General features: G+C 44.6%; 1 protein-coding gene across 3 annotated transcripts; it reads left to right on the top strand.

The window, feature by feature from the left end:
• The first annotated feature begins 27,857 nt into the window (after window positions 1-27,857).
• ACBD4 (acyl-CoA binding domain containing 4) lies at window positions 27,858-51,881 on the top strand. Of its 3 annotated transcripts, none has more exons than XM_088470677.1 (11): window positions 28,175-28,262; window positions 32,215-32,322; window positions 34,326-34,446; window positions 34,688-34,772; window positions 42,342-42,462; window positions 44,504-44,614; window positions 45,952-46,049; window positions 46,236-46,320; window positions 46,646-46,836; window positions 47,345-47,392; window positions 49,720-51,880. In XM_088470677.1, the coding sequence occupies exons 2-11, from the start codon at window positions 32,241-32,243 to the stop codon at window positions 49,825-49,827; spliced, it is 1,050 nt and encodes a 349-aa protein (XP_088326803.1). In that variant the 5' UTR covers window positions 28,175-28,262; window positions 32,215-32,240; the 3' UTR covers window positions 49,828-51,880. The 3 variants fall into 3 exon arrangements, with proteins under 3 accessions (XP_088326802.1, XP_088326803.1, XP_088326804.1); XM_088470678.1 differs by lacking the exon at window positions 28,175-28,262 and adding an exon at window positions 29,072-29,123; XM_088470676.1 differs by lacking the exon at window positions 32,215-32,322 and having other exon boundaries at window positions 27,858-28,262; window positions 49,720-51,881.
• The last annotated feature ends 20,208 nt before the right edge of the window (window positions 51,882-72,089 follow it).

The raw sequence follows: 72,089 nt of genomic DNA on the forward strand, positions 1-72,089 counted from the left end.
CATTGGTCAGGCCCTGGCGGAAAATACCAGGGCCAACATCCGCATCGCCGATGCCCTGGAGCAGCTCGTTCGCCAGCACATGGTGGAGCCGACCTCCCTTCCTGCCGGAACATCAGGATCCTCCACCTCTGGCACAACATCAGCCAATCCTCCAAATGTGCCTAGCCCTGTGCCTAGTCCAGAGGCCACAACATCTGCCTCTGGACAGGCCAGCCCGATGGCATCCCGGACCCGGTCTGGCGCCCACCCTCCCCCATCCAAACGGGCGAAAAAACGGTGACAGCAATGGCGACTTTTCCCACACTCCTTCTGTGCTTGGCTCATATTACTTTCTGGTCAAAACTTCCCTCTCCTTTCTAGTGAAATGTTTTTAATTTATTTTTGTACGTTTATGTTAGCAGTTATTGATTATTTATTTTTGATAAAAAGTATCTTTGCCAGAAAAAAACAAAACAAAATATTAGCCCAATTGGTTTGTGTTTAAACAATAAATTTATGTTAAAAATCTGACATTGTATTGTGACATTATTGTACAAATGGGTTACATTTAATCCTGGCCCTAAAGGCAAAAAAGGACACCAAAAACAATTTAATTTTTTTTAAAAAAAGGCCTCTTGAAGGAACGTTTAAAAAATCACATAACGATGCAAATTCCACATTAATAAAAAAAAGGGGAGCTAATTAAAACATGATGACATTATTGTCACAATAGGCCATAAACAACAAATTGAGGCCAAAAAAAACCCCCAAAAATGTACGCCAACTGATTGTGTAATCCTGACATTAGCAGGTATGATTTCCACCTGCGTACGGTTTTGTGCTATCCCAATAAACTGCTTTCCAAACACATACCAAGCCGGTTTTCAATACAACACTAATTGCTTTTGTGACCACCCGCGATTAATCGCTGCAACATCATGGAGTCCCGGGACGGAGGAGAAGGCCATCGCCAATGTGGTCGAGTAATCCAGACCCTAAACTGTGCGAGCATTTTGAAGGGAAAGAGGATGTTCCAGTGACGTATGTGACGGTCCGAACACATTTGACGTTCGCATCTGCTAATGTATGTACGCCCCAAAAACGCCTCGCCACGCCTGCGTTTTTCCATCTCCACCCCCGTCAACACCCAAAAACGCCCTGTTCTGTCAATCACATTTGACATGTCACTTCCTGTACGCTATTTTAGGAACGACAGAAAAAAAGCTCGCAATCTGCCGTACGCACATGCGCAGTGTAACACCGACGCATGCGCGGTTAGTCAACATCGGAACGCAACGAGCGTACTGTTGGTAACGTGCGGCTCTGAATGAGGGCCAAAGTGTACTAAGCTACAAACGTACTATGGTAGAGTTTACAGAAAACAGTGCAAACCCAGATTTTCATTTAATCCCCTGGGAGCTAATGCTTCAAGTCTAAAGATCCATCTGGACTCACATTGTAGCAATAGCTTTGATCTATCACCACCCCTGAGGAGGGGTGGAACATGATCAATAATCATGTAGCGCAGTGTAGCTAGACTATGACCCTTGGTGCAAAAATGCCTGGCAACCGGCTGTTCGCTGTTGCCTGAATTGATCGCGGCACGAATGGCCGAACGGTGTAATGCCATACGCTCTCTTAGGGTTCTATCGGTCTTTCCCACGTATATGAGGCCACAAGGGCACACGATCGTTGATGACGGGTAGCCATTTTTGCCATCCATACAGTGGCAAGAAATTTAAAATACGCTATCAGGTTACGTGTACCACAAAGTTCATAGTATATATGATTGTGTGCCCTTGTGGCCTCATATACGTGGGAAAGACCGATAGAACCCTAAGAGAGCGTATGGCATTACACCGTTCGGCCATTCGTGCCGCGATCAATTCAGGCAACAGCGAACAGCCGGTTGCCAGGCATTTTTGCATCAAGGGTCATAGTCTAGCTACACTGCGCTACATGATTATTGATCATGTTCCACCCCCCCTCAGGGGTGGTGATAGATCAAAGCTATTGCTACAATGTGAGTCCAGATGGATCTTTAGACTTGAAGCATTAGCTCCCAGGGGATTAAATGAAAATCTGGGTTTGCACTGTTTTCTGTAAACTCTACCATAGTACGTTTGTAGCTTAGTACACTTTGTCTATAATATTTGAATTTTTGGTATACAATTAAAAGTATTTGTGAATTTAGCATATGTCACACTATTTGTGTATGGAGTTTATACGTACTCTCCTTATGATATATTGTAATCATCTTTAATGATCTGTGATTCATGCTTATGGTCCAGTTTCTCAGGATGTAGTATGTGTTGTGCTTTTTGAAATATGGGATTTGGAAAATAGCTCCTCTATCTACCATGGTGTCTGATATATTTCCATACTAGTTTATCTGTTTTTTGTTGGTTTGTCTTGTATTGTATAAGATGCACTTAGCATTGTCTAAGATGTGATATGTATTGTTTTTTGATATCCACAGTATTTAATATGTCGTGCCTTTGATGTTCTATCTTCTGTTGCCCGGGTGACCGGGACGCGGTCTGTTGAGGTCTTCCCCTATCCTGACGCTGACGCGTCATTGTGATGTGGCTGCGTGGGAGTTAGGCATTCTGACGTCATCGGAGTGCGCCCCGGTCCCGGATGGCAGGCGGCATGGAGGACACGTGAGGGTGGGTGAGTGTATTTAATGTGTTTCATTTGTATTTGTGGTTAGTACCTTGAGGACGGAGTATTAAATAGCTCCGAAACGTCGGATTATTTAATCCCTGTGTTCAGTGAAATTATTTACAGAGTGCCGCCTCGTTGGATCTATATATATATATATATATATATATATATATATATTTTATACTAATTTACACTTTTCTATAAATGTTTCATGTGGGGCATATTTATAATATTTAGAAATATTCATTAATTTGCACTAATTATGTGAGAACACTTTTTTATTTTTATATTTATATTTATTTTATTTATATTTATCTTTATTTAGGATATTATACACTATTATTGTATTATGAGATTAACATATTTATTTTTGTTGGTCATATTTATATAATTTATAGTAATATAATTTTGCACCAATTATGTGAGAATACTTTTATAATATATTATTTAGAATATCATGCATTATTTTTGTATAATAATATTGACACATGGTTTTTTATTGATATTTATAATTCATATCAAAATGCATATTTACACAACTTTTTATTATAATATCACTGACATTCAATAATATTAACACATTATGTATTACACTTACATTTATTTATTCATAGCTAATGTTTATTTATTAATTATATAATTTATGTATGTGTTATAGGTGTATATATGTGTGTATGAGTGTGTGTGTATGTGTTTGTATATGTGTATGTAAGCATTTGTACTTGGATATGTATATATTTATCTTAGCTGATTTATAACTAATATTTTGTTTATATGAGAATATATAAAATGGTATATCTATTATTGATCATTAGACACATATTGTATTTTGGATAATATGTGAATATATATATATATTTATTTTAGAAAATCTAAGATGTTTTTTATTTATTTTTATTTTTATCCAATTATGGGTTATACTGATGTAAAAGGAGTTAGCAATAATGGGATGTATGACCACCAATCACAAACCTGGACTGCCGTTTTTGAAAAATAATACTGATAGGGATTGGTTGTTCAACATATAAAAGAACTGGGAAAGGCAGCGGTCGGCTTGCCTCTCTGATAAAGCTACAGCAAAACGCGCGTCGGCGTCTAGCTGTGATTGTCAAAACTATGCCCGTATAAATGTACATGCTGCCTGAGTACTGTTATTGGTTTGTAAACGACAACGCATACTAGCGTGTGTTATACTGACCACGAGTGGGGCTGAATACTGTTGTGATGTTTAATTTAACAGTGGTGATGCTATTACATGCTGTTGTCATGGCCAGGGTATTTCAGCATGGCGCTAGGCGGGTGTTACCTGTGAGGTCGTTGTGGCGCGGGCTGTCTGGTGGTGGAGCTGGTGTCTGGCGGGGGGCTTTGGCTACGCGCGTTGTTGTGCGGCCCTGTTGTCACTCTGCGCTAGTGAGGCCTGGCGGCGTCTCCGTTCCGTTTGGCATGGGCGCCGCCATCTTGCCTTCTGGCCATGTGATGCGGCTGGCCAATCCTGGTGAGTCACATGTTCCCTCCGGCCAGTAACAGCACGGCATGGGGTATTTAGGAAGGGTCAGTGCCTTCCTTCTTTGCCAGTGCAACGTGTATCTCAGCCTAGCTGAGAGGGAGTTCTCTGTGCTTTCCTGTTCCTGTGAATTCGCTGTCTGCCAGTCTGCCTGTCAGCTCCTAGCTCCCACTGGACTACCCCGCTTCCTCCATCACCCTTGCCCATACCTGAGTGCCTGAGCCTGCTGACATCCTGCGCTTCAGTTCACTACTTGCAAACCTGGCTTGATTATTTTCAGTTCACTACCTGCAAACCTGGCTTGATTATTTTCAGTTTCACTACCTGCACACCTGGACAGCTCTAATTGTTTCTACTTGGACATTAACCCTTTTGCTCCCACCACAGAATTCTTGTGCACATTTATATATTCCTGGACTTTTATTTACTGCCACATTATATGTCTACTCAAGCACTTATTAAAAATTCTAGTTTTATTTTCAAATCTGCTTCTGTGATTGCTCCTGCTACCACCCCGGGTCCACAAACAACCCAGAACATCACAGTTTGCACTGGCCCCATGGAGCCGGCCACGGATCAGGAGTCAGGAGTGGATTTGTTCCGGTGCATTTCTGGTCGTTTAGAAAATCTGGAAAACATGCAGCATCAGATGGCTCAATTTCTGCAAGAGATGTCCAAGCGACAGGATAGTTTGCAAACTTCCTTTTCTACCCCTGAAGTACCAGCATCTACATCCGCATAAGCGTCTGGGAATACAGGAGGCAGATCATCTCCCCGCTTACATCTTCCTTTACCAAATAAAATTGACGCCAATCCTAAACTCTGCCGAGGATTCCTAAATCAGTGTGACATACATTTTACCCTGCAGCCTGACAACTTTCTAACTGCAAGAACTAAAGTGGCTTATATAGTCTCTCTGTTATCCGGCCAGGCCTTGGAATGGGCTTCCCCACTCTGGGAGCACTCAGATCCGCTGCTGGATAATTATGCAGGCTTTGTGTCATCCTTCAGGAGGATTTTCGATGAACCTGGGCGTACTGTATCAGCATCATCAAACATCATGACACTGAGACAAGGGGTCCGTCTTGTCAGTCAATATGCCGTGCAATTTAAAATTTTAGCAGCAGAGCTCAAATGGAATGAGGAAGCCCTCACCTCGACCTTCTGGGATGGGTTGTCAGACCGACTAAAGGATGATCTAGTCACTCGAGAGCTTCCTACTAATCTGAACGACATGATTTCATTGTGTATCAAAGTTGACCTACGCTTCAGGGAACGTCAGACTGAAAAAAACAGAACTGACCGGCAAAGGTCATTTACCCCCTCCATTTCTACCCGTCCCATTCCTTCTCCTACTGAAGAGGAGCCTATGCAGGTGAATCATACACACCTCTCCAAAGAAGAACGTCAGAGAAGAATGCAAAAGAACCTCTGTCTGTACTGCGGAGAGTCTGGTCACCTGCTGATCTCCTGCCCCCGTAAACCGGGAAATGCCAAATCCTAACTGACCCTGGAGACATCAAGTTAGGAGTTATGAACCCGTCTCCAAAAATTAAAGATTTCACTATTACCCTAGCCTTGGATCTTAAACCCAAACCTGTCTTTGCTACTGCTCTACTCGACTCGGGAGCAGCCGGGAATTTCATAACGTCTAGTTTCATAGATAAATTTCAGATTCCTTGTTTGCCTCTCAACCATGCCATCTCTCTGACCTCTATAGACGGATGCCCTCTAACTAACGGGATAGTCACCAAAGAGACTCAACCAGTATTGGTCCGAATTGGGGCACTTCATTCTGAGTCCTTAAAATTCCTGGTGATATCAGAGGCCTCTCAAGAAATTGTTCTTGGTCTACCCTGGTTACGTCAACATAATCCCAGGATTGATTGGAGTTCTATGCAGATTCTGTCATGGGGTATGGACTGTCAGAAATCCTGTCTTCCAAAAATTCGACCTGTGAGAAAAGACAGTTCCATTAGTTTCTTCTGCCATTCCCAAGGAATATCAGATGTTCGCCGACGTTTTCTCTGAACAACAAGCAAATATCTTACTCCCTCATAGGGAATGGGACTGTCCAATTGAATTGATACCTGATAAGATACCACCTCGTGGTCGTACCTATCCGCTGTCCTTGCCTGAGACTCAAGCCATGACTGAGTACATCCGGGACAACCTGGCAAAGGGGTTCATTCGCCCCTCTACTTCACCTGCCGGAGCTGGGTTTTTCTTCGTTGGCAAGAAGGACGGTGGTCTAAGACCATGTATCGATTATCGAGGCCTTAATGACATTGCTGTAAAGAATCGATACCCTCTTCCCCTGATTACTGAGTTGTTTGATAGGGTCAAGGGCTCTGTCATTTTTTCTAAATTAGATCTAAGAGGGGCTTACAACCTCATTCGTATCTGAGCTGGCGATGAATGGAAGACCGCTTTTAATACCAGAGATGGACATTTCGAGTATTCAGTAATGCCTTTTGGATTGTGCAACGCCCCTGCTGTCTTTCAAAGTTTCGTTAATGAGATTTTCCGGGATCTGTTATATGTTTCGGTTGTTGTCTATCTGGATGACATACTGATTTTTTCACCCTCTGTGGCTAAACATCAAGAACATGTTAAAGAAGTTTTGACCCGTTTGAGAGAAAACCACCTTTACTGCAAACTGGAGAAGTGCGTCTTTGGAGTGCCCAGTGTACCTTTTCTCGGCTATGTAATATCTGGCTCCAGCTTAGAAATTTACCCCAAGAAGGTACAAGCAATTCTGGATTGAACCCGACCTCAGACACTGAAGGCCATCCAGAGATTGTTGGGCTTCGCCAATTATTATAGACGCTTCATTAAGGGATTTTCTACACTGCTGGCTCCCATTACAGCCTTGACCCGCAAAGGTGCTAATCCTGCCCAATGGTCACCTGAGGCAGAGTCTGCCTTTCATCTTCTAAAACAGGCCTTTATCTCAGCACCAGTTCTTCGACAACCAGATCTGGACAGGCCTTTTTTGTTGGAAGTAGACGCATCATCTGAAGCTGTGGAGCAGTCTTGTCTCAACGTTATGAGGACAACCGTGTCCATCTGTGTGGGTTCTTTTCTAAAAAATTCTCACCTGCCGAAAGGAACTACGCCATAGGTGAGCAAGAACTACTAGCGGTAAAGTTGGCGTTGAAGGAATGGAGATATTTGCTAGAAGGCGCCAAGTTTCCATTTACTGTATTTATGGACCATAGAAATCTCCTATTTCTCAAAAACCTCCAATGTGTGAGTCCTCGTTTGGCCCGCTGGGCAATATTCTTTGCCAGGTTTCAGTTCACCCTGACCTTTCCGGTCTGGAGCACTTAATCAGAAGGCTGATGCCCTATCGAGATCTCTCCTCTGTGATGATCAATCTGAAAATCAAAGCAATACCCCTGTCTTGGAATCAAGAGTTTTTGCCGCATTACAACTTCAGCCTCCTACGGGAAAATCATTTGTGGCCCAGGAATTAAGGAAGCAGCTTCTCACTTGGGCACATTCCTCTCGCTTCGCAGTGCACTCAGGCACTCGGAAGACCTTGGAGTTCCTGAAAAGACACTATTGGTGGCCTTCTATGAAGGCAGATATAATGGAGTTTATCTCTTCCTGCTCCTCCTGTGCCCAGCATAAATCATCACGACAAGCTCCAGCTGGGGAATTGCTTCCATTACCTACTCCATCACGTCCATGGACGCATCTCTCCATGGATTACGTCACAGACCTGCCAGTCTCTCAAGGTTTCAACACCATCTGGGTTGTAATAGACCGATTTTCTAAGATGGTCCACTATATACCGTTGAAGAAGTTACCTTCTGCCCCTGACCTGGCACAGTTGTTTGTCCAACACATATTTCGTCTACATGGCCTTCCTGCTGAAATTGTCTCTGACCGTGGTGTGCAGTTTACTGCAAAATTCAGGAGGGCTTTGTGTTCTGTTCTTCAAGTGAAGTTAAACTTTTCCACGGCCTACCATCCGCAAAGCAACGGCTCTACCGAGAGAGTTAATCAAGATCTAGAGATTTTCTTAAGAATTTTTATGTCATCTTCCCAGGACAATTGGGCTGCCTTACTGCCGTGGGCTGAGTTTGCACATAATGCTTCCTACCACTCGTCAACTAACCAAACGCCATTTCAGGTTGTATATGGCCTTCATCCTCGTGTTCCCGAATTCCGAAGCCTGCCTGTTTTCGATGTTCCGGCCGTGGAGGACACGGTGCGGAATTTTGCTGCCATCTGGACTCAAGTACGGTCTGATTTGTTGAAGGCATCCTCTCGCTATAAGACCCAGGCCGATAAGAAGCGTAGAATAGTTCCACGCATGCAATTTGGAAGCCAGGTCTGGTTATCCACCCGGAATCTTCGTCTGAGGGTTCCTTCTATGAAATTCGCACCCCGCTTCATCGGTCCCTTCACCATAACAGAAACCATTAATCCAGTGGCCTACCATTTACAGTTACCCCCATACCTAAAAATTCCCAATTCCTTCCATGTTTCCTTATTAAAGCCCCTAGTCCTGAATAAGTTGCATAATGCTCTGCCTGCTTCTCCTCGAGTCCAGACGGAGAGAGGAGTTGAGTTTGAAGTCGCCCAGATCTTGGACTCTCGTCTGCGCAGAGGTCATCTTCAGTATTTGTTGGACTGGAAAGGTTACGGTCCAAAGGAACGTTGCTGGACTGATGCTCATGATGTCCACGCTCCCACGCTCATCAGGTGATTCCATTCTGCCCATCCGGAGAAGCCTGGTGAGTGTCCTGAGGCCACCCCAAAATGGGGGGTACTGTCATGGCCAGGGTATTTCAGCATGGCGCTAGGCGGGTGTTACCTGTGAGGTCGTTGTGGCGCGGGCTGTCTGGTGGTGGAGCTGGTGTCTGGCGGGGGGCTTTGGCTATGCACGTTGTTGTGCGGCCCTGTTGTCACTCTGCGCTAGTGAGGCCTGGCGGCGTCTCTGTTCCGTTTGGCATGGGCGCCGCCATCTTGCCTTCTGGCCAATCCTGGTGAGTCACATGTTCCCTCCGGCCAGTAACAGCACGGCATGGGGTATTTAGGAAGGGTCAGTGCCTTCCTTCTTTGCCAGTGCAACATGTATCTCAGCCTAGCTGAGAGGGAGTTCTCTGTGCTTTCCTGTTCCTGTGAATTCGCTGTCTGCCAGTCTGCCTGTCAGCTCCTAGCTCTCACTAGACTACCCCGCTTCCTCCATCACCCTTGCCCATACCTGAGTGCCTGAGCCTGCTGACATCCTGCGCTTCAGTTCACTACTTGCAAACCTGGCTTGATTATTTTCAGTTCACTACCTGCAAACCTGGCTTGATTATTTTCAGTTTCACTACCTGCACACCTGGACAGCTCTAATTGTTTCTACTTGGACATTAACCCTTTTGCTCCCACCACAGAACTCTTGTGCACATTTATATATTCCTGGACTTTTATTTACTGCCACATTATATATCTACTCAAGCACTTATTAAAAATTCTAGTTTTATTTTCAAATCTGCTACTGTGATTGCTCCTGCTACCACCCGGGGTCCACAAACAACCCAGAACATCACAGCTGTCATGTAGTGCGGCTGTGGGATCCCTGCTATCTGCCATTGTGCACTAGTCTGTAAACGTTAGCGCATACTAGCGCATGTGATACTGACTATGAGTGGGGCTGACTATTGTAGTAATGTAATAGTGACAATGATGAAACACGCTGCCATTTAATGCGGCGGCGGGATCCCTGTTATTTTCCATGTATTAGGAAACTAACATCAGAGCGCTATTATCACATTTGCCACAGCAGTGAAATCCCTTAGAACACATGTATACTGCTGAATAATCGTGACTACATTTGATTATAATTTGTGAACCATTTATTATCAGCAGGACTATTATTACAGTAGCCCCTACAGTTTCATAAATAGTTAAGATGCAGTGCTGTCAATAAAGGAATTAATGTAGCATTTTTGTCAATCCAATATATCACAGTACAACTGTTATTGGAACTACTGTTTGTTCATATTGAACGATCTCAGTATAGATGGTAAATTGAGTTCCCTCATCGATTAATTCATATTGTATGAGATTGTTTATATTAGAATTAATACAGTTATTGACCTCTTAATCGCGTTTATATATAATACATTCAGCACTGTGAATCTAACTATCACACATAGCTGAATGAGTGTATCAATTGTACAGTTCCAAATAATTAGACCCGTTGTGTCAGTGGGGTGTGAAGTTGAAATATGAGACATTGTATTTTTTTATATCCTGCTACAATTCCCTGGTAGACTGATACATTCTCTTGTACAGAACCTGATATACTTGCACTTAACTATATTTTCTCTATATTAGCAGCCAATCAATGGGACATAGTGATAATCACAGCATTTATTTTAATACTTTCTTTACTTGAATATTTTCTCTACTTATCTATACCCATTTTATTTAGTTGAATTTGTTTGTAACTAAATGTTTATTAATATTTACTATTAAAGGTTAAGTTTTAAAATAATTATGTCCATGCAACTTTAGATGCATTCCTGAGCAAGGACCCCTTCTTCTTGGTTTCTTGATTAATTAGGAGAGGGCCGCAACTAGGGGGGGGCTGGAGGTGCACGTGCACCGGGTGAGCCGCTGTACCTGGTGCCAGTGACCTCCAGCCCGGCGCTGCAGAGAGGCTCCAAGCCGGACGTCCGCTGGTAATATTTATTACCAGCGGGCGCCCCGCTCCTTCTCTGCAGCGACGCGGTGTAGCCGGAGCCGGAGTTCTCTCCCGAACTCCAGCTTCCGGCTCTCCCCGCGGGCACTATGGGGGAGACGTCATGACAACTCCCCCATAGTTCCAAGGAGCAGCTGGCGGACCGGACGCGACGCTGGATGCAGGAGCGGGGTTCAAGGTAAGTATTTTTTTTTTTAATAAGCTGCACTACAGGGGCATTATTATGGGGGCAGGGGCATTACCACAGGGGCATTACTATGGGGGCATAGGCAATAAGGGGCATTACTAATGGGGCATGAGCACTACAGGGGCATTACTATTGGGGCATGGGCACTACAGGGGCATTACCACAGGGGCATTACTGTGGGGGCATGAGCACTACAGGGGCATTACTGTAAGGGCACTACAGGGATATTACTATGGGGCATGGGCAATACAGGGGCATTACTATGAGAGCAATGGCACTACAGGGGCATTACTATGAAAGCATGGGCACTACAGGGGCATTAATATGGGAGCATGGGTACTACAGGAGCATTACTGTATGGTGGGCACTACAGGGGCATTACTATGGGGGTATTAACATATGGGCATTACTATGGGAGCATTACAATATGGGCACTACTGCAGGGGGAATTACATGGGGGGCGCCAAATTACTGTCTTGCCCCTGGTGACAAAAATCCTAGTTTCGGCCCTGATTAAATAACAATGTTCAGGTCCAACAATGGAGGATTGAAGGATTTCATAAAAATCACTTGAAAAGTCATCTGTACAGTTCAGGAGGCTTTTAATAACAAGAAGAACTTCTTCCTCGGAAATAGGTTGTTGTAAAGCTTCAACCTGTTCTACTGTCAATTGTTGTAAAACTAGCATTTGCCAGAAAGAAGTTTTAGCATCTATGTCTATATGACCCTGTACATATAACGTAGAATAAAAATCATATAAAACATCTATTATCTTCTGGCCAGCATACTGGAGAGATCCTGTATGGTCAGCAAGAGATAAAATATAAAAACTGGTGCCCATACCCCGCAGGAGATTGGAGAGGAGCTTACCAGATTTATCTCCATGCATGTGAAAAATATATTTGTTTTTATTAACTTGACAGTCCCCAACCCAAACAATCAAAACTGTGTTTAGCTTCCTCAAATTAGTTTTATTAGTCTGAGAGGGAGAATTATGGAAGGTTTGAAAAGCAGAAGTAAGCGACATCTGAGCATCCAAAAGTTTTTGGGAATGCTGGTTATTATTATATGCAGTATAAGACATAACCTGTCCCCTGAGGAGAGCTTTTGCTGCTTGCAAATATAAAGAGAGGGTGTCTAAATGTTGGGTGTTAGAGAAGGAGTTGGAATTGCAAATTCCACAGCTTAGTAAATCTAGCCCCATGACTGTTACTAACTGCTGAAAATGTTCATAGTATTTTAAACTAAAGAAGATGACCACCTAAATATTACACCAAATATGACACTAAAACCTGTAAATTGACACAATAATCTAAAGATCAATTATTTGCTTTACTTCCAGGCTCCTTACATACATTACCTTTTAGTCATTTTCCACAGTCTTTAGCTTCATATATACGTAGTTCCCTTCAGCGTTCTTTCTCCAGGTCACTGAAGAAGAGTAGGCTGAGGTGGAACTGTTGCTTCTCTGCCAGGCACTGCAAGATTTCCATCACTTCCTCCAGATGAATGCTTTGGAAGTTCTCCTCTATCACAAGGAGAAATTTGCCCACCAGCCCAGAAGACACTTCCTTTTGGAATATACAGGATAATTTCTTGGCCCCAAAATTCAAGAGTCATATTTTTTCTTCACGTCTATCCTGCTCCATTAATGAGTGAACTCAAATGGGTTTTTGCGTTCTTACAGAACTTCCTTACATCAAGCTTACAAAGTTTTCCTCACTTTATATATGTATATATTTTTATAACTAGTCTAGTGTAATTCTACTACAATTACATCAGCACACAAATTATTTATTTATTTATTAACAGTTTCTTATATAGCGCAGCATATTCCGTTGCGCTTTACAATTGTAAACATTAATAGAACAAAACTGGGTAATAACAGACAGATATATAGGTAGGGAGGCCCTGCTCACAAGCTTACAATCTATAGGGAAATAGGCATTGATACACAAGGAAAGGAGCTATATATTGCATTTGGTCCAGCCAGAATGCACAGTTTCTTGGTTGGCTGCATGATCCAGTCACATAGGAATGTCGACCAAATGTCATGAGGATGTGAGAGAAATACAATGTGTGAGATTGTGTGTGGACTGTAAAAAGGGGATGTAATTAGATATGGAAGCTATGAAGGATATGTGGGAGGTTCTGGAATTTGATAAGCTTGCCTGAAGAGGGGAGTTTTCAGGGATCGCTTGAAGGATTGGAGACTAGATGAAAGTCTTATTGTGCGAGGTAGTTCATTCCATAGAGTGGGTGCAGCGTGAAGAAAGTCCTGTAACCGTGAATGGGAGCAAGTAATGCATGGGGATGAGAGACGCAGATCTTGTGCTGAGCGGAGAGGTCGGGTTGGGAGATATTTTGAGATGAGTGAAGAGATGTATGTTGGTGTGGTTTGGTTAATAGCCTTATGTGTAAGTGAAAGTATTTTGTATTGAATACGGTAGAAAACCGGCAACCAATGGAGGGACTGACAGAGCGGGGTAGCAGAAGAAGAACGTTTTGCAAGGAAGATAAGCCTTGCAGCTGCATTCATAATGGATTGTAATGGTGATAGCCTGCTTTTGGGAAGACCAGTAAGGAGGATATTGCAATAGTCAATGCGGGAAATAATAAGTGCATGGATTAGAGTTTTTTCAGTGTCTTGTGTGGGATATGGTCGAATTTTGAATATGTTTTTTAAGTGTATGTAACATGATTTTGAGACAGATTGAATGTGGGGAACAAAGGACAGTTCAGAGTCAAGGATGACACCAAGGCAGCGAGCTTGTGGGGCGGGGTGGATGGTCAAGGTATCAACAGTGATAGAGAGATCAGGTTGGTAACTGTTATTGGCCGGTGGAAATATAATTAATTCTGTTTTAGAAATATTAAGTTTCAGGTGGCGAGATGACATCCAAGATGAAATGGCAGAAAGACATTCAGTGACACGGACCAATACAGATGGAGATAAATCTGGAGAAGATAGGTACATTTGCATACAGATGGTACTGAATGTAGTGTACTGCCATTACACACCAGATTGAATGGAACAAAAAAACATTTAGGGCCTGATTCAGAGGTGGGTGCGAATATCAAATTGCAGATGACACATTTGTGGTGTCTGTACTAGACATTAGTGTATGGTGGATACACTATAAATACAAATGACAGAAGTCCCACCGTATTAATTCCAATTTAATAAAATAATAAATTATCCAAAAAAGATTGGTAAATCTCATTAAAACCAACAGATGGTGCTATGCCCCTGAATACATAGAATAAATGCAGATTTGGGTATGAGGCAGCACTCAAACATTTCCAGTATATCAATGTGGTTCAGGGTCCAGCAAGCTAGAAGATATATGCACTTACCCCATCTGCTATTACTTTCGGATTCTGTGCTGCTATGAAATGCCAATGCTAGTCTCAGACTTTCCCTTGTTTAATTGCGAGCAGGGGCGCCAAGAGGGGGGGGTGCGGGTACTAATTACCCGGGATTGTTGGAGGGACCCAGCGGCGGCATGGTTCTGATGCCGCCCCCCTCTCCCTCTTACCTGTCAGCAGCCCAGCCCACGCCGCTGTGTGCTGGGCTGCAGTGGGAGACCAGGGAGACTGCTGCCGAATAGCAGCAGCATCAGTCTCCTCTCCTCTTCCTTTCGGGGGAAGCGTTCACACTGGTCACCCACAGCTATGCGAGTGGCCAGGAGGCCGCTCCAAAAAGTAGGAGGAACGACTCTGATTCAGAGCGAGCGCTCTGTCAGAGCGTCCGGCTCTGAATCAGGGCCTCTGTATACACTCAGTGGTATGCATGCGCCGTATGGGGTTTCTTGACTTATTGTGCATGCACAGTGGCAAAAATACACACTCAACTGTGCAAACATTGACAATGCATCCACCTCTGATTCAGGCCCTTAGTTATAAGATACCAGTTATACGTACTGCAGATAAAATAGCATGGAAAAATCTGACCACGCAGACACCTTGATTTATCTCCCCTTTCACACAAGTACCTGATGCAGATTTCCTGAGGTGACAATCTAGCAGAGAACACCTTCAGAATTTATATATTTTATTTGGTTCATGATTACCTGGATACTGCTTATTATATCAAAATTGCCAAATCTCACAAAAAGTCAAGAGGTCCCTGCTGCTGAAAAACCTCATAGCCAAAAAACAAACAAACAACAAAACCTATTTTTTATGATGAAACTGTGCTCTCCTCTGATCTATGGAGTTACAGAAAGTTCTCCATCCTCTACCCCCCGTCTCTCCTCATTCTCTGCCCGTGAGTTTGCTGCCCACTTCACATCTAAAATGTAATCCATACGTGATTACATCACATCCCACCAGGCCCTCAGCACCCCATCCCCTTTTTTCCCACCCTGCCTCTCCCCGTGCTACCAAACCATTTAACCAACTCTGACTTCTTTATCCCCAGTGTCTGGAGATGAAGTCATGGCCCTAATCCGGACCTTGTTCCTGACATTCAGACACATTTCAGTTTGGCTTTTGTCCTCTCTACTCCACAGAAACTCTCCTCAATACAGTCACCAATTACCTGCTTGCTGCCAAATCCAAGGGCCACTGCTCATTCTCCTCGACCTCTCTGCTGCTTTTGACACTCTGGACCACATTCTCCTCCTGCAAATCCTTCACTCCCTTGGTCTGCATGACACTGCCCTCTCATGGCTGTCTTCCCACCTCTCTGACCATTCTTTCTCCGTCTCCTCTCATGACTCCACTTCCCCTTCACTTCCTCTACCAGTAGGTGTCCCCCAAGGTTCTGTTCTTGCACCTCTCCTATTCTGCCTTTATACTTCCTATTTTGGTTAGCTCACCAGCTCTTTTGGCCTTCTCTATGCTGATGACACTCAAATCTACCTCCCACGACCTTTCCTTCTCTCTCCTCACTTGTATCTCCAACTGTGTCTTAGATATTTCCTCCTGGTGGATGTCCCAGCGCTTTCTTAAACTTAATATGTCTAAGACTGAGCTAATAATCTTCCTACTCTCCTGAATACTTTCACCTCCCACAATTACTTTATCTGTTAACAGCACCACCATCTCCTCTAGCCTGCAAGTGCATGGTCTTGGAGTTATCCTTGACTGCTCCCTCTCCTTCAAACCACACATCCAGCACCATTCTCAAGCCTGACCATCATGTACTCACTGGTCATCTCCAGACTGGACTACTGTAACCTCCTCTTATCCAGCTCCTTAACTCCCACCTCTTTCCTCTAAAATCTGTCCTTAATACTGCTGCCCGGCTCATCTTCCTGTCCAAACGCACTACATCTGCATCCCCTCTCCTACAAGCTCGACAATGGCTTCCCTTCCCCTCCAGTACCCAATTCAAACTTCTCACACTCACTTGCAAAGCCCTCACCCAATCCTCTCCTATTTACATATCTGACCTTATCTCCTTCATACTCCCGCCCAGCGCCGGCCTGGCCATTAAGCATGGTATGCAGGCAGGGAGGGCGCCAGGCACTGTGCAGATTATAAATCCCGCCCACCCGCCTTACCTCCGGTTTGAATTAAAGGGAGGGGAGAGACAGGAGGAGGAAGGAGCTGGGAGGAGCATGAGGAATGTGCAGCTTCCCAGCTGGAATCAGGTCTGTCCGTCCCTGCTCCCGCCTGCCCACTTCACTCCACACATGAATGCCGCCTCTCCTCCAAACTGGTATTTCCTCCCACTCCTGCCGCCACACTTTTACTTGTGTTACTCCTTAAGTGTGGAATGCTCTCCACCTACCTAACAGATTCTTCTCCTCTTTACAAAATTTTAAACAGGCTCTCAAACCTACTTCTTTATCAAAGACGTCCAGCTCTCATCCTAACCCACTGCTCCACGCTCACTGTCTCTAACCTCTGTCACCCATCTGTCTACCCCTCCCCGTTAGACTGTAAGCTCTGACAAGCAGGGCCCTCTTCACTCATGTGGTTTTACCATAATCTCCTTCCCGCTGCCTACAATGGCACCTACCCTAGAGTTTTGCCGTCCTACTGCTTATTTTAGTATTATGACTGCCGATGCAGCAATATTTATACACCATGTCCATGTCCTGCTATGTTTTGTACTGTAAGACACTTTTTACTTGTTTTGTTCATACTGTTTCTGTTATTTTGGTTGGTTGTAAGGCCCTGCAGACCCCTTGTGGAACCATATAAAGGATAATAATAATAATATAAATATATATATATATATACATACATACATACACACACACATATGTGCAGCACCTATATTTATTAGGGAAAAAAAGTATTGGAACACTGGCATCAAATATCCAGTGACCCAATGCTTGCTAAAGCGTTTGTTGATGTCCAAAGGTTTGCTTACTGATGAGGCCTTAATTTGAAAGACCTACTAGTATTCACAGGCTACTAAAACAGTCGATAATAGTAGATGGGTGTACCTGGGTCCCACTGGATACTGCCAGTTCTGAACCGAAGGGCAGGAGAGCGGTACAATAATGAGGGTCTGCAGGCAACAGTGAAGCATTGTGGAGGTTCCTTGCAAGTTTGGGACTGCATTTCAGCAAATGGAGTTGGGGATTTGGTCAGGATTAATGGTGTCCTCAATGCTGAGAAATACAGGCAGGTACTTAACCATCCTGAAATACCATCAGGGAGGCATCCGATTGGCTCCAAATTTATTCTGCAGCAAGACAACGACCCCAAACATACAGCCAATGTCATTAAGAACTATCTTCAGCGTAGAGAAGAACAAGGAGTCATGGAAGTGCTGATATGGCCCTCACAGAGCCCTGATCTCAACATCATCGAGTCTGTCTCGGATTACATGAAGAGAGAGAAGAATTTCAGCAAGCCTACATCCACAGATTCCAAATTCCTTCAAAAACTGAGTGCAGAGACTTCCGGTGGACGGGGCACACAGTGTGGCCGCATTTTACAGGAGCTCCAGACCTCGCTTAGACCAGTTGCTTTAAAATTGGGCTTTTACCCAAAGAATAACTGCCGGCTGTGTGTGGCAGCTGCAATTACACTTTGGTGAGGAATTTGATCCTGATATCTGTTCAGGAGCTGCTTTCTTTGCACCAGAGTCGAGCCTGCTTAGTGTCGGGCGCTTATGACCGCCTCGGCCATTTTGGGGCGTGAATGCGTGGAGTGAATGAGATTTTCTACTGCTGTGACTATCCTTACTCACTCCTGCGAAATACTTATCTTTGGGGCATGCTATGTGTTTGGACTTTTCCCTGCTGCGATCATGTCCCGTTACATTTGAATTGCTGAACTTACCTTCCGAGACGCTGCTTCTAAGGCTACTCCACGTGCTGACAGTCGAGACTGTGGTGGTTACTGTGCTTACATCCTCCATCTTCGTACATTGTTGGAGAGCTTGACTTGGTCCCCTTTTCCTGCTGCTGCCCACCGCTGGTAGTTGCTGGTCATAGCTGGGCTCGTTTTGTGCACAAAGTCTGACCCTGCTGAAAAGCTAGCTAGTCTGCCTGTTGCCATGTGACTCCCACTCCTGAACTAGCTACCAGTGAATTAGTCTCTGTGCTCAGTTTGCTTTGGTTACAAGACCCGGAGCGACGGCTTGTCCGTCGCTATCTGGGCCTCGCGCATGCGCACGACGGAGCCAGCTCCATCGTGCGCATGCGCACTGGGCCAACATCGACCCGCTTGCGAGCGCTCAGCGCTCGCGAGCGGGTCTGAATCAGGCCCTGAGTTCTAGCTGTATCATATGCTGGTGAAACTGGGAACAGTGACTGCTGCTTTGGGACTCTTGTGCTGCCTTATTCATCCCCTTTAATCAGTACACCCCGTTCTTGTCACCCACTTTTGGACTTCCACCTGGACTGCACTGACTGTCTTTCCCTATGCCTGCACTTGCTGCCTTCTACTAAGTGGCTTTCACGGATGATATTGGTCACAGAGCCAAAGTTGGATGGGACCTCAGTTAACACATGTCTGCCACTTGTCTATCATTTGTGTTCATGTCTGGCTGATTGTTATCTGCTGCACTCAGCACAAAACTGACCTGGATTGCTTGTTGGTACTGCAAGGTGCATGGACTGAAAATTCCTGAAAAGATCATTTACCTATGGTGGTTTTTTCCTTATTGTGGTAACTGTCATTCTGTGTTCCATTATATTACATGCTTTGCTAATTTGCCGTGTTAAGCTGCCCACACACATAGCGATATTTTACCCGATCTGGCCGATTCCAACCTTAGGGTCTCGTCGCAAGCCCCGATGGTCGCGATGGTCTTGACCATCGCCCTGGTCGGTTGCTAAGCTGTGGGTGGTAACCCACAGCTTAGCTAGCGACCAGGAGGCCGCACTAACAAAAAAAAAGAAGCGGCCGCCATCATTCAGAGAGAGCGATCGCTTCTTGCGACCGCCTCTGAATGAGGGCCTTTTTGTCTAAATATTTATGAGGTTCTGATGCCCTCTAGTGACACTTTGTATAATTGTTAGACAATATTTTGATATATTTCATGTCCTGTTATTTCCAACTGTGTCTTAGATATTTCCTCCTGGTGGATGTCCCAGCGCTTTCTTAAACTTAATATGTCTAAGACTGAGCTAATAATCTTCCTACTCTCCTGAATACTTTCACCTCCCACAATTACTTTATCTGTTAACAGCACCACCATCTCCTCTAGCCTGCAAGAGCATGGTCTTGGAGTTATCCTTGACTGCTCCCTCTCCTTCAAACCACACATCCAGCACCATTCTCAAGCCTGACCATCATGTACTCACTGGTCATCTCCAGACTGGACTACTGTAACCTCCTCTTATCCAGCTCCTTAACTCCCACCTCTTTCCTCTAAAATCTGTCCTTAATACTGCTGCCCGGCTCATCTTCCTGTCCAAACGCACTACATCTGCATCCCCTCTCCTACAAGCTCGACAATGGCTTCCCTTCCCCTCCAGTACCCAATTCAAACTTCTCACACTCACTTGCAAAGCTCTCACCCAATCCTCTCCTATTTACATATCTGACCTTATCTCCTTCATACTCCCGCCCAGCGCCGGCCTGGCCATTAAGCATGGTATGCAGGCAGGGAGGGCGCCAGGCACTGTGCAGATTATAAATCCCGCCCACCCGCCTTACCTCCGGTTTGAATTAAAGGGAGGGGAGAGACAGGAGGAGGAAGGAGCTGGGAGGAGCATGAGGAATGTGCAGCTTCCCAGCTGGAATCAGGTCTGTCCGTCCCTGCTCCCGCCTGCCCACTTCACTCCACACATGAATGCCGCCTCTCCTCCAAACTGGTATTTCCTCCCACTCCTGCCGCCACACTTTTACTTGTGTTACTCCTTAAGTGTGGAATGCTCTCCACCTACCTAACAGATTCTTCTCCTCTTTACAAAATTTTAAACAGGCTCTCAAACCTACTTCTTTATCAAAGACGTCCAGCTCTCATCCTAACCCACTGCTCCACGCTCACTGTCTCTAACCTCTGTCACCCATCTGTCTACCCCTCCCCGTTAGACTGTAAGCTCTGACAAGCAGGGCCCTCTTCACTCATGTGGTTTTACCATAATCTCCTTCCCGCTGCCTACAATGGCACCTACCCTAGAGTTTTGCCGTCCTACTGCTTATTTTAGTATTATGACTGCCGATGCAGCAATATTTATACACCATGTCCATGTCCTGCTATGTTTTGTACTGTAAGACACTTTTTACTTGTTTTGTTCATACTGTTTCTGTTATTTTGGTTGGTTGTAAGGCCCTGCAGACCCCTTGTGGAACCATATAAAGGATAATAATAATAATATAAATATATATATATATATATACATACATACATACACACACACATATGTGCAGCACCTATATTTATTAGGGAAAAAAAGTATTGGAACACTGGCATCAAATATCCAGTGACCCAATGCTTGCTAAAGCGTTTGTTGATGTCCAAAGGTTTGCTTACTGATGAGGCCTTAATTTGAAAGACCTACTAGTATTCACAGGCTACTAAAACAGTCGATAATAGTAGATGGGTGTACCTGGGTCCCACTGGATACTGCCAGTTCTGAACCGAAGGGCAGGAGAGCGGTACAATAATGAGGGTCTGCAGGCAACAGTGAAGCATTGTGGAGGTTCCTTGCAAGTTTGGGACTGCATTTCAGCAAATGGAGTTGGGGATTTGGTCAGGATTAATGGTGTCCTCAATGCTGAGAAATACAGGCAGGTACTTAACCATCCTGAAATACCATCAGGGAGGCATCCGATTGGCTCCAAATTTATTCTGCAGCAAGACAACGACCCCAAACATACAGCCAATGTCATTAAGAACTATCTTCAGCGTAGAGAAGAACAAGGAGTCATGGAAGTGCTGATATGGCCCTCACAGAGCCCTGATCTCAACATCATCGAGTCTGTCTCGGATTACATGGAGAGAGAAGAATTTCAGCAAGCCTACATCCACAGATTCCAAATTCCTTCAAAAACTGAGTGCAGAGACTTCCGGTGGACGGGGCACACAGTGTGGCCGCATTTTACAGGAGCTCCAGACCTCGCTTAGACCAGTTGCTTTAAAATTGGGCTTTTACCCAAAGAATAACTGCCGGCTGTGTGTGGCAGCTGCAATTACACTTTGGTGAGGAATTTGATCCTGATATCTGTTCTGGAGCTGCTTTCTTTGCACCAGAGTCGAGCCTGCTTAGTGTCGGGCGCTTATGACCGCCTCGGCCATTTTGGGGCGTGAATGCGTGGAGTGAATGAGATTTTCTACTGCTGTGACTATCCTTACTCACTCCTGCGAAATACTTATCTTTGGGGCATGCTATGTGTTTGGACTTTTCCCTGCTGCGATCATGTCCCGTTACATTTGAATTGCTGAACTTACCTTCCGAGACGCTGCTTCTAAGGCTACTCCACGTGCTGACAGTCGAGACTGTGGTGGTTACTGTGCTTACATCCTCCATCTTCGTACATCGTTGGAGAGCTTGACTTGGTCCCCTTTTCCTGCTGCTGCCCACCGCTGGTAGTTGCTGGTCATAGCTGGGCTCGTTTTGTGCACAAAGTCTGACCCTGCTGAAAAGCTAGCTAGTCTGCCTGTTGCCATGTGACTCCCACTCCTGAACTAGCTACCAGTGAATTAGTCTCTGTGCTCAGTTTGCTTTGGTTACAAGACCCGGAGCGACGGCTTGTCCGTCGCTATCTGGGCCTCGCGCATGCGCACGACGGAGCCAGCTCCGTCGTGCGCATGCGCACTGGGCCAACATCGACCCGCTTGCGAGCGCTCAGCGCTCGCGAGCGGGTCTGAATCAGGCCCTGAGTTCTAGCTGTATCATATGCTGGTGAAACTGGGAACAGTGACTGCTGCTTTGGGACTCTTGTGCTGCCTTATTCATCCCCTTTAATCAGTACACCCCGTTCTTGTCACCCACTTTTGGACTTCCACCTGGACTGCACTGACTGTCTTTCCCTATGCCTTCTACTAAGTGGCTTTCACGGATGATATTGGTCACAGAGCCAAAGTTGGATGGGACCTCAGTTAACACATGTCTGCCACTTGTCTATCATTTGTGTTCATGTCTGGCTGATTGTTATCTGCTGCACTCAGCACAAAACTGACCTGGATTGCTTGTTGGTACTGCAAGGTGCATGGACTGAAAATTCCTGAAAAGATCATTTACCTATGGTGGTTTTTTCCTTATTGTGGTAACTGTCATTCTGTGTTCCATTATATTACATGCTTTGCTAATTTGCCGTGTTAAGCTGCCCACACACATAGCGATATTTTACCCGATCTGGCCGATTCCAACCTTAGGGTCTCGTCGCAAGCCCCGATGGTCGCGATGGTCTTGACCATCGCCCTGGTCGGTTGCTAAGCTGTGGGTGGTAACCCACAGCTTAGCTAGCGACCAGGAGGCCGCACTAACAAAAAAAAAGAAGCGGCCGCCATCATTCAGAGAGAGCGATCGCTTCTTGCGACCGCCTCTGAATGAGGGCCTTTTTGTCTAAATATTTATGAGGTTCTGATGCCCTCTAGTGACACTTTGTATAATTGTTAGACAATATTTTGATATATTTCATGTCCTGTTATTTCAGTGTGTAACTTCTAAATCCCTATATAACACATTTCATAACAGATTGGTTTTTCAATCCCTTACTCTCCACCACAAGGTCTTTGGAACTTAGGCCCTGATTCAGAGCCGGACGCTCTGACAGAACGCTCGCTGTGAATCAGGGTCGGCCCTCTGGTTTTTTTAGAGCGGCCTCCTGGCCGCTTGCATAGCTGTGGGTGACCACCCATAGCTATAGCGAGCAGCCAGGAAATGGTCGCGATGGTCAAGACCATCGCGACCATCGGGCTTGCGACGAGACCCTTGTGGTAGGGTCTCGTTGCCGCAAGCCCTAGAGTGCTTTCGGCTCTCTCACAAGTGATGTCCCATGGGAACGCCTCCGTCTGGCCAGCCACGCCCCCGGGCCGCCCACCAAAGGGGGCATGCTGTCACTCAACATCGACAGCATGCCCCCTTTGGTACAAGACCCGGAGCGACGGCTTGCCCGTCGCTATCCGGGTCTCGCGCATGTGCACGATGGAGCCGGCTCTGTTGTGCGCATGTGCACTGGGCCAACATCGACCCGCTTACGAGCGCTCAGCAATCACGAGCGGGTCTGAATCAGGCCCTTAATGTGTACTTTAAATACACCAGATGTGATAATGCTTTCTGTTCACTCCTTGCCTATCATTGAGCTGGCAGAAGCCATTGCTCATGTCCTTCTAACCCACACTGATAATTGGATGGGGAAACTAGATTTGAAACTAAATGCCGCTCTCTCGAAAATGGAATCCTCAGCAAATTTTGTAGCTACAGTTGCTGATGGTCCTGGCAGTCTGGGAGTCCTGGCCCCTCTACCCCAGGAATTTTGTACTCAGCAGGCCAAAATACCTTCATCCCAGATTGCTGAGGTTGATATTCTCCATCTCAACAAAACTAGACTACCTTTAATCTCATAGGGATTATCTCACACTATTGGTATGAATTATCTTCTGCCCGGGATGTAGCGGCTTACAGACAGCATTCACATTTTGACAATGTTTTTTGCCTGTGCCCTGATGGTCTACGAGTTGCAGACATTCCCTGGCTTGTAACAGTAAATTTTTTTGATAATTGGGATAACACCAACTTTTCCATGGTTCACTTTAAAACTGGCTCCCTCTCAATGCCTCCTCATACTGGTTTTTTCCACAAACACCCATGTAGGTTCTCCCTTGTCCGCCCACTAAAAATACAGGTTTTTGATTATGGTTAACTGCCATTTTCCTTACACCATTGTGGTATCTTATTATTTGTTCGGTCTTAAGATTGCTGTCTAGGATTGTTTCCAGACCCTAAAAATTAGTCTTATGGAATAGTGTATTGCCATTACTTATTTGACATTTATATTACCATATATCCATGGGAACTTCTTTACATTTCATGTTGTCTACTTATTTAAATTCTAGCATATTTTAATAGAAATAGATGTGCCTTTCCTATAGGTAACCTATGTTTTGCTTGGTTATAACACTGCTTTTTGTTACAGCAAGTTACTTAATAGCAACAATGTTTTCCTTAGTTTTGTCTTTTTTTTTCTTTCTTTGCTTAGAATTTTAATGTAATTTTACTGTTTGTTTGTTTTTACCTCTCACTGTTTTGTTTTCCCTTCCCCTTATGTTCAGTTTCTCCCATATTGTTTTTCTTTACCAACATTTTTATTTACAATATTATATCTGGGCTAGTACTCCTTCACTGTAAAGTTTTACATTCTCCCTTCTGCCCGTAGTTCGGATTGTTAACATTACACTAAATTTTCCACTGCACTGTTTGTTCATATCTGGTCCTCTCTGGTATCCAATCCAGAGATGCCCCATTTGTTTGGATAGGAAAATTAAGAAAATTGTTTGAGGCATAGACATATTGATACTTTAATGTTAACACTGTGGCTCTGGTTATTACCTGTTATACTTTTCTAAATTATCCTTTGCTTCCAGTGTTGCTTTTGTCCAGTATGAATGCGCCTCTGTTTTTTTATACTATATTGTTTACATATCGCTTGTACTATCAACCTCATATTCATGTCTGATATGACTTGACTATTGTATCGATATGTCATGTTTCAATAAAAACAAAAACCTGTGTGCAGATTGATGCTGTTTCGAAGGTAAATAGTGGTCACACCAAATATTGATTTTATTTAGATTTCTCCTCTGATAAAAACACTTCTATTTTTGAAAGCATACTTACTTAGCATATTTTCTACACCAGTCTAAAACTTTTGCACAGTACTGTAGCTCTACACATTAAAGTGCTAAGCAGTCTAAGTTTAAAAATCCCATCTCCTCCCAATACTAAAACCCATGACAACTCTTCACCACATTTAACTCCTTTCTCTCCCTTTCCAATCTATTCCTGCTCTTATCCCTCTCCACACTTTGGGCCTGATTCAGAGATGTACGCTAACCCGATGGTTAGCACACATCTCTAATGTTTTGGGGTCTGTGCATGCGCAGGACCCGTTCTGCGATCTTGCTCACAGAAACACCAGCATGTCTATCAGCATGATAGACATGCTGAGGTGTTTGGGAGGTGGGGCAGGGGCGTGGTTGGCCACCGTTTCAGGAAAGGGGGTGGGGGGTGTCATCCCCATTTTCCGGGAGGGCCGAGGCCAGGGCTTGCGTCGGTGGATGCAGATTTCCTGGCCTCGGAACTGGCCAGGACCCGGTCAGGCTGCAGTTGGCGTCAGCTTCCGCAGCCTGGCCACAGAAGCAACCGATGGTCACAATGGTGATTCCAGGCTGTGCTGGGATCGCAGATGCAGCAAGGAGGTGTCCGTTTCCTACAGACACCTTCAGCTGTATTAGCATTTTAGATGGACGGAATTGCACTACTGCTTGTGTGCAGCCCTACAATTCCGTCCATCGTTGAATCAGGCCCTTAAATTTTACCATCCACTTTTCCTCCAAAACCAGTTAGATCTGAGATCCCCTCCTTGTAGACTGCTCCTCTGAACAACACTCAAACACCCGGTGTTAAGCCTGGGGTAAGACTTCGTAGGGTATTGTCCAGCAACCGCCTTGAGGGCTGGTATAAACTTGGCTTGATGCGGTCATGTAGTACCGTAAACCACAGATATGGCTAGAGTGGCTGAAGCCTGGACCAGTCGGATGAGATTCGGCCTTTGGGCCGGTAGCAGCCTTGAGGGCTGGAAGTGCCTTGGCTGGCTGTGGCCTGTGGGCCTGAAGATGAAATGCGGCCTATGGGCCGGTAGCAGCATTGGGGGCTGGAAGTGTCTTGGCTGGCTGCTGTAACAGATGACTGCAGGAAGTATGCTGGATTACGACTTGTGCCGCCAAGTTGACACAAGCGCGAGTACACTGGCTTGTACACTGAGGACGCTGGATTGTGGCCTGTGCCGCCCGGTTGACACAGGCACGAGTACACTGACTTGTGCACTGAGAACGCTGGATTGCGGCCTGTGCCGCTGGGTTGACACAAGTGTGAGTAAACCGGATTGTGTACCGAGGACGCAGGAGTGCGACCTGTGCCGCCTGGATGACACAAACGGCAGATAGATGGTAAGCGAACCGTGCAGCCCAGATGACACCAACAGCAGGTATACAAGATAACAGGAGGGCTGGATACTCGACTGGATACAGGAGACAATGCTAGAACTGGAACCACGTGAAACTCTTTCACTGGCATGAAGTGAAGGGCTGGCTGCAATTTAACAGATACAGGGTCCAATCAGAGCAAGCTCTGCAACCTCCCTAATGACAGACCAGTGTGCACCTGGCCTGTGCACACAGACAAGACAATTAACTAGTCTGCAGCTGATGCTGCACAAAGACAATTAATGAACACACGAGATCAGCACACAGACAGGCTATCGAAATCCTGATGCCTGTCATTTTACCTACGCCGGGAGCCCGACACCCGGCTTACCGATCGAAGGTTAGCCGGGCGCGAACAGCCACGGGGGAGGATTAGGTTTAGGGTTCCCGGGGGGACTTAGGGTTAGGCACCCCCTTCCCAGGGAGTTTGGGGTCAGGCCCCCCGGGGGCGGTGGAGGTTAGGGTTAGACACCCCCCGGGGGACTAGGTTTAGGCGCCGGGGAATGGGGGGTTAGGTTTAGGCACTTAGAGGGGGGATTATGGTTAGACACCCCTAAGGAGGGTTAGGGGGTAGAATAGGGTAGGAAATACTTACCTTGGAACGATCTGAATTTTCACTGCTGCCGGGATGCCGTTGTCTGGATTTGAAACGCTGGCTGCGATCATACTGAATCCGTTCCGGCACCCAGAACAGTTATTTAAAGTGATCAGCTCCCAGCTCCCAGCTCCGATACCCTGAATGGCTGGCTAAGGTGGTCAGCTCCCAGTTCCGGCACCCGGAATGACAGACCAAGGTGGGTCAGCTCCCAGTTCCGGCACCCGGAATGACAAACCAAGGTGGGTCAGCTCCCCGTTACGGCAGCCAGAATGGCTATTTAAGGTGGTCAGCACCCTGATCGACTGGCTAAGGTAGTCTGACCAAGGTGGTCTGCGCCCCGTTCCCCGGCTGGCAGAATTGATGATTATGTTTAACTGGGGAACTTTCTGTACAAGAACTGGATGAGGGTTTTTTTTTTAATCAATAAACTGATAGGCATTGACATTCACAATCACTCAACCTAGGGTTATACCCTCTACCCTCCCAACATTAAAAGTGTACAAGGGGTGATTATTAATTTTAGCAAATACTATATTCAAAATATCCCCCCCTTAATTCAACAAGTGATAATTGATAAATACATCAGATGTAGCACCAGCAGCCATCTCAGTACTCCCGCTCACTCTGCCCGGGAGCAGCGGCAGCGGGAGAGGAGGCTGCAGTGCAGCGTCTCCCTGCAGTGTCCTGTGTGACAGTCACAGCAGCGCCCCCCACAGACCCCTCACTGTCTCCGGTCAGTTCGGCGGCGGCGGCAGCAGCAGTAGTTTGCGGGGAGCCGGCTACCGTCTCCCCGTTGATCTTGGTCCGGTCCAGTTTTCACCGAATCCCTCACGCTCACTATACTATGTGTACCGCTGTCTTATTATTCATTACTGTATAGAGAGAATTACCATTGCGTCATCTGAGAATCCACCAACAGACTGTCTCTCCGCCTTACACCCCAGGCCTTCTAAGTTCTTCATCACATGAATCCACGGTCTTGCACAGCTCGCCTGACTGTCCCTGGTGCCGGGAAAGGAGGGAGCGAACGGCGGCCCGGGGGCCCTGTAGGTAATCGCCTGTACATGCGCCTCACCTGCGGCAGAAGAGATGTGACAGTGGGAGATGCGGACTTGCAACAAGAAATGCGTGTTTTGCTATTTTATGCTAAAGTGTAAATGCTTAAAAGAACTCGGTGTGTACAGTTTTCACATATTCTATAGAGGGCTAAGCTGTGACCGCCGGCTTCCTAACCTACAGAGTCTGACTGAATTCATATAGAGCTTCCATCCATGCCCAATCCTTAAACATACAGTACTTTTAATTCATCATTATTATTCTTTTTTTTTTTTCCTAAAGGACTAAACTATGCAGACTACATATCTCTGTACTTCAGGTCACTGCAATTACACAAACAGATGAGCCCATGATTTAATTTATGATGTTTTTAATGGTACATGTAGTTTAACTGCCTTATTCAGCTATAAAATAACGGACTAAAATGCCCCCTAGTGTGCATGTGTGCCAGCCCTTTTCCGCCCCCCTGTCTTGTCGTAGCCCCATGGCCCAGGGGGTGGGTGGCTGAGAACCACTGCACCGATAACTAGTGTGCTGTGGGAGATGTCATAACGTCTCCCCACACATCCAGCCCTGTGCGACGGCGCAGGCTGCACCACCCCCATACCGCCCTGGTATGTGCACATGTGGTAGGGAATGTAGTTTGTAAGCTCCATTGGGGCAGGGACTGATGTGAATGACTAAAGTGTTTTGTAAAGCGCTCCGTAATAGGTGTTTGCTATATAAATAACGGCTAATAAATTATAATTGGCCACTAATCCCGTTGGTGAAAGGACCATTTACTTACACTATTCAAAAGGGGACGGGGACTCGATTCATGGCGTCAGTCCTCCTGCACCTGCCACCTTGATGTTGGTAGGTATACCCCTTATGGTCAGCATTACATTTAAAAAGCTTGGGACTGTAAACCATTATTGGTCCTGTTGCAGAGTTGTACGCTATTCGCACAGCTGCTGCGTCTTTGTATGCAGTAGCGATACTAACATATGCTAATGCCACAGGAGGTGTCCAAGGACGCAGCTTCGGATCACCATCGGACAGGCATGGGCCATCTGAGTAACCCTAAGCTTACTTAGAATGGCCGCCAGAACTCCTCTCACGGGGCCAGGAAATCTGCTACGGAGGACACACCTACAAAATGATGGCGACGCCCCCGTTTTGTAAAACGCTCACCGTCGCCACCCCACCCCCAAACTGCTGCAGTATGTCAATCATGCTTTGGCGTAGGGGGCAGTGCAACTGTCATCACATCCACTGACCTGCACATGCGCAGTGTTGATCCTGCGCATGCACAAATCGGTGACCATCGGAGATGTAAGAAAACCATCGGGTTTAGGTACATCTCTGAATCAGGCACATTGTGCCTGTTTTCCTTTTTGATAAATTGCTCAGTTTACTACCACTTTTCCTTAACATCTGCTTTTATCTTGTTTACTATGCAGTATTTCAAATACAATAGAACTGTGTTAATATTCAAATGTTTAGTGTAATATAGGGCCTGATTCAGACCCGGACCCAGAGCCGATTCGATCTCAAATGACCAATGTTTTGTGTGCATGCATCGGCGCTGCAGTATACATGTGTTACGATGGTGCTGCGGCTCTGGCTGCAAATGTTTGGGGGGTGGAGACGGGGAACGACTTTAATTATGGGGAGCGGCTTTTGTTATGATCAAGTCCATGGTCAGGTCATGTTGCTTAGGTGTAAGTGTCCTTTTCCTATATAGCAAAGATGGGTAAAATAATTTAGAATTATTGAACCAGTTGTGTAAAGCCGGGGTTCTCAACCACTATCTTCAACTGGTCATATTTTCTAGATTCTATCTGTGGAAACAGGTGGTATAATTACTGACCTAGTAAAATAGATTGACTCACCTATGCATGATTAAAGAAGTCCACAAAACACGATCTATTGGTGGTACTTGAGGATTAGGGTTGAGAACCCCTGGTTTAAGGTATAGAGAGGTGCAAGTATTAACCTTAATCAGGGCGTATTAACACCTGGATGGGTCTGTGTGCAGCTGCCCCACACCATTTGTGACCGGCGCCATTTTCCCAGTGATGTTTGGGAAGATAGCACACGTGCAGAAATTAGCAACGGCTCTATCATCATCTTTCCAAATGTATCACTGGAAAGATGGCGCCATCCACAGACGGACCCACACTGAGCCACCACAAATTGGGCTTCATTTAGAGTTAAGCTGGGTACACATTAAACGATGTGTACCCATCGATCCGACTAACGTCCCCTCCCTCCGACAACGGGCCGACATATCGGGCGGTAGCCATTAGGTAATCCGGTGCCCGACCTCCTGATATGGAGGCCCCTGCTGCATGGGGTCGTCAGTCGCATTGTCAGATTCAGCTGCGTAGGGACGACGTGACGATGCAGCTGACAACCCTACCGGAGCATGCATCGGGCAACATAGTGGGTACACACTAGACGATTTGACGTTCTGATCTGTCAGAATCGGGCAAATCGTTCATTATATTGTTACGTGTGTACCCAGCTTTAAGAGCAAATTTGCTTCTGAACAAACTATATTACAGTCCATAGAGTTGTGTGAAATTATGTAGTTATATTGCATACTTTTTTCCGTATGGCATGTGCAGAATGGGTCCTGCAAAATCACACGCAGGTCTCGCTATGCCTCTGCCTGATTGGCAGACAGAGGCATTATGGGGCGGTTCAGGGACTGCCTGCATTCCCGGAAACGGGGCGCTTCTCCCCCCTTTTTTACGGGAGTGGCGAGGCCAGGGTCTGCATCCATGGACACAGACTTCCTGGCCTCGCAGGCTGCCAGGGACCCGGGCAGGATGTGTGATAGGCTTCAGCTACTACAGATGGTTGCAATCATGAGCCCAGACTGCGTTCTTGGGCACAGCGCTGGGATCGCAAACGCAGCAAGGAGGTGTCAGACACGTGCTGCTTTCGCATTTTTGCAGGACGGAATTGCAAAGCCACTTGTGTGCGACTTTGCGAATCCACCCCTTGCTGAATCAGGCCTATAATCTCATATTTACTAGTAAAGGCTCGTCATCCAGTAGCCAATATGCCACCATATACAGTATATAGCCCAATATAACATCACATGCCACCACATCTTATTGAAAAAGCCAATATACCAGCATATAGCCTATATCACCTTGTATGAGAGAATATAGCCTCACATTCTGTCTTATAGACAAAAAATGCTACCGTCTCATTGTGTAAGAAATAATATCAGTACGGGTTTAACTTCCTTGGTGCATTGGATGTTTTGTTTTTAGTAACCAGTAATGTAAGTTTATATGTGATGAGAAGTACATTGTCACAAACCATGTATTACAGGATGGGTTTTCAACAGCATATTGTTACAATATAGGAGCATTAACAGGCCTCAGGCCATTGATAAATTAGTGTTCTTGTTTAGTTTGTTTTATTTTTAATAAAGTGCATGATTATTTTACTATTACATTGCAATAAAACTATAGCCACATCACTCCCTGACCTGTTGTATAGGTGCTTCTGTAAAGGTATAGTTACATCAGAACACACACTGTCCTTCAGCAAGTGGTTGGGCTATTCTTTCCACTTCATTTTTTGTTAGGTACTTTATTGTGTCTATCCCACTTTCTACTTTGAATGGCTGATCGGACTATCATACAACAAAAATATGCTACCTCTTACACATGACCACATTGTCAAATGAACTGATTATTGTAATAGTACAATTTTGTACTATTACAATAATCAAACTGCATCAAATCAAATAATGCAAACTGCATTATGTTCCTGTAGAGTATGCCAATCTTGCTGCTGTTATTTTACTACAAACCAAGTAACTACAGACAGATCAGAGTTCACCTTTTTATCAGGACAGTGTATGTTACTGCCACGCGCATGATTTGACTACCTTTATCACATACAGAAAGCAAAGCTCACATACTTTCTACTTTGCTCTCAGAGATTGCAGAGTCGTAGTTTGGACATATGGGGACGGATCAAGATGAGACTCTATATCGGAGACAGTTTACTGCGGCGGTGTCCGTTATTAAAAGCTTACCTAAAAATGGTATGTAAAACCCTTTAAAGTTGGGGGGGGGGGGGGGGGGAGGCTTCAGTGTGTCTCTTGAATGATATAGTATGGGGGGAAAGAAAAGAAAATGGAGGCGCATAATCTGCGTACTAAGAATACTGATAATCAAATAAATTTAAACTCTAAGAATTAACATGGAGTATTTTAGCACATGTTTGGCCAAAAGTGTATGCCCACATAACAAATCAAGGTGAACCTCATCAGATGGGTCCCTAACATCTCTAGGGCTGCAAACAGCTCCGCCGGGTCCCGGTACTGGGAGAGGTCATGGCCAACTTGGGGAGGTGTGGCCAGACCCCCTCCTTACAAAAAAATACTACGTGTGTCTGCGAGGTGGTGCCGTTGAGCGATCCTGGTTGGTGGGTGAGTGCAGTCGCTCCCCCGCGCACATTACGCAGGAAGAGAGAGGACTGACTGCAGCGTGTGCTGGGCTGGGGAGTCTCACCTTCAAGTTTATATAGCTTACATTATTTACACAGATACAGAGGAAACGGGGGGTACTGGACTGCAGATCCTAATTGTAAACATAATAAGAGGTGCTACCATGCTGAGACTTAGTACCATACAGAAAAAAGAAAATGCAGGTGCACATTCTAAGCACTAAGAATACTGATAATCAAAACTTATAAACTCTAACAATTAACATGGAGTATAAATAAGGTTCTTACAGGGCCGCAACTAGGGGGGGGCTAGAGGTGCACGTGCACCGGGTGCTAGATTGCAGGGGGTGAAAAAAGCTGACTCAAGGTGGCTTGGGGGCTGCAGACTCAGAAAATGGCCATCCAAAAATGGCCGCCGCCAAAGAGGGGACAAATGCTAGAGGTCCTTACTGGCCAGGGGGGTTTATGCTCATTGCCAGGGGGTTTATGCCAGCCATCCACATGGACGAGCAAGGACAAACTTCAGGTACAGGAAGGGAGGGGGCGCAAAATTGCTGCCTTGCACCGGGTGACAGATATTCTAGTTTCGGCCCTGGTTCTTAGCACATGTTTGGTCAAAAATGTATTCTCATGTACCACATCAAGGTGAATCTCATTAGGTGGGTCCCTAATACTTGACACATTATATACATTTATTCAGGAGTAACCTATAATAGTGCTCATTCTAATGTGTAGGCCGCAATGCAAGAATCTATACTAATAAAAATCCCCTAATACATACATTTTTGGACAAAGGAGGACTAGGGCAAATTGTAACTTTTAAAATACTGTTTAATTTGGCTCTTGCAATGTTCTGTAATACGGATTTTCGGCTCTATACATAAACACTGCTTATGTTGCTGGAAAGAACATCTAGATTTTCTACAACATTTTAAGTTTTGAACATGGTAATTTTGGAGCAACATAGATAGCTACAGGCATCCCTTTTGTTTGTAGTTCTTATAACATTGCCCAAAGTAAACGTGTGTGTATTGTAATAGAAATTGTAATTTAATCCCTCAGCCATGATTTTGAGAGTATGTCCAGTAGAATATACACAACTATTATACATAACCCTGTCTTAGGAATGTACATTACCCAGGCAAATTACTTAAGCTTTATTTTACATGTAATTTAGGAACCTGCTGTAGACTATATTACTTTAAAATACTAGCTTCCCAATAGCCCTCAAAGACACAAACTGGACAACCTGCTTTATAACATACTATAGGAAATTATTTTTGCATTTGTACTCATTCTTGAGTCTAACATCGAGGTAAATAAATCCAAGATAATTACCCTTTGATTCAAAGGTCAGAGTCCCATACTTAGCCGTTCCAAATACTGTACACAATGTGATTATTATTCAAACATAATGTAGGTTGAGTTTGACATAATTTTGAATCCAAATTAATATAGTTTAAGAAGTACACATTAAATAGTTGTGAATAAGTGTCACAGGGTTTTCCTTATAGATTAGGTATATTGTTTCCTTAGCGCCTGTCTTAGTGGTGCATGTATGACTAGACTACTGATTCCCTTTCCTTTGTCTTTTTTCAGGCTCTTACCGGCCATCCTACGATGAGATGCTCAGATTCTATGGTTACTACAAGCAGTCTACAGCAGGACCCTGCAAAATATCTCGTCCGGGTTTCTGGGATCCTATTGGCAGATACAAGTGGTATTATCACTGTTCTTTTTTTCCCCATAATTCACTGATGTACTTCCATTTATAGTTCTGGGTTAGACTACATGTCCCACTAAGGAAGGTCTTTGCACAATTAGATAATCTCCACTGTTACTGTTCATTTGGGTTTTCCATTTACTTAATGTTTTCACATCTGATTTATTTCCAAGCATTTCAGTATTGACCAATCATTTAATGACAGAAGCCGGGTTTTCTAAATTGTTTCTTTTTGCAGGGATGCCTGGAACAGATTGGGCGAAATGAGCCAAGAAGATGCAATGTGTACTTATATTAAAGAAATGAAGATGGTTGCACAAAAAGTAACACTCATTCTTGTTTATTTCATGAAGATAACACTGTTCTTATGTCTTTACAGAATGCAAAGGCAGCTCTAATGATATTGTGCTTCAATTTTTTTTAAGCCCCTTGAGCCCATTGCATTTTATTGTATTTATCGTTCGGGCACCCAAAATACAGGTTTTTCAACGATTTGTGCTCGCCGCTACAGGAGGATGCAAACGGAATTATGGACACCCGCAGCATTCACGTCCGTCGGCAGCAACAATTGAATAGCACGATGGGGGCTGCAGCCGCGCTAAAACATTTTGAATTGCCCCCATAGAGTTAAAATACAAAAATAAATTATATTGTATAATTATTGTACAGGAATGAACAAACTCTACAGAAATTTACATAAAACAAGATGCGTCACAGAATTACAATACAAAAGCAATCAACGTAATGTTTACAAAACCACACCAGATCAAGTCTGTGCACAATAGAATAAAAGTCTGGTACAATAAGTAGTGAAAAAAAATACAATTTGATGCTTCGCATTGAGCATCACCATTGTCATAGTAACATGATGTAAGCATATTGCCAGTGTTATGGTGTCAGCCCTGAGACTTAAGGGGGGCATCCACTACACGATTTTAGCAGGCGATTGAACGATAACGACGTCGTTATCGTTCAATCGTTTATGAATCGTGCAGTGTTTGGTCGTTAACGTTCAACGATGCGCACTCCCGCTGGTCGTTTGATCGTCTCGTCAGTCGACTGAACATGCAGGTCAATTTCACTTGATCTATTAAAGATAGTTTGCAAATTGTTCAGACTGAAAGATTAAATTTCAAGGGAAAAAAATCAAGGGAAAATCGTTTAGAGATTGGACAGGGAGTAGATCGTCTAGTGGATGTGCCCCTTAACAAGTTTACTGGACACCAATTAAAAAAGTTTGCATATTGACATACATTACGAAACACAAATAAAAATAAATAAATATATATATATATATATATATATATATAAGAATGATTGATTATTAACATAAAGCATTCCATTTCAGTTAAACTACAGGTCTAGTGTGCAGATGTACTAATCTTGTCTAGTAGAAGTATTTTCCATTGACAAGGTAATGGGTGAGCTGCTAATTCTGTGTTGGTATATTTTTATAGAAATGATATTATGTGATGTTACATTGCAGTGTAATTCATATACATCTTGTGATGTGTAGAGTTGTCAGGTTTCTTTACTTACATTGTACAATGTTATGTTATTATATTGGCCTATTAGTGTTCATTTGGTGTGGGTGTGCTATTATGTCTGGAAGGTTGGTAGTCCCATCTTGTGTTTTTGCACCACATTTTACCCCCGTATGTCAATCTCAGCGAGGGCTGATTCATTGAATAGATAATATTTCTGCAAAAGTGTTTATAGATGTATTTAACTATTACTACAGCACATCATGTATTCATTCTTTCAACATCAGGGTCCATAGGGTATCCACAGGATACCTTGGGTATTGGTGATGACGTCAGGCATCGGACACCACAGAGTAAAATTTTCATCCTCCCAGGATGCACTGGGGTCCCTCTCCTATACCCCGCCCCCGAGACAAGGCATCTCATTTTCGTTGGTGTCCAGCCAGGAGTTGGATCACTTGCAAGCAGAGTGGGGCTATAATGGCCCCTGAAGTTTACTACAAGCAGCTGTGGCTGCACAAATGAGCTGTACAGCATGGACAGTCAGTACTGACATCCATGCTGTCGCTTTTACACCACAACGGACCAGAACGCCGGTACTGATCCGGGGACGCTGGTAGATATCTGGGGTCACAGCTAGCGGTGACCCCGGATTACCTGGACTGTGTCCGGATTCAGGGGGGCAGGTAAGCGGCGGGGTGCCGCGGAGGGTACCCGCCGGTAACACAGTCCTGTAGGTCTCCAGGCAGGGGGCTCCCTGGGGACAGGCTGCGCATGGAGCCAGGTATTAACCTGCGCTTTCACTAGACCACCAGGGACAGCGGGCCACAGCATGTGCGGTACAGTGCGGCTTCCCAGGGGTTAATAGCATGCCAGGGGAGCGCGCCTTCCTTGTCTAACAGCCGGCGCCTCCCCCGCTGCACGGTGCCCCTACACAGCGGTCTGGCGGGCTGTGTCAACGCTCCTCCCCCGGGCCCGCCTCCTCTCTGCTCCTCGGCGGCCATTTTCTAATGAAGTGTGCAAACGGTGTTGGATGCTGATACAGGTGGCATCGCGGTCTGGGTCCCCCCACATACCTCTCCTCCAGAGTAAGGTCAGAGTATACTGCACTGTTTCCTACCAGGCTCTGTGTCTGCGTAGTTGATCTCAGTGCTGATAGTGCAGGGATTTATTTCTGCATTGTATGTGACTTAATGCTAGCGCTGTCTGCCTGTACTTTTACTTCTGACTGTCAGCCATTTTACTAAACTTGTTCTTCTTCTGCAAAAGCCCTTGTGGTGCGGTGTTGCAGGGTATTCATTGCCTCACAGTAAAAATATTGTCTGTGAGGGGAGTCACATACACTCCGTTACACTCATCATGTCTGAGAGTGAACGTGAATTTCCTCTCCAGCTAAAGTGTACCGCATGTACTGTACCAATAGCGGAGGGTGAGGGCCACACTGAAGGTTTATGTCGGGCATGTTATATAATTTCACGCCCGATTTCTGTAACTGCGCCTGTGCAGGAACCGCCCTGGGCTTGTTTTGCTAAGGCACTTACAACCCTTGTGGGCCAGCTGGCGACGCCCCCTGCGTTTCACCACATGGGGTTATCGCATCAGTCGGTAGGGTCATCACCCATGCAGGGGTTCCATAGACAGCTGATGGTACCTCAGTGTCTCCCACTTTCGCCCCCCCTAGGTCTCGTGGGTAAACTCCTTGTCCAATATGGTACAGCACCTGACGGACGTTTTACAGGGGGAGGCATTATTGCGGCCTGCTAAGCGGCCTTTAATGTCTCAGACAGCTCATTATGATGAGGATGACATAACGTCTGATGACGTGGAGATTTTTGACCTCTCACACCAGGAGCTCCCTCGTACCAAGGAGGTGGAGTCCAAGTCTAAAATATATATACCTGGCCTTATACGGGCAGTCCGTGCGGCCTTGGTTATTACAGATGACGATCCCCCCTGAGGCCAAATCTAAATATGCCTTCTTTAAGGATATTAAGGATAATGCCACTGTATTCCCTCTATCTGGTCAGTTAGTGGATCATTTAGAGGAGGCGTAGAAAAATCCAGGTAGGCGGTACCACCTTCAAAAACGTTTGGCTTTTGCATACCCCTTTGCAGATAATAATTTTTCCAAATGGGAAACCCCTCCACAGGTGGAATCTCATGTCACATGCCTAGTGAGGAGTGCTACATTGCCCATGCCCTCCATGTCCTCCTTAAAGGATGCTACGGATCGCAAGGTGGAAATATGCCTGAAATCCATTTATTCCCTTGTGGGGGGGCGTCCAGACCGGCAATGGCCATGTGCTGGGTTGCCAGAGCCATGGATAGCTTGGTAGAAGTCTCTAGACGCTGACTTGTCACCTGAGCAGGTGGAGTTAGTGGGTAACCTCAGAGACTCAGCTACGTACATTAATGAGGTAGCCTTGGATATAGGGCTCCTCACTTCCACAAACTCCTCAGCAGCAGTGGCTGCGCGCCACAACCTCTGGTTGTGTTCTTGGAAAGCAGACGCAGATTCCAAAAAGGGATTGGAATGCTTGCCCTTTAATGGACAGGTCCTGTTTGGCCCTGATCTGGACAAAATTGTGGCCACTCTGGCAGCAGCTAAGTCTGCATGTCTGCCATTGGCGACAGTCCCATCAGGGTCTGGTACTTCGTCCTTTTGGCCCTATAGGGCCCAGGGTAAGTTCAAAGTGCAGTCCTTTCCTAGACAGGCAGGTGCCAAGAAATCTGCCAAGCCAAAGAAGCAGGCTTGGAGTACAAGACGTCCAACTCCCAAGTCAGACGATAAGCCCTCAGCCTGACGGGACGGGCCTCCCTTTGGGGGACCCCAAAGTGGGAGGCCGGCTTCTTCAGTTCGCCCAGTGCTGGTGTCTCACAACCGTATACACTTGGGTAAGAGAAGTGGTCTCTCAGGGGTACGCCCTCTCCTTCCGGCAGAGGCCTCCCAGCCGGTTTTTCACTACGGGCCTTCAGACAGACCAAGACAAGGCCCAGAAATTCCAGAAGGTGATCCACTCTATGCTCCAGGCTGGAGTTATAGTGCCGGTCCCGTTGTCCCAGAGAGGATCGGGGTATTACTCCAATCTTTTTCTAGTACAGAAACCCAATGGGTCTTACAGGCCCATCCTCAACCTCAAATCACTCAACAAATTCTTGAGGGTTCCTCAGTTCAGGATGGAGACCCTGCGTTCCATCATTTTGGTGATGGAGCCGGGGGATTTTATGGTGCCGCTAGATATTCAGGATGCTTCCCTGCATATTCCCATTGTCTCAGCACACCAGCGTTTCCTCAGGTTTGCAGTAGGAGACCAACACTTTCAGGCACTGCCCTTTGGTCTGGCCACAGCGCCTTGAGTGTTTACCAAAGTCATGGCAATCATGGCAGCTCACCTGCGGATGCAGGGGGTCAGCTTGTTGCCTTATCTGGACGACCTTCTGCTGTTGGCACGGTCTCCAGAGATCCTTCAGCGCCATCTGCAATTGACAGTCTCTGTGTTGCAGGCTCACGGCTGGCTGATAAACTGGAAGAAGTCATCCCTGGTGCCATCAAAGAGGATGCTCCATCTCAGAGCCCTGTTGGACTCCCAACATCAGAGGATCTTTGTGATGGAGGAAAAGATCTCTGCATTACAGGAAAAAGTATGCAGTTGCCTGCAGAGTCGCCGGGTGTCTATTCGCTCAGCGATGAGGTTACTGGGTTCCATGGTGTCGATGTTCGACATGGTGGTTTGCCCAGTTTCACTCCAGACCTCTTCAGAAATTGATCCTCTTCAAATGGAATGGGTTGCCCCAACGGATAAAGATACAGACAATGGTGCTGTCACCGGAGGTACGTCTGTCGTTAGCCTGGTGGCTGCAGACTACTCACCTGAACACGGGGCGCCCCTTTTGGATTGCGGACTGGGTCCTTCTGATGACGGACGCCAGTCTTCGAGGTTGGGGAGCAGTGTCGGGTCCGCACTTCTTCCAGGAAAGGTGGACGCCAGCAGAATCTGCGCTTCCAATCAACATCTTGGAAGTAAGGGCATTATTCAAAGCTCTCCAACAAGCAAGACATGTCCTCCACGGAAAGCCCGTGCAGGTGCAGTCGGACAATGCCACCACGGTGGCTTACATAAACTGCCAAGGAGGAACCCGCAGGCAGGCGGCCCTGACAGAGGTGTCCCGCATTCTAGCGTGGGCGAGAGGCAATCTCCCTGCTATCTCGGCAGTGTTCATACCAGGAGTCCTCAACTGGGAAGCAGACTTTCTCAGCCGTCAAGACGTGCATCCAGGAGAGTGGTCTCTTCACCAGGAGGTGTTTCAGCTACTGGTGAACAGTTGGGGCCTTCCAGAGATAGACTTCATGGCCTCCCGACACAACAACAAGCTTCCTGTGTACGGGTCAAGAACAAGAGACACAAAGGCACTTCTGGTAGACGCTCTGTCGGTCCGGTGGACCTTCTAGTTTGCGTACCTCTTCCCTCCGTTCTCCCTTCTTCCTCAAGTGATTCGCAAATTCAAGCAAGAAGGCGGCACGCTCCTGCTGATAGCTCCAGCGTGGGCCAGACGGCTCTGGTACTCAAATCTCAGGAGCGTATCCATAGACGCTCCGTTGCAGTTGCCTCTACGTCTGGACCTGTTGTCTCAAGGTCCTTGCCATCACCCAGACCTGGGCCGTCTGTCTTCGACTCCGTGGCTGTTGAGACTGCCCTCTTGAGGTCCAGTGGTTTTTCCAGCTCTGTTGTTAACACCATGCTCAGAGCTCAGAAGCCGGCTTCTGCAAGAATTTACCACTGAATGTGGCATACTTTCTTTGAATGGTGTCGACCTAGAGGCTATGATCCTCCAGTTTTTAGGATATCCAGGATTTTGGCTTTCCTACAAGCGGGCTTAGATCACGGTCTTCGCCTAGCTTCACTGAAGGTGCAGGTTTCTACCCTCTCAGTGTGGTTTCAGCATAGGATTGCTACACTTCTTGATGTCCACACTTTTATGCAAGGTGTACTTCGCATACAGCCTCCCTTTGTTCCACCTGTGGCTCCTTGGGACTTGGCTGTGGTCCTTAGGGCTCTCCAAGGACTGCCATTTGAACCACTGGGCTCAGTGGATTTAAAATGGCTCACAGCTAAGACTGTGTTTCTTCTGGCCATTGCCTCAGCCAGAAGAGTGTCAAATTTGGGGGCTCTGTCCCCCCCCATTCCTAATTTTTCATAGGGACAGGGCAGTGCTGCGCACTGGTCCTGGGTTCCTACCTAAGGTGGTATCTAGTTTTCACATCAATGAGGAAATTATAGTACCGCCCTTTAATTCCCCAGACCTATCTGCTGGTGAGGCCTCCTTGGATGTGGTACGGGCTCTTAGGATTTATGTTGTCCATACCAGTTCATTTAGGAAATCGGACTCTCTGTTTGCCCTTATGGTTTCCATAAGAAGGGTTGGCCTGCCACTAAGCAAACCTTGGCAGGATGGATTCGCATGGCGATGGGCTTACATTCATGAGGGCCTGTCTGTACTATCTTCTCTTAAAGCTCACTCTACTCGGTCTGTGGGTCCTTCATGGGCAGCTCGCCGTGGTGCCTCTGCAGTTCAGCTGTGCAAGGCAGCCACGTGGTCTTCTGTCCATACCTTTGTGAGGTATTATGCATTTGATACCTTCGCCTCTCAGGATGCTCAAATATGCTGCTGTGTCTTTGGACACAGCAGCGATGCTCAAATATGGTAATGCTGCAAGAGGCATCTGAAGAAAAAATATGGCTCCTGCCGGCATCGCAGATACGAGTGCTGTGTCCAAAGATGCAGTATCAGATGGACGCAGCCATCGGCCATCTGAGTAAGCCTAAGCTTACTCAGAATGGTTGTCATACCATTCTGCCAGGAAATTTGTAATGCAGACCCTGGCCTCAACACATCCACAAAACGGGTGCGTCACGCCTCCATTTTGTAGAATGGACACCTGCGTACATGTCATGCACGTCACAGTCCCCCTGCTATGGGAGATGTATGCAAACCATCAGGTTGCATACATCTCTGAATCGGGCCCTATAAATGGTTAGAGACTTTTAGGAGATAGACTTGCTGGCCTAGAAAAACCTGTAGACAATCTGAGCACTAGGATGTTAACAGTAGCATAGATTATTTTACTTCAGCCAAGTCCTTGTGTAGACAGTTGGTGGTGCTGGGTTACTGTGTAGTCAAACTGAGCATCTAAACATTTACAACAGCACAGCAGATCCTTACCTGTATATGAATAATCTTCATGTATCATCATATTGTTAACAGAGCTCTTGCCAAATCCACCATGTATTCATATATACTTTAGGTGTGTTTTCTTAAATTCAAAATGTGTGTTGAGCTAATCTGATTCGCCTACTCCAAAATGTGTTTTATAGTGTTAAAATGCATGAAATCTCTACCTTGTTTCAGATTCTAGACACAGTTCCTCTGGAAGACACCTCACCCGAGATGTTTGAGCCTTTCCGTCCCTTATACGAAGTAATCCCTGATATGCCACGTCCTCCAGACTCCTTCTTCAAGAATCACAGTGGTGAGTGGACTGTATGAAGTTAAGTGTACTACAGAATTGCTCATTTGTATTGTAGCTGTCTTCCAAAATATATCCTATTTTGAATAAAATAGGGAGTATTCATGGTTGTCACTATTAATAGCTTATCAGTCTACTGTGATATGTGTGCCATATTAAGAAGACAATGGAGGACCACCATTTTTTTTCTCATAGTTTGCCTCCCAGCACTCCGGGTACTGTCTGGAGCTGGCCTTATGTGCCAGCCCAGAGTCCCCCCCCCCCCCCCTCCCTTCTGTGCCAGCCCTCGTTCTGCTGCCCCCAAGTCTGACACCGCATCCTCTCACCACATCAATCTGTCACATGTAGCACAGTGACATCGCTGGGCCACGCTGCCACTCAAAAAGGTAAGCTCCGGAGCTCTGGGAGAATACCGGACAGGGGGGGGAGGCACCCCTGGTATAGCAGATGATCAATGACTGTAAAATGTAAAGAGCTGGTAGAGAAGTTGATATAGCCTGTTGAAGTTTAATGTCACCTCTACCAAATAACTGTAAAATTACATTCCACAATGATTTATAATACTGGTCATTCTGTAATATTGGCAGCTAGTCTGCAGCATATTTGGCACCAAAACAACTAACTAAGCATCTGGTTAAAACAAAAAAAGATTATTATCGGACATTTTGGTAAAATTGGCCAGAAGATGACCACTGTCAACATACTGTATGTGTTCAGTCATCATCTAGCTACTAAACGGTGTTTTCATATAGGATCTTATGCATTCGCTAATATGCGACTAGTTAACAGCGCAATTGTGCGTATTACTGTGTATATGAGAAATGATAAAAGATGCAATCGCATGGTGCTAATAGTAATTTCGCCATATGTACTTAATTGTGAGTTTATCTAAAATGGCGCTGGGGCGGCCATTCGCAAAATGGCGTCTTGCGATATCATTTCCAAGATGGCGTCTTACGGCCAGTCGCAAGATGGCGTCGCCGCGATTCAATTTTAAACTGGTCTTGTCTCAGCCTATTATCCAGCTTCGACAACACTTAAGGTGCCCACACACTAGGCGTTCAGGTCACGATCCGATATTGTGTCCGATTTCTCCCCCTGCAGTCGTGGGCACGATTTGGTGTTAAAAACAATCCAAATTGACCCACGATCTATCGTGCATCCTGTACTATTCCAGTGTATCGTGATAAGATTTTCAGATCTTGCCTGCAGCAGGCAAGATTTGATGATACGATGTACGACCAGCGGGTACGCGCATCGACATCGTAATCATGAGTAGAGACTCACGATTAGGACATATTTTACACGATCTGTCGTCCCGATGCGTCGGAATTGGGCTGATCGTGTAAAATATTGCCTAGTGTGTAGGCACCTTGGTATACAATCGGGAAACCGGCTGCCTTAATACCGGCAGCCGGCTTCCCGACTGTCATATCTCGGCGAGGGTGAAATGCTGGGCGTCTAGATGTAGACGCCTGACATTTCCCCGACGCACACCCTCGGGGGACTTGGGTTTAGGTAGCGGGGAAGGGGGGGTTAGGGTTAGGCACTTGGGGGGGGGAGGTTAGGATTAGGCACCCCTAAGGAGTGTTAGGGTTAGGGGGTTATGTTAGTTTATACTTACCTTAGGGACGATCGGGATTTCCAGCGCTGTCGGGCTTCCACTGCCGGGCTCTGCTCATGTCTGCCAGGCGCTGCCGGGAATCGAAACGCCATGCGGCCGACGTTATTTCATACTGATTCCGGCACCTTTATGCAATTGCTGCAATATTTTATTGCTTAAAACCCACTTAGAAAATCTCTTGTTGACCCAATATATCATTATAATATGTAGCACAGTGGTGATCAATTTAGTCTAGCTGACCAAGTTTACTACAACAATGTTACTGTTTGTAGGCACCTTGATGGAAACATTGCTTCTATGTTTCTCTAACTACTTTTGTTTCTGAGATAAGACCTCTGGAGAAATCATCTCCACTTTCTATGCAGCTCATACTGCAACTAGGGAGATATTAATTAGAATTACTTTGTTTTCATGTTACAGAGAAGGAAACATCTGGAGATGTAGAAGAGCAGGAGGAGAATGAGAAGATCCAGGAGCAGAATTCATACCAATCAGGGCAGGCTGAGCCAGATCAGCAGAGAAACTCTTTAGGTCTCTGTGTAATTAAATATTTACTTTACAGCAATTGTGGTCTTTAATATTGTCTTTAATATTCTTGTGTAAAATGCTGCTATAAAGTGTATAACCTTTATCATTGTATTACAACTGCTGTTTGGTCCTGCATGTAGACGCTTGTGTTTCAGATTTTCTACCAGTGTATAAAGATGACAGAGATTGCCCACTTGCTGTATAGGAGTGCCCTCTGAGAGATGTTTGAGGGCCTTAGGATGCCAAAACGTATGTTGCTCCCACAAGTAGCAATCTGGCTATTCAGTACAAACAGCAAAAAAAATGAAAAACATTTTTTTTGCAAATTGGCTACACGTTTGGATGGTCACTTTACGCCGATCATGTTGTTTGGGTGTTCTGCTTTACAGCGAGATTATATTGCTGGGAAGGTCCACATGCTTCCTGCACTTACAGCAGTCATTGTGCACATAAGGGTGGGGAAATTGGCCAATTGTCCACTAAAACAACACAGATCCGATGCATTCTGATTGCATAGTAATCATATATGATGAATTCAGACATGTTACAGTAATTAATCTTTTTGTCAGAATTTGACATTCCCCCAAAAAAAACCTTAATATGTGTTATCATTCTTACTCTTTCCAACATTTTAAGATGTTGCATCAAAAAATTAATATGTACTGAATATAGGTGGCCAAAGTAGACAAATCCATGTATTCAGTGCTCGGGCAGATTGGCTGGATTACTTCCATCTTTATGCTGCCCATCCACTAGCAGATCATAGATATGACAGCACGATTACGACATTGTAATCGTGCTGTCGTTTCTATGTCTGTGATAAGCCTACACTGAACAGTCATTCAGTGCAGGCTCATCAATCATCTGGCAACATGCTGAACCTGACGTTATCGTCAGGTTCACCAGCATGTTTGCCTGATGATTGATGTTGGAAACGAACAGCGGGCGCACTCATCGCTGGTCATTTCCGACTTTGAAGTGCCAGATTTGCGGACGATTTGCAAGCGATTGCACGATCGTTATCGTGCAAATCGCCTGTCAAAATCGTCTAATGGATGGGCAGCTTTACAGTGGGGTCTGTTAGTGTGATAGAAAGACAGCCACATACTCAGGCTAATAGCATTCATCTCCTCACCGCCTGTCCAGTGATGAGACAGTTGCCCTTTATCTTATTATTGATGAGCCAGTTGCTGACCATCACTATGTGTATGGCCAGCTTTAGTGCCATTTCAGTAATAGCAATCGGGAAAAAACAGTATTTAAATGAGATTTATATGATTAATACATAGCTTTGATACACGCTGAAATGTATTTTTCTCTTGTTGTGTTTACATCTTTAGACAAAGCCACACAACCAGCTCAAGTTGAGAGGAGACCTCAAAGCTGGGGTTCTGAAAAAGATTTCTCCGATAGTTTGGAACAACTGGGGCCTAAGGAGGTGAGATGCTGTTGTGTTAAAAGTAGTTTTAATGATATTTTTGTAGCTGCCAGGACAGCGTTGGTTTACATGTGTTTAAAACGGCCACTCCTAGCTCTGCCAGTGGATTACAACATGTCACCAGAAATTCTTGCCTTGTAGAATTGTGAAGATGAAGGTTCTAGGACTTACACTCACTTGTTTCAGGTATCTGATGTCACACACAAAAAGCCAAAGGCTAAGACAAGGAGGCACAATGTGGAAAGGCGAAAGGATGACGACATTGTGACAGGTAGAAATGTGTTACTAGAGTGCCAAACACTAACCTTTGCGGTTTCAAATTCTGAATGTTTTAGGCAATGTCCTTTATTTGCTTAACTCCCCAGATCTGCTTAGCCCCAACCCAGTTGTTAAGCCATTTCCCCTTTTCTTCTATACAATATAGTGACTGTCCTAAGAAAAAAGATTTCTAAAGTATAGGAAATGGGGAAGTGGCTTCAAAACAGGCCCTGTAAAAGCAGAACCATTGGGTGGTATAGAGTAATAGTAGGGTATGAAGAATTGTGTGTGCACTAATTCATGGTTAATAGTGTTTTTTTGTTTTTTTCCTTATTTAGTGTCAAATTCAGCTAGTGATGTCTGGCTGAGGAATGGAGAAAGTGGCTCAGACATTTCTACTCAGTTGCGGACCAAGTGCCGAGGTTCACCACACCAGCTGAGCCCTCAGATTACAGCCACAGTGGAGGCGCTACAGGCATCAATCCAGGGGCTTTGTCAGCGGATAGAAAGCCTAGAGAGAGCTCTGCAGGTTAAAAGCAACATAATGATCGTATCAATCCATCTTAGTATAAAGTGATCCCATAACAGTGAGATACCTAACCAGGAACAAATGCATGTAGAATGCCAGTCCTAGTGAACCATGTAGTTATGTAATAACAGTGATTACTTTGTTAAATGATTTTGACTACTAGGTTATGATTACTAAGTTTCTAGCTGGCAGAGCATGTTTGGGGCTGTAGATCAACAACAGGAGAGTCACTGGTCCTGGGTGACAAAGGTCAGCTTTGCTAGCAACGTAGGAACTGTTCTAAAAAAACAAAAACCCAGTTGTTTTATGTGGGTATGCTGGGAATTGGGAATTCTAGTTCCATGACCGCTAATGAGCCTGACACTTTTAGTGACCTGTCTTATACGTTAACGTATCCTCATTGCTTTTTCATGTAGATAACAATTACAGGCCAGTTTTGTAGATACTTTATTGTTCTGAGAGTCAATAAGAATTCCTACTAAAACTAAAAACCTTTCCTCTCTCTTAGGATTCGTATCGTATAGATGGGCAAACACATAGACCACACAAAGTGCCGGTATGATTTTCTTCTGTGTATGAGTCAAGTTATTTAAAGAAAACTTTATCAGTGACAGATTAGAATTTTATTATACAGTGCTTTGTACTGTGTCCCAGACCATCTTCCTCTGTATGTCACAACTCACACACCTCACCAGTGTGCTAGAGTTGTACGGTTTAATGGCCTGATTCAGAGATGGACTCAGTGCCGATGTTTACGTAGTTCAGCGATTATTGGTGGTCTACGCATATGTCTGAGTCAAGTTTCATTACCAATGTCGCTTACAGTGAGGATTTATTTGCAAATTGATTGACAGACAGGGACCATTTGCAGACGGTAATGAGGAGTTTGCAATTCAAACGCAGGTGTGTCTCGACCGTTTTTCTGGCATGTCTCTGTCTGCAACTACAATCCTGTACGTGGTGAAATGGCTCTGCCGGCCATTCTGCGCGACCATAGGGTTACACACAGAAAGATAAAAAAAGTACTCATGTAACTGGGCACACCTATTACACTTTTATTAAGCCAATTGAAAATTCAGAAATACAGATGAGAAATACACATAATTCATGAAAATGTTAATCCACGTGAATATAAGTAGCCACATCAGACATTAATACACATGTGCAATACACATAATTAGTAAAAAATATCATATTAAACTCCAAGAGCAAAAATGTAAAAACTAAGAAAAATGTGACAATAAAAAAAATATTGCAATTAATGTAAATAAAGTGCTATGGCTGTGATACCCTAATGGGCATAAAGTGCTAATGCTATATATCTTTCAAGATAAAGGACGGCAAAAATAAGACTAGATGTAAACAACACATAATTTAAAAGCAATCACCACGTTTCAAGCGTATGTCCTATAATCAAAACCTAATTGGTTTATGGCTGAGGTGTCCCTAAGTTGCCAGGGGAATTGGGAGTACAAGGGTGCTTCCCTATTTAGTAGTATCTAATAGGAGAGAAAACAATAGTACCTTACTGTTCATTCTAGCACCGGTCACAACCCGTGCAGTTCCTCTTTCCTGCCTGGGGTGTCACACTCTGCTCTGATGCTTCTAGCACACTCTGGTCTGTAGCTCAACAGTTTGTTGCATTAGCTAAGTGTTCTAGAAGCACCAGAGCAGAGAGCAACACCCCAGGCAGGAAAGAGGAACTGCACAGGTTGTGACAGGTGCAAGGTGCTAAAATAAATACTAGTACCTGTGTACCTACCAGTACAGGGATCTACTTTCCCCAGTCATACTAATGCATTGGACTGGGGATGAGAGTCCCTGCACCATGCCACAGTGAGGATACAAAAGTACTGTCTCTGCTGTCAGCGCTGGTCCTGGTAGATCCCTTGATACAATAGCAGCACAGGGTGAAATAGACAGGACTGCAGCTGATGAGATTGCAGTGAGTGGACAGAGAGTACCTGTAATAGGCGAGGATTCCCCGCGTGGACGCTGGACCGTGGTGTGGGAGATCTGTGTGTAAAGAGACTCCCGTGGACGAAGGCCAACCCGCATTTTCGCCTGAGGCTCATGTGATCATATGGAGCCGGACGTAAATACCGCCGGTCAAGTGTTCATTGGTGGTTAGTTTCCTGATTGACGACATGTTAAACCAATGCCACCCATTGTGGGAGGGGCAGGCTCCAATGTTAGTATTGCTCATTCACTATAATACGATCCATCCAATTGGATATTTTAGCAATTGACAAAAGGGGGCCATACTGCATGCCAGTGCCATATATAATTAGCAATAGGATCCACTATGTATATGGTTCATACTATAGGATCCACTAAGTACATAGTATTATACTGGTCAAAAAACACAGAGAAATAGACTGATGAAGCTATCGTGCTTGTCATAGTCTACAGACTATCCTCCTGTGCAACAGACACACTTCCCTGTGCCCCTTTTCCTTTTCATATATACGACCGTAGGGTTACTCAGAAGTCTGATACTCTAATGATCTACAACCTATTTGCGCCTTTGTATGCGGTCACATTGTGAATGTCGACATAATATACTGCGCCCTCAGATCAGTAAGGAAGCTGCCCAGCAACTGTAATTACCGTAACTCCCACTGTTGTACTAGTGTGGGTAATGGGGGTTTTAGAACAACACATTAGGAATGTGGAAAATACCGTCAAACTAATTTAGACCACTTGAAGTTGGTATTTCAATTGTAAAATATTACTTTATTTTATTTATTTGGTTCAATTTACTTTATTTTAGCAATATTTTGCAAAATTGTAAAATTTCCTTTTGTAGGTATCCTCAAATGTGAAATAGTATTCAGACTACTATCAGAAAATCTTTATTTTTTTTTTGTCTTTTTTTCATAGAAATCCCAGTACCCAATGATTGCCCACTCACAGACTCTACTGTTCATACTGGTCTGGCCATTCATTGTGCACTGGCTGCTGCGCAGATTTCTCAGGAGAAAAAGATGATCTGTCTGCCTGGCCGCTGCTGTCCCTGTGTACTGAGACTCTCCAGCTAGAGCTGAATTAACTGAAAATGTTAGGGGAAGGGTGCTGCTTTCTGATGGAGACCACTTCCAAAGAGATTTTGGGACTGGTAAATGGAATACTACCATAAAATCTAAAACAGGCCTAGTAATGAATAAGTTAATTGTCTTTCTTTTCTTTTGTGTTCTTGGTTTATGCATTATATCACATATGTTTCTTTAGCTCTGTGAATAATCTCCTCTATCCTGACATTGACATTGCAAATCCTGCACCAACTGAGCAGTCACTGGAGATATATCTGATAAATGACTTTTTCTTCCATGGTAAAGCAAGAACAAAGGCAAAACAAACACAAAAAGTGGCAGAGCAAGGAAGCCAGCATATATTGACTGAGAGAGATCACACAGAATGCAGGGGTATCAGAAGAGTGAGCACAGAGTTAGGGCAGGAAAGCGAGTTCAGAGCCAGCCAGGGCAGGAGATCGAGCTCAGAGCTGGACAGGCTTAGGCAGTAGAGAAATCAAGAGAGAGCAAATGATCCAAATATTCCACATAAAATGGCAGTTTATACTTTTCTTAATGTTGGTAAAAAATATATAAAATCAGTAATTAAGCTAAATGCTTATTGCATTGCGACATGTTCATTCAGCTCTAGTTTAACCCTTTCAGCTATGATTCTGCCATACACACAGAAACAAAATCACACGTGCTAAACAAATACAGGTGTAATTACATTTCTGTCCAACTCAGCATAGCCCACAGTACACCTCCACTTATGTGAGAATGCCCTTTACTGTCCAATTACACTTTCTCAGTTATTACCACACACTGTAAACTTAAAGAGCACCTTTCTTCTACATACAGTGGAAGAAGCTATTTTGTGTATTGATTATATATATATATATATATATATATATATATATAAAAATAAGGCTATCAATTCGTTAGAAACCAGTGACCTTCCCAGGAATGAAGCCTTACAAGCCAGTGCACTCACTGACAATCCAGCCTATAAATTCATTAGGAGCTAGTGACCTCACTGACAATGCAGCCTATCAATTCATTAGGACCTAGTGACCTCACTGACAATGCAGTCTTATTAACTCATTAGGAGCTAGTGACCTCACTGAGAATGCAAGCTATGAATTCACTAGAATGCAGTCTGTTTTTCCTAGGCACTAGAGGCATTATCTGAGTGAGAATGCCACCTATCGCTGCTCTGTGAAGTGTCTCATTGATGTCATTGGAATAATGAAAAAGGGCCTAATTCAGAGATGGACACAGTTCACACACATGGAAATATGTAAAAGCAACGGCGTCTGTGGTAAAAAGATACTTACTGCATGCCTTTGTGATCCACTGCTGCGTCCTAAGATGCAGCATCAGATCATCTGCGTGAACGTCTGTCACTCAGGATGGCCATGTATTTCACTCTGCCGGGACCAGTGAAGCTGCGTCCAATGCACACCCAGAAAATGGGCTCTGTCCGTCGCCACCCCTTCCTCACCCCCCAAACAGCCGCAGCATGTCAATCATTCTGTGGCTTCGGGGGCACTGTGATCGATGTCGCAAACGCAGATCGCCACATGCGCAGTACTGATCCTGTGCTTGCACTGTTCTGCAAATATCGTCGTTTTTCTGTAACCCATCGGGTTTACATACAACTCTGAATCAGGCCCTACATACATTTTGGATTAGTTCACAAAATGGCTGCATCCGCTGTGCAATCTGTATATTGGAACTTTATATTTGCAAATCTGGGACTCTGCGTTACTCGGTGGTTATAGATCACAGTAACTGAGGCATCTGACTGTTAAAAAGTTTCTGTTTTCTATCACACATTCAAGATTACTAATATGTTTTTTGCACTATTATATTTAGATCCTCTAAATGTAATCCATTGCATCCAGCCTTCCAAAAAGTGTCCTTATTACTGAATGTATAGTATGCTGAAAATCAAATTTAGACTTGTCTGCAGATATATAAGATGATGTGATTTTGACAACTATGATTGTTAAATTATATATAGATAATGATATATTCTAATAATTAAATCCAACATGATTTAACTGATTGTAATTTCCTTCCATTTTAAATAGAGGATTTCACTACATATAGATATGGTAGGGTTACAGGAAGTCTGGGGACAGACAGAATCCCACAGTCATATTATCTCCTTAAAATAGTACTTGCCCCTTTATTAGTAGCTGCCTTGATGATACTGATGTCCTTAAGATCATAGTCCAACTGCAGAGGGGCTCGTGCTCAGTTGGATAAATGCCTATTTGTTTAGATTAAATTATACAATTTGAACTGCACATGCCCACAAAACAAGCTGTATGCTGACGTCCATATGCAGATTTGGTATTTGCACTATCTTACACTTGTAGAGGCTGAATGAGGGAAGGGATTGTCAAATGCAGACCAAATATAGTAAAGAGAATGTTTGCGTAAATGTAGGCTTGCCATACTATCCCTTTAAACTGGGACATTAATGAAATAGACAGATTCTGTGGCTGATTAAAAGCAGGTGAAATGCAGGCTTGAAGTCAGCCAACCACAAAACCTGTGTAATTCATGAGTGTCCCAGTTTAAAGAGATAGTATGGTAAGACTACGTAACTGTGAACTGAGGCAGATGCACACATAGGTGCATGTATGTCTGTCGGTAACAATGGGGGAAATGTATCAAAACTTGGATATAAAGTACCAGCTAAGCTCCTAACTGTAATTTTTCAAACACAGCCTGTAAAATATCAACTCTTAACTGAAAAGGTGCATACACACGTAACGATTTTTGTTACCAACGATTTTCGTCCACATTTTCCCTTGAAAAAGTGAACGATTTTTTAATATGTAATGAACGATTTTTTCAACGATTTCCTGAGCGATGAACGAAAGTAGATGTAAAATGAAGTTGAAATAGAAAATCAGTTCAGGGAGTGGCCGTCGTTCATCGTTCATTCTGTCAAACATGAAAGATTTTCTGAACGAAAATCGTCATGTTGGACAGTCAGAAGGGACGATGAACGAAAACTACAAACGGAAGCTCGCATTTGTGATTTTCGTTCATCATTATAACTCAGAAACTGAACGATTTTTTGAACGACTTAACGATAACGACGTCGTTAACGGCAAATCGTTCAAAAAAATCGTTACGTGTGTATGCACCATTAGGTTATAGGCTGTAGGGGCAGATGTACTAAGCTCTGGAAAGTGATAATTTGGAGAGTGATAAACTACCAACCAATCCGCTCCTGTCATTTTTCAAACATAGCCTGGAGCTGAATGGCTGGTAGTTTATCATTCTCCAACTTATCACTTTCCAGAGCTTAGTCCATCTGCCCTATCACTTGCGGATGACTTCATGAGGGCAGATGTAAATATATGGCAGTTACAGTACCAGCACAAGCTTAGCTGCTTCTGAATGACTGATTGCGGAATGACCTCTGAAGCACAAGCTAGCTGCTTCTGAATGACTGATTGCGGAATGACCTCTGAAGCACAAGCTAGCTGCTTCTGAATGACTGATTGCGGAATGACCTCTGAAGCTGAAGGTGGTTTCTTTATTCATCATGTGTATATTATAAGATATTGTGAGTGTATTGTAGAATTCATTTTTCACTACTTTAAATCCTACATAAGAGAGAACATTAAGAGAACATTTTAATCTAATAGCAATTGTGTTTTTCACCATCAATCAAATGATTGAAAATGTTTCTTGGGTTTATGACCTGGTTAGGTATAAGTGTATCAGATATATGCTGACGTAAACCTGGTGCATGTGCTAATAGAGCAGTGATGGATTTATCTAGCATATGCAGTTTTTATGTGCATTTGATCTGCGCATGTATTTTAAACATACGATATGGGTACAACTCAGTATGAGCTTCAGGGTCTCTGTGTAGCATGTTTGTCAATGACTGGATGATGTGGTGTGTTCACATGATTAACTAGCCAGCTGTAGATAAATAAAGTGTCAACTGGGTTACTTTCGCATTCATGGGGCTGCTATGGTCTCCTATTGTGGCTTAGTTGTTCTTCGTTAATGGTAAAGTACAGTCTTCTTCTAGACTGTAAGCACCACTTTTAAGGAGGGTCACCAGTAGACGGAATTGATAATAAATGGCAATACTTTGTATTCATATAAATGACAAAGCTAGTTGCCATAGTGTAAAAGTTGTTTGTTGCATTTTTAATCCTGTATAAGAAATAAATCACTTAGCTTACAAGAAATACACACAACAAAGCACTGACACTCACATTACTATTGGATGAAGATAAATAGCTAGCGGGGACATTGTAAACATGGTTACAGAGATGACTGTAATGAAAATATGGTGCTACCTATAGCAAACCATGTGATATTTGATTTCACTTTTTAGACAGTACTGCTTTTATTAAAAAGTTCCACATTTAAGGTGCCTACACACATAGCGATGTGCTCACGATCCGACCTGAGGCACGATTTCCCCTGAACTCTCCCCAGGCAGCTCCCCGGCAGTCGTGGTCACGATTTGGAGTAAAAAATGTCCAATCTGATTTAAGATCTATCGTGCATTGTGTCCCAGATTGTCAAATCTTCCCTACAGCACGGCAGATCTGAAGATGCGATGTACGACGAGTGGGGACGCGCATCGGCATCGTGATCGTGAGTATAAACTCACGATTTGGGCATATTTTACACGATTTGTCGAAATCTGGCAAATCGTGTAAAAAATCGCCATGTGTGTAGGCACCTTAAGTAAGCACCAGACTGGATGAGAATTAAACCAATTGAATTGGGTGCCACCATTAGTCACAAATTTCACTTCAATAAACTTTTTTCTTTTACCTACTCCATGCAGGATGCAATCACTATATTGACATTTAAAATGGCGACAGGTATGACGACATTGTTGAAATGTCGACTATCTGTCTGAAGGGGAGGATTAGGGTCGAGAGGGTGAGGCACTAGGGGGAGGGTTAGGCTTAGGGGTTACTGTTACCTCCGGACCGCCAGCCCTAAAAGCCAGAACCTTCGGAGATCCGCACCAAGGAAAGTGAGCGCTGCATCGGGACACACTTGTTGACATTCTAACAGTCAATATAATAAATATCTTCATAGTCAATGATGACATGCTACATGGCAACACTGTGACCATGTTTACATTCTCCTGTCAAGAAGATGAATGTCTGCAAAATATACTGAACCCCTCCATGCACCATTAAGACTTCGAACAACACTGCAACTTTTTAAAGTAACTGAAAGTGTTCCTCTGTCTACTGCTAAGGGGATGGTATTTCCTGTAGCTCAGGTTAGTGTCATAGTAAAAATAAGTGGAATAAGCTAACAGTTCATTTTTGATCTTAGCAGCTAGGACACTTAGCAATAACAGGTTTTGGAGCTTGCCTTGACAAATGATATCCTGTGTGGACACAGCAGGCCAAATGTAATATGGTGTCCGTTTTAGTTTAAATCCAACTCGCACCTTCTCTGAATTTTTTTAAGGTGCGAATTGGTGCCGGGACTTGCAAATGTAATGGCCTGCGAACTTTGAGCTCGAGGCTACTACACTATGCGAATATGTGAAAGAATTTTGTATGTAACCTCACACCTTTTTAATGCGACTAGCATTAAAAGGTGCGAAGTATACAGAAGCCTTCACTGATCAGTGAGATCCGTGAAGACTTCTGTGTTTAAAAAGAAAAAAAAAAAAGATGTGCACCCTCTCCCCAGAAGCATAACCAGCCCCGGGCTCTGTACAGCCTATGCTGGTTTTTAAAATACAGGGGACAAAATGTGTAGGTGGCCCCTGTATTTTAAGAACCAGCACCGGGCTATTTAAAGCCTGTCATTGTTCTAAAAATACAGGGGTAAAAATGCGTAGGGGACCCCTGTATTTTAAGAACCAGCAGCGGGCTATTTAAAGCCTGTCATTGTTCTAAAAATACAGGGGTAAAAATGCGTAGGGGACCCCTGTATTTTAAGTACCAGCACAGGGCTTTTTTGATCCGGTCCTGGTTGTGGAAATACAGGGGACAAAATGAGTAGGGGTCCCCTGTAATTTCCATAACCAGCACCAAACTTTTTGTAGTGGGGGAAGTAATGCCACAGCCAGGGAAACCCTTTCACCGGGTTCCCTGCCCAAAGCATTACCTAGTCAGCCCAGGACGGGGATCCCTGGGGATGTGGGGGCCCCCCCAATATAGGGGTCCCCCTCTCTAGGGCACCCCAGGCCTAGGCTGATAGCCTGGGGCTATCCCCGGCACCCCTGGCCGGTGGATGCCGGATTGATAGTGTAAAAGATAGTGTAAATATTGTCTTTTGCAATAGAACTACATGTCCCAGCAAGTCACCCCCGCATGCTGCTACTTGGAGAACCCCAAGTACCAGCACCACCAGGAGTACGGGGCATTACGGGCCTGCTGGTACCTGTAGTTCTACTGCAAAAGAAATGTAGAATAAAAAAACAAGACACACCTTGACAGTACAATTTTATTTCAACATACAGCCACACACATATGCACACTCCCTATCACACATACTCACCTAGTATCCCTGCAGCCAATCACGTCCCCTTCTCCAAGTAACATCCACGGGTACCTGAAAAAAGTACCGCTACATTGTATCCAATGATGTAACCACAAGGTTACTTGAGGTGAACCTTGCAGTTTCATCATTGGATACCATGTAGTGGTTCCCACCATAGACTTCAATGAAGATTTCACACCATTGAAGTCTATGGAGGAGATAGGCTGAACCCGCACAGCCAATCAGCGGGCAGCTCCGATGGAGGCGCCTGCCGATTGGTTGGTGGCTCCTGCAATGACTGAGCACACGTGGGTATGTGTAAACATACTTTTCAACCTGTCCGACATGGTATCAGTATTTTTTGCTTTTGTTTTTTAACCCCCTGGATGCCTACATGGACCGAAGAGGACATGATCAAAGCATAGGAGAGGTGAGTATGTTTTTTTTATTCTTTTTTTTCAGGTACCCGTGGAAGCTACTTGGAGAAGGGGACGTGATTGGCTACAGGGATAATAGGCGAGTATGTGTGATAGTGAGTGTGCCTGTATGTTTAAATAAAATTGTACTGTCACAGTGTGTGTGTCTTTTTTCTTTTTTTTTATATTTATTTTGCAGAAGAACTACAGGTACCAGCAGACCCGGCATGCTGGTACTTGAGGGTCTCCAAGTACCAGCATGCGCGGGGCAGGCTTGCTGGGACCTGTAGTTCTATTGCAAAATACAATATTTACTCTATCTTTTACACCACACATTTACACTATCAACCCGCCACCCACCAGCCAGGGGTGCCAGGGATAGACCCGGGCTATCAGCCCAGGCCTGGGGTGCCCTGGAGAGGGGGACCCAATAAAGGGGATCCCCGGCCTGGGCTGACTAGTGGTCAGGGGTAATACTTTGGCCGGAGAACCTGGTGAAAGGGTTTCCCTGGCTGTGGCATTACCATCCCGCTAGTCTGGTGCTGTTTATGGAAATTACAGGGGACCCCTACTCGTTTTGTCAACTGTGGGCCTGATTCAGAGCCGGACGCTATTTGCGAACGGTCGTTCAGAAAAAGGGGTCGGCTATTTAAATTGAGCGCTCGCTCTTTGCGGTCTGTTGACGCCTCTATGTCTGAGCGAACTAAACATGCGCTCGCTATTTTGTAAAGACGCCCCCTGGCCGTTCGCATCATACGTCATCTCCGCTATTTATTAGATTAATCGAGTACATCGAAAGGCGTCTGAACTGCTCGCAGTGCTTGTGGTAGGTTTTACTTCCCGCAATCACTGCGAGCAGTTCAGGCTAAAAGACAACCAAGTGACGTGGTCGATGACGCTGCTTTGTTAATTATGCACACCCATTAAACGACCGTTTTGATCGTTTGGCACGCCTGCGTTCGGATCTCCACTCCCCGTTTTCAAGCACCTTCCCCTGTTACCACCCACAAACGCCTCATTCTGTCACTCAAATTAGCAGGCCCTCGCTGTTTTGCGAGCGCACGATTTCCGACCGCAATGACTGGTTGGCGCATGCGCATTACGACCCATACGCATGCGCAGATGTGCGAACATCGCTCGGAACGAACGAGCGGCCGCTTACGAGAGGCTCTGAATCAGGCCATGTATTTCCAGGACCGGATCAGAAAAGCCCTGTGCTGGTACTTAAAATACAGGGGTCCCCTATGCATTTTGTCCCCTGTAATTGAACATCCAGCACAGGCTGTACAAAGGGTACACATCTTTTTTTAAGTATTTTCATATGTACACACACAAACATGCACATATGTCGTGGATATGTGCATGTTTTTGTGTTACTCTGACATGCTCAGGATATACACACTATCCTGAAGCTGGTCTATTGTTTTTGCGATTTCTCTTGCAGTAATCGGTGCTATTACATTTCCCGAGTTCTATCTAGAGAATGGAAAAACATCTGGATGCGAGATGCTTTTTTGCAAGTAATAATAAAATCTGAAAAATTTGAGTTTTACTATAGTCGCACCCCATTACATTTGCGAGTGAGTATAAAATGTAAGTTGAGCGTTAAACTCGCATTTTTAACAAATTTGCAGCCTATTACATTTGTCCCAGCGTCTCCTTAAAATTCAATTTTAAAGTGAGAAACCCTTTTACTAAATAGCTTACTTACTAATAATAGTACTTTAGTACCTCCCCTGGTATTTCCCACTGTGTTTAGCAGGATTCCTGAACTGCCATGTCATCTTTGTTCCTGCTCAGGTATCTCAAAAAAAGAGCAATCCATCACAGTGTTGGATCACACCCTTGTGGACAGAAGCACTGAGTGTGTGAGGAAGGGGTTGGGTGCAAAGAGCTTGAATCTGCTTGTGGAACGTCCTGGCTTTATATAAGGGCTAGGATCCTGATAATTACAGTGATTGGTTGGCATTGTGGTGGAGGAGACCTAACCAATGTAATATCATTAGTAAGGGAAGTTATTTTGTATAAACTGATTTTCCCAGTTGAAAAGCTATTGAGTTTTTCTACAACCTTTTTTAGTGCTTCTTTTTGAATTGCTCATCATTTTAATTACATAATTTTAGTTTATGACCCTATAGCACTATTCAGAATTCACCAACACAGAAATAAAGAGACTTCACTAGATTTCTTTTTATACAACTTTATTACATTTTCCAGACTTGCAGACCGCAAAGTACTTTTGTAAGTGTGACCATCATCAAGAATCGATCACTTTTTTATTTATAGAGAAAGTGGGATTTCATTTTCATCCATCTGGGGGATGCCTTACATCTGGGTTATACATAGTGAAGAATGGAGTCGGACTCTAGCTATTTGAAACTGGCTCCCACCCCCTATATAACCCCTCCCCTTCCACCATAAGCTCGGTCTTGTTTTTAGTGCCTTGGCGTAAGGCACTGGCTAGGTCCTAGCTTTTAGTTAGGTTTTATTTCTGTGTGAACCGTGTATCCCACTCTAAAGACGTCCCCTGAGAGAGTTGCCAAACTACAGAGTCCCTGGGTCTCTCTCCATGCCAGGCACACATCTGAGGGGACCGCTGGCAAAGAGAAGGTAAGACTTGATACAGAATGTGTAAAAATATTATTGCCATTATGTACTGCTTCCCGGAACACTACTTTTGAGCAGATTGGCCTGGCTTGTTATTATTCACATGCACTGTAGAGCCAGCTTGTCTCACACCTCCCCGGGCTTCCACAGCACCACGCCACTTTCAGTCCCCGGCGGTTTCCTTGTTGGGCTGTTGACAGGGGCGTTTCTAGAGAGGAGGGGGCCCGTGTGCAGTCTCCGACACAGGCCCCCTCCTCTCCGCCCGGCAGCGCACTGAGCTGTGCGCGGCCAGTGCCGGAGTTATAGACTCTGGGCACTAGAGTGTGCCCAGAGTCTATAGTTATGCACAGGTCACCTGGAAAACGGCAGCTGAGGCCATTTTAAAGTCGTTTTACAGTGCCGGACCCCCGCGCCAACGTGGGACTCCGGAAAAGTAAGTAATATCTGTGCAGGGTCTGCGGTGCGGGGCCCCCCTGGACCCAAGGGCCCGTGTTCCCCGCACACCCTGCACCCATAATAGATATGCCCCTGGCTGTTGAAGTTTTACAGAGCAGCAACATGCTGCTGGCTTTGAGGAGAGAGGGGCTTGCTGCGTTTAGGACGTGGCGCCGCTGCATGTGTAGTCACGCAGCAGGTGACGTCATCAGGCCGGGCTGCAGGTAGTCTCCGGAGAATGCTGTAGGCTATGGTCACACAGGTCTCCTGAGTAAGAAGGACGCCACGGCAGGCCATGCCTCCCCCAGGTATTTGTTATCATTACTTCAAGCTGCTGCACAGCCATGACAGCACCTTGGGTGTTCCAGCTGGGATACATCTTTCCTCCTCTGGTAATGTTACCAAAGGTAATTCAGCGGATTCGATCATTGGTATGCAATTCTTCGAACCATGTTGGCAGACATTCCATATCGTCTGCCCCTGCGTCCAGATCTGTTGCTTCAGGGTCCATGCCGTCACCCCAATTTGCCATGTTTGGCTTTGATGGCATGGTTCTTGAATCCAATATTTTGAGGACCAAAGGGTTTTCAGAATCTGTGGTGAAAACCATGATACAGGCTCGCAAACCAGTTACTTCGCAGATTTATCATCGGATATGGAAGATCTATATTTCTTGGTGTGAGCAACATAAGTTCAAATCTGAAAGGATCCGAGTATCTCGTCTCGTCTTTTCTGCAAGAGGGGTTGGTTAAGGGTCTTAGATTGTCTCTTAAGGGACAAATTTTGGCCCTATCGATCCTGATTCAGAGAAAATTGGCCTCCATTCCTGAAGTTAAAACCTTCTTGCAGTGTGTTCTTCGTATACAGCCTCCTTATATTCCACCAGTTCCTCCTTGGAACTTGAATTTAGTTTTGGAGGCAATTCAAAAGGCACCGTTTGAGCCTTTGGAAATTGTAGAATTGCGATATCTTACTTTTGAAGGTTGTTTTCCTTTTGTCCATCGCTTCAGCCAGAAGGGTATCTGAAAATAGCGGCTCCTGTAAATCTCTGCATTTCATTTTTCATGAGGATAGGGTAGTGTTACGCACTAAACCTTCCTTTCTTCCAAAGGTGGTACCAGCTTTCCAAATTAACCAGGATATTGTCCTTCCAGCTTTTTGCCAGGATTCAGTAACTAATGAAGATTCTTCCTTAACACTGATGGATGTGGTACATGCGTTACGCATTTACTTGGACCATTCTGCATCTTTGAGGCGTACGGATTCCCTGTTTGTGTTGTAAGGATACTGCCTTTGAACCTCTATATACCCCTTCCTATACCTTCTAATATCCTGCCTATAAACCTCTAAGGATGACGCTAATTTGCGTACGCAGTCATACAGTAAATAAAGACTCCAGACCTAGAACCTGTGGTTCCAAAGCACAAAGTATTATTCAAGTAAAAGTGCAGCAGTTACACGCTATGATCCTCATATAATCTTAGCGCAAAGAGATTATACAGACCCAAGTACAATTATACATACGCAGCGCTCTCTGGTCCAGATGTTAGGCATCAGCAAGAAACCCCTCGTCCATCAGCATTCAGCACCTAGACTAGGAACCCAGGGTCAGAGCACACATATTTATACCCCCCAGAAATAAACAACACAATAGAGAAGTTTGTGGCTAATACCATTGGTCCTAATGGAGAGGGCATATGTTACAAGGCATTTAACAGGTTGGTTCAAATAGACACGATCCAGCCTCTAAAAACTGGTGGTCTCTGGTTTCCCGCCCCATGTAAATCCTAACAGTTGTTCATATAATGTACATTTTGTTGCTTGAAGTCTCTGCGGTCCATAAGTTGGGAATGCATGTTGCGATCTCTCCATCGATATTACCGGAATACTGTAAAATTAGTCCGCATCAGTACAATACCAAACATGGCTTACTTATCACGTATAAAACCTTAGTTACGAAATAATCTTTATTTCATAGCAATTATAGTAAATGTGCATACTTGAATCTTATACCTTAAAGCATATGGAACCTTGTATGTGAATATGTAATGTGTGAGTATGTGGGGTTTGATGTAAAGACGCTAGTTAACATGGGGCAGATGCGTGTGCATGAAGCTAATATTCAGCGTTTTCATACAGGATCTTATGCATTCACTAATATGCGACTAGTTAACAGCGCAATTGTGCATATTAATGTGTGTATGAGAACACCTAGCAGTGTGGAATGCTGTGTATTATAGTTCCATGACTTGCTCATGCCCCAGCAGCCCCCACCATTTTCAGGCTCCAAAATACTGGTCTTTGTTCTCCCAGGGCCTGTGTGGATGCAAATTAGCACAGCTAAAAGACCCAAACCTCTGATAACACTCTTGGCTTTGAATGTATTTTATTGTAGGAAGCTGCTAATGTAAGGTGCTACAAACGACCCTCTTGCTGTATTCGAGCAGGGCCACCTGGAGTGAGAGCAGATGTTATGTCCATGAAGCTTGTCTTCACAGGCTAGTTGTCACGTGGCCATTTGCTCTGTTTAGCTAATGCAATCCAATTTTGACATATTGTACAGCCATTTCTGAAATATATCCTTTAGGGGAATTATAATAATACACACACTTTATCCAGAGCACCCAAACTACATAAAGTCATGAAATGGGCTTTTGATGAATCGCCATAACTTATGGCGATGTTCAACAGATGTAATCGCATGATGCTAATAGTAATATCACCACATGTACTAAAGTGTGAGTTTATCTAAAATGGCGCTTAGGCGGCCATTCGCAAAATGGCGTCTTGCTGCCAGTCGCAAGATGGTGTTGCTGCGATTCAATTTTAAACTGATCTGGTCTCAGCCAATAATCCAGCTTCGACAGTCCACCCTTTGATAGCGAACAACATGCTATCACAATCTGATTTTAAAATATAATTTAGGCTTACATTTATTAGCTATTTAGTGTTATTATGGGATGGCACAAGGTGGTTCTTAATCCATCAATAATGTGTCTCCGAGTGGGGACATAAAACTACTATTATACGCACACCGCGGATCTTGGAAGATCATGTGAAAGGTGTGGGGATACACCAGTCCTATAAAGGCAGTCTTGAAGGGGAAATTTGAGACTTTACATTATCTGAGGTGTTTTAAAATAACATTTCAATAATACATTCTATGCATGTCTAAATATAATACATTAAATGATGGTATTTCCTAGTTCAGGGTTGTAATGCAGTTCTGTATTTACCTCAGTAGTCATACTGACCACCATCATAATTTCGTTCTTTCATTTTACTCTATTTTTACATTTTCCACACTTCAACACAATAGGGACACACTGGACACATATGCCAATTATTAAGATGACAATCAGTATAAGGATTAAGAATTTGCCGATACTTGCGATCACTTCCTGGACCCATTCCCCTAGACCTGAGAACCATTTCACTGGGTTCAGCCATGAAACCCATCCTTCTATCTTCTCCCCTACTTCAGCCACTGAAGCATTATGGTTCTTACGAAATTCCCATTTTAGCTGCAGAATTTCATCCATCTTCCGGTCTATCACTTCCTTAGGGTTGCTGGTATCATTGGTGACATAGGTGCAACATTTTACTCCAAATTGGGTGGCCAACGTTACGCAATACATTCCAGCAACAGCAGTTAAATAATTTAACACTAGCCTGTGTTGCACCAGTTCTTTCTTGTACCCTTGCAATTCTCTCCCTGTATACCTGAGTGTGTCATCATACATCTCTGTGATATTATCTATCAATTTAACAAGTTCCTGAATATATCTAAAATTTTATGTACCCCGAGCGATCCTGGTGGGATCCAATGCGACTAAAACTTGAAAGCCAGTTGTCTCACTAATTAACTGGGTGGCTTTGTGCACGTCACCAGGTATCATATTTCGTTTCCCTCTGTGTTCATATTGTGTGTGAAGATATGGTGACGGTGTGTTATGTTTAAACACAAAAGTGATCTATCTACTTGGAATTGATAGAGTTTGAAATGAGGTGGTTTGGATGAGAGGAATTTTCCATCCAATGTTTTCCCTTTCTGTAATTCTAAAATTTCCGTGATATTCAGTGGAAATGGCACCAACCCTACATTATACTGTCCCTGTGGCACATGTGAACACACCCAGCAATCAGTTTGATTTAACACTTTGCCTACCAGGCTATGATAATCCTCTAAAGGATACCCACCCCAGTACGGGTTATATTTAGGCTGGCACCGCTGGATACAATTCTCATCAACTAGGGACCCACAAAGCTCACAAATACAGGAATCTTCAGACGATACACCTCCACACCGTCCCCGAGTATCCGGAATAACAGCTCTCTTAACAATAACAGTACTAAGATTGGTCAGACACTCCCCTGATTGGCATTGCACTCCTTCTGACTCCATTCCATCAGCGCTGCCATCAGCTCCCATCTCTTCTATCGGTCCTCCATCACAGAAACTGGGTATCCGCAAACAGATCATCACGACAAAAACTCTGGAAGAAAGAACTAGGATGACCACAGCAGACCACTCCATTGCTGGGAGCACTGATCTACACATTTCTTTAGCTCAGGTATCTCACCGTCACCTTTTTAATCCTTCCGGCACAAGCTCGCAATTGACAAGTCCACGTTATTGGCCTCATCTCCACCTTGTATCTCCACCGGTTGGTTAACCTCCCTATAGTGAGTGGAATGGACCCATGTATCTTCCCTGGCCACCCTTTGAGGATGTGGTACTTTGTCAACAATCGTCAAATACGGACCTTTCCACCAATCAGTCAAACGACCTGAGCTTAAAAAATTTGGATCATAACAAATTCCCCAGGTTTGACATCATGACAGTTTGCATTAGACAATGTTAATTACACTTTCAATTTCTGTTATTCTTATTCATCTTCGTATCTCAAAGGGGGGACAGATAAAAGAAATGACAGTCTGGAATGATCTTGGTTTTATTACCCATCACCTTACACATGTTCTGGGAAACGTCACCTGTAAAATGAGTCTCCCTATCACTTTGAATAATTCTAGGGATATAGTATCTGCATACAGGTTCCTGCAATTAAATCTTGTTATTAATAGCTACTGCTCTAAATAATGCCTGGGCCCCTGGGTTGGATAGTATTCCGAGTATTTGACCTTAGCCTGGCATGGCTGCCGTTTATCTTTAGCAACCTTTTGTCCTGTGTGAGAGATAAAGCACAACAGTTAAACCTGACCTAAATACAACAATAAATCATCCACATTTTACATTAGAACAGATCCATTGGCAGGTTGAAAAGATTGTAAACAGTCATATAAGGCCTGGGAGAAGATAGCAGGGTTGCCTATGAACCTATGGGAAACCCGTGTTCATGTGTGGTGTTCTTCACTTTGCAGTACTTATGTGTCCCACTTGGTGACAGTTAAAACATCTTTCATCCACCCCGTTCAAAAAGGATTGTTGTGGGAGTTGAGCAAGAGGGAAAGATGGCGGGCATGGGTAGGAATATGGAGGATAAGGGTATGGTGGGAGGTATGAAATCTGTGGGTAGCATGGGACCTGTGGTTGTGTATGATATGTGGGGCAAGGATGTGTTTGCTGTGGTGTGGGATTGGTGAGGACGTGTAACTGTTCAGGTGCAAGTGTGTGTAAGTGCACGTGTGTCTACTGGCTGTGATGTTACAGTCATTCCTTCCAGAGCTAGGATACTGACAGCCATTAGGTTTTCGCTCTGGGTTTCTCTCTTCTTTGAGATATTTTTATCGTGTTCTATGGAAGATTCTATGAGTGTATCTATTGTGACTCCCCTCCATCCAGGTTGTGAGGTCTGAACCCGAGTCTTTATTATCTTGGTTTACTTGGTCTGTTAAGGGAACGTCACCATCCAATACACAATCTGTGACAAATTTTGTCACGTCGGTATTGCGTGGTAGACAGGCCCTTAACACCACACGCCAATCTTTATTAGTTGGCTCATGAGAACTACCCAAATTCCTCAAAAATCACTGACATTTGGCTAGTTCCTTTTTGGGATCGGAGAAATCATTTATGATGGAATTTAGTTCTGCTCTTGTCCAAGGACAATGCATTACCACTTCCCTCGTGGGCACTACACCGTTCGCATCTGCATTTTCATTCGGAACAGTTATTGTCCGAATGGGATGCAGACCGGTAGCGCTGCTACCTTTGACCTTGTTACCTGGCTGGGGGTTTAATCTGTTGCTGCTATGTATGGTATTAACTTCCTCTACGGGTGCAGAGGGTGTTAGCACTTCCCTTGCTGTTACCGATGGAGATGACAGCACCACTCGTGATTGTTGTGATGCAGCATCTATCATCTGTACAGCATGGGAAATGGCAGACATTACGATAGGCTCATCATCCACATCATGAACATTTTCTTTGTAGTTGCTTAAGAGAGGGTACAAATTGCTTGTTACATTTTTATGAGTATTTTTGACAACTGTACTTGCACCTCCATCCACATAAGGTGGGGGTGGTGCGCGTGAACTGCTGGCAATACCTTCCACAACGCTACCTTGCTGCACGTGCGCGCCATTTTGCGGCTCGCCCGCACTGCAATTCAGTGTCGCGGATGTATTCTCTGGCAATGCGCTCGCAACTTTAGTTTGTGTCGCTTGCGCATTTTTAAGCCACGCATCCCCTTCATGCTGCCACAACTTTAAACATTCATAATATTTGACCGTTTCTCTCGGGAGCGCATCAGACTGATGTGATCCCGGACATTATCTAATACATCTTTATCAAAACTACCAATTCTGGGAAACGGTCTAACACTCTTAATCGTCATTTTAAACCATACATCACAATACCTTATTGCATAAGTATCGTACTTAGTACGCATAATACGACAGGCCGATCCAAACGGCGCTTCCATTAGCAGCACATCATTGTCTAACATTTCTATTGTTTGCATGGCCCCCATTCTGAGACAACTCCTATGTTTTTCAATAAAGATTTAAACTGGTGAAAGACAGTCAAGATATTTTCACTTACCTGTGGACGATTTAACGGCAGCGCCCACACACCTGTGAAGATTTGAAGAAGGCTATTCCACCCACCCAGATAGGATTTAAGAAGGCAACTTCCACACCTATGGAAGTTTAAGTCGGCTACTTCCACGCACCTCTCTACAATAAAGACAACATGTACACCTGCTACTGTGTATAGAACGGTAAGCTGCTAACCGAGCGGCTAGCACTTAGCCCTTAAAGGTCATACGGTACCTTTAACTTTAGGGAACAAGTTACCCCTACCAACAAATACTCACTGTTACACACTTTTTTTCCTGCGCAGAAAAATACACGTTAACCCAGATATTAACAACAATTGAAAAGAATGTAAACCTCAACGGCTTTGTTTAAACACGTGGCAGCACGACCAGAAGTACGTATACGTTATTGTGCAACCAGTCACATACACAATAATGCGACCACACAACCGTATAACAACCTTTAGCTGCTTACAGTAAAGTGTGTCTTTACTGTGCGCAAAACTGTGACTCAGCCGCGTGTTCAATACTGCGGCACCCCTTTAAATGTTAGGTTCTATCAACAAAGGAAAACAAACTTTTTCCTCTCTTGTCCCTGGATTCTAGTCAGCGTCCCTGGCTCACACGAAAATGGGTAGCGATCTCTCAGCACCGCGCGGTTGCAGGTAAACCCTGCATGTGGCCACTCCACCCTTTGGTGAGAAATCGATAACCGTAAGTGCCGTGTGAGTGGGTAAGTGACTTCACTATGAGCCCCCAACTAAGGATACTGCCTTCGAACCTCTATATACCCCTGCCTATACCTTGTAATATCCTGCCTATAAACCTCTAAGGATGACGCTAATTTGCGTACGCAGTCATACAGTAAATAAAGACTCCAGACCTAGAACCTGTGGTTCCAAAGCACAAAGTATTATTCAAGTAAAAGTACAGCAGTTACACGCTATGATCCTCATATAATCTTAGCGCAAAGAGATTATACAGACCCAAGTACAATTATACATACGCAGTGCTCTCTGGTCCAGATGTTAGGCATCAGCAAGAAACCCCTCGTCCATCAGCATTCAGCACCTAGACTAGGAACCCAGGGTCAGAGCACACATATTTATACCCCCCAGAAATAAACAACACAATAGAGAAGTTTGTTGCTAATACCATTGGTCCTAATGGAGAGGGCATATGTTACAAGGCATTTAACAGGTTGGTTCAAATAGACACGATCCAGCCTCTAACAACTGGTGGTCTCTGGTTTCCCGCCCCATGCAAATCCTAACATTTGCACATATAATGTACATTTTGTTGCTTGAAGTCTCTGCGGTCCATAAGTTGAGAATGCATGTTGCGATCTCTCCATTGATATTACCGGAATACTGTAAAATGAGTCCGCATCAGTACAATACCAAACATGGCTTACTTATCACGTATAAAACCTTTGTTACGAAATAATCTTTATTTCATAACAATTATAGTAAATGTGCATACTTGAATCTTATACCTTAAAGCTTATGGAACCTTGTATGTGAAATGTGAATATGTAATGTGTGAGTATGTGGGGTTTGATGTAAAGACGCTAGTTAACTTGGGGAAGATGCGTGTGCATGAAGCTAATATTCAGCGTTTTCATACAGGATCTTATGCATTCGCTAATATACGACTAGTTAACAGCGCAATTGTGCATATTAATGTGTGTATGAGAACACCTAGCAGTGTGGAATGCTGAGCATTATAGTTCCATGACTTGCTCATGCCCCAGCAGCCCCCACCCTTTTCAGGCTCCAAAATACTCGTCTTTGTTCTCCCACGGCCTGTGTGAATGCAAATTAGCACAGCTACAAGACGCAAACCTCAGATAACACGCTTGGCTTTGAAGGTATTTTATTGTAGGAAGCCTGCTAATGTAAGGTGCTACAAACGACCCTCTTGCTATATTCGATCAGGGCCACCTGGAGTGAGAGCAGACGTTATGTCCATGAAGCTTGTCTTCACAGGCTAGTTGTCACGTGCCCATTTGCTCTATTTAGCTAATGCAATCCAATTTTGACATACTGTACAGCCATTTCTGAAATATATCCCTTAGGGGAATTATAATAATACACACACTTTATCCAGAGCACCCAAACTACGTAAAGTCATGAAATGAGCTTTTGATGAATCGCCGTAACTTATGGCGATGGTCACAGATGTAATCGCATGATGCTAATAGTAATATCGCCACATGTACTAAAGTGTGAGTTAATCTAAAATGGCGCTTAGGCGGCCATTCGCAAAATGGCGTCTTGCGATCTCATTTCCAAGATGGCGTCTTGCGGCCAGTCGCAAGATGGTGTCGCGGCGATTCAATTTTACACTGATCTTGTCTCAGCCAATAATCCAGCTTCGACAGTTGATTGCACCAAAAAGGCTGGCCTGCCTCGAAAGGATCCATCGCTATATGGGTCACTTCCACCATTAGGCAGGCATATTTGTTCTCAGAAGTGACGGTTCCGATGACAATTCGAGCCCACTCGACTCATGCTGTTGGGGCATCTTGGCCTGTATGTCATGGTGCCTCGGTTGAGCAGCTCTGCAGCAGCTACCTGGTCATCTGTACACACTTTTACAATGTTACCGCTTACATACATTTGGCGCAAGGGATGCCAGTGTTGGGCGGAAAATTATTACAACGGTTGGTTCTGACATTCCCCTCTCTTAATTGGCTTGCTTTGGTATATCCCGGATGTAAGGCATCCCACAGATGGATGATAAAGGAAATAAGAATTTTACTCACCGTAAAATCTCTTCCTTGGAGTCCATCTGAGGGATGCCAAGGTCCCTCCCTTGTTTGGTTTCATACTAGATACCTGTGGTCTCTGGTTTCTCACTTCCATGGGTCTTTCTCAGGCTTTGCTAAACATTACACTGAGCTTACTGTGGAAGGGGAGGGGCTATATAGGGAGTGGGAGCCAGTTTCAACTAGCTAGCGTCCGACTCCACCCTTTACTATGCATAACCCAGATGTAAGGCATCCACCAGATGGACTACAAGCAAGAGATTTTACAGTGAGTAAAAGTATAATTTTTTGTACTTTTCTCATTTCATCGGGTACATTGTAAAACACGGGGTATAGTTGTGAGGAACCTGACTCTTTAACACATAAGTCTGCCAAAGCATCAGCAAGGGTCCCAACCCAAGTAGTTGCCTACAAGGTTTCTAACCCTCCCATCTCACACACTTCACAGAGAGCACCCTTGTCTGATTTACGAAAGACCATGGCCCTGATTCAGACCCCAGCTCGCAGCGTCTGATGGGCGTGTTTTTTTTTCCTCTGGCCGCTCGCTAAGCTGTGTGAGACCTCCCACAGCTTGTGCGAGCAGTCAGGAGGTCGTCGCGATTATCATGACCATCGGCCTTGCGACGAGACCCTGTGGTAGGGTATCGGCTACCGCAAGGCCGAGTGGACTTCCTGCTCTAATAGAGCAGGAAGTCCATTACTGACACCCCGCCTACAAAACGGAGCGAGCTGTCACTCACCATCGACAGCCTTGTAGCGAGCCCCGCAGCGACTGAAGTTCGGGGCTCGCACACGCCAGACGCGGTGCATGCGCAGGGGGGAAACCGAGCCGCTTGTGAGCGCTGTGCGCTCGCGAGCGGCTCTGAATCAAGCCCCATGTCCTACATTTTGAGCATGCAAAAATCTTAGACACTAATGTACTTTTCTGTGGGATGCCCCAAAAGGAATTACCCTTCCCAGGCATAGTTACACAACTGTAGGCAAAAAGTGAGGAACCTATACAGATATAAAATATATTTGGAAGATACTATACAATTTATACAGTGGATGTACAAAAAACTATCAGACACGGGTAACAGTTGTAAACAAAATGAAAAAAATGTTGCAGAAAGATTATATGTATGACTATCCTCCCTCCTGACCGAACCCCTAAAGGTATAAAGGAGGAGGATAAAGCAGAGAATCCACTGAACAAGCCTTGGCGAGACTACTACAATTGGTGTGTCTGAGGCGGGAAACGTTTTATAAGGCTTGACCAGCAGTGAAGCGTGCCTGAATGGAGGAGAATGCAGGGTTTACTTCTCCCATGTGAGCTGATATGATTGAGGAGAATGCGATCCCAGAGGCTGGCTCCTTGAGTTCTTCCATACCAGAAGTGAGTTTTGCCAAGTGGCAGCTACCACAAGCCCGCCCCCTGTTCCTAGTTTGCCAAAACTAAATAGGAAAGTGGTGGTGACTGTGACATCAAAACAGTCCGATTCCCATCAAACTGATGGGAAGTTACATACCCACTTCAAAAGACATAGCATGGTTGGGCCTCCACTGCCCAATGGTTAGTGTGCAAACATTCTTTAGTGTTAGAGTGCCAGGCTCCTTGCTCAAAAAAACCATGTTGGGACCAGAGCCTAGCTAAATTTAGACATGGCTGTAAATTAGCTTGGCTTTGGGCTATTCACAGCACAGAACATCACAACCACCCGGGTTGAGGTGATAATAGAAACAAATTCCTAAGAGGCACAAAGTCAGCTCTGATTGTTTTTGAGCTCACACTCAGTAATTCCTGGGATTCCCAGTATGGTGGCCTCTAAAACTACAGGACTTTGATCAAAGCTTTTATTCTCCTCAGTCAGATCCCCCAACTGAGGCTGATCGCCCGGAGCTGCCTGATGTTGATGGCCTGTATGCGTGATGCAGTCTATGCTAGCAGTTCTGAAAGTTGACAAATTAAGAGATGTGCATATCCATCTTCAGCTGGAATCCTACACAGTTCACACTGAAACTAAAATGGAGACATTTGTATCATCACACAATAATCTAATAGCAGTCCATGATGCTGTATAATGAGGGGTAGATGTACTAAGCTTGGGAGAGATAAAGTACCAACCAATTAGCTCCTAACTCATTTTTTAAACACAGCCTGTAAAATGACAGGAGCTGATTGGTTGGTACTAAACATCTCCCCTTGAAGAAGAAACTTACAGACCAGTAGGAGGGTTTCTGCTGGTATAATTTTAGCAGACCAGTAGGAGGGTTTCCGCTACTGTAAAGTGCTCAATTCTGATTTGGAGCCTGAAGGAGTAGAGAATCTACAAGAGAAGGAGGTGGTCGACGTTGTTGAATGCTGTTGTGAGGCAGGATAATGACGTGGATTTTTAGTTGGACGTGAGGAAGTTATGGTGGAGTGAAGAGATTGAAGCTGGATTAGAATGGGTCATGGTGCGGATGGATGGAGATGAAGGAGACACGTTTGTATACCACTCGCTCAATGAGCTTGGAGGAGAAAAAT

Source organism: Taudactylus pleione, unplaced genomic scaffold (genome assembly GCF_031769625.1).
Source record: "Taudactylus pleione unplaced genomic scaffold, aTauple2 ptg000102l, whole genome shotgun sequence".
In the NCBI taxonomy this organism is placed as follows: Eukaryota; Metazoa; Chordata; class Amphibia; order Anura; family Myobatrachidae; genus Taudactylus; species Taudactylus pleione.

What these genes read in the sequence shown, in the direction of transcription:
- ACBD4 (XM_088470676.1), top strand. Translation starts at nt 28,178, where the DNA reads ATGAATCCACGGTCTTGCACAGCTCGCCTGACTGTCCCTGGTGCCGGG. An exon ending in CTTCTTCAAGAATCACAGTG is followed by an intron (nt 42,463 to 44,503) that starts GTGAGTGGACTG and finishes TTCATGTTACAG; the next exon opens with AGAAGGAAACATCTGGAGAT. An exon ending in ATAGACCACACAAAGTGCCG is followed by an intron (nt 47,393 to 49,719) that starts GTATGATTTTCT and finishes TTTTTTTCATAG; the next exon opens with AAATCCCAGTACCCAATGAT.